Source organism: Excalfactoria chinensis, chromosome Z, assembly GCF_039878825.1.
Source record: "Excalfactoria chinensis isolate bCotChi1 chromosome Z, bCotChi1.hap2, whole genome shotgun sequence".
Lineage (NCBI taxonomy): Eukaryota > Metazoa > Chordata > Aves > Galliformes > Phasianidae > Excalfactoria > Excalfactoria chinensis.
The window spans coordinates 46402127-46474215 of NC_092857.1; the positions used below are offsets into that span (position 1 = coordinate 46402127).

At 38.5% G+C, this 72089-nt stretch overlaps 1 protein-coding gene across 1 annotated transcript; it reads right to left on the bottom strand.

Moving 5' to 3' along the window:
- Positions 1 to 9145: 9145 nt before the first annotated feature.
- Positions 9146 to 57840, bottom strand: ST8SIA4 (ST8 alpha-N-acetyl-neuraminide alpha-2,8-sialyltransferase 4). The gene is made up of 5 exons (XM_072359888.1): positions 57604 to 57840; positions 53092 to 53223; positions 42466 to 42723; positions 33286 to 33579; positions 9146 to 10066 (listed from the first exon to the last, which is right to left on the bottom strand). The coding sequence occupies exons 1-5, from the start codon at positions 57714 to 57716 to the stop codon at positions 9784 to 9786; spliced, it is 1080 nt and encodes a 359-aa protein (XP_072215989.1). The 5' UTR covers positions 57717 to 57840; the 3' UTR covers positions 9146 to 9783.
- Between the last annotated feature and the right edge of the window lie 14249 nt (positions 57841 to 72089).

Sequence of the window (72089 nt, forward strand, 5' to 3'; positions counted from 1 at the left end):
ATCATAGAACCATTAAGGTTGGAAAGACCAATAAGATCATCTAGTCCAATCATTAACCCATGTCTGTGACCACTCTAGACCATGTTCATCAGTGCCACATCTACACTTTCCTTGAAAACCACCAAGCACAGTGACTCCACCTCCTCCTTGGGAAGACTGTTCTAACACCTTATCACTCTTTCAAAAACAAATGTTTTTGCAATATCCAACCTGAAACTCCCCTGGTGTAATTTGATGCTGTTCTATCTCATCCTATTACTGTTATCTGTGAGAACAGGCCAACTCCCATCTCACCAGAACGTCCTTTCAGGACACTGTAGGGAGCAACAAGGTCTTCCCTGAGCCTTCTCTTCTCTAGACTGAACAATCCCAGTTCCTTCAACTGTTCACCATAAGACTTCTGCTCCAGACCCTTAACAACTTCATTGCCCTTCTCTGGACACACTTCAGAGCCTCTGATGCTGCTGTAAGCAGATCTTGACTACACTTCAAGAATTTTTTATGGTCATGGTTACCGATTATCAGTTATACGCTTAAATTTTTGCTGTAGTAGGTAATCAAAAGACAGCACTTATCCAATAAATACACTCATGTAAATTAATTAAATTAATCCAATCAGTAGTACACAGTTATAAACATGATTCAGCAAAATATGGCCTCTTGCATCTGTGCTATGGCAAAGAACTTAGCTCATGAAAATACTGATTTTCATACCATTCTCAGATAAACATGAACTCCAATGGAGTCTGAAGGCTGAATTTGCCATTATAGAATGAAAATATTAATTTCATGAATCATCATAATCATCATCCAGGTTTTGTTTTGTTTTGTTTTTGTTTTTGTTTTTGTTTTTCCCAGTAGAGTTGTATATTTTCTTCTGAAAGATAGTTGGTGAAGGTATGGAAGTTTGTCATTGGTTGATTCAAGAAGCTTTAAAACCTAGTGTAGGGTTTGTGCAACATCTTATATGATTTCTACAAACCATTTTTCATTTTCTTTTACATTTTTAGTTATGTACAGAGGTTAATTTTAGTTCTCATGGGATTGTTTTGCTTTTAACATTTTGTAATAAATTACGTTACTGTTAAGAGATGCTGGGAGCATGGACACCTCCTTCAGCTGCTGTGTCACAGGCCTCTCCTGCCCAGTCACTGGGGCACACGATGGTGCCAGGAGACCTGGAGTCATGGCTACTGCCCTCTCTTGGCAAACCTGAGCAAGTCTCCCCAAAAGACAGAAACAAGCTATTCCCTTGACCTGCTGACAAGCACTTGACCTACTTGACCGGCCCAGAATAGTATTAGCCTTCATTGCAGCAAGGCCTAATTGCTGTCCCACACTCACCTGTCCATGTGCTACAATAACATAAGTAACTACCGGATGGCTTGTAATGTTGCCCATAATCCATGCCACTGCACAGTGGAACACTATCCTAGGGAATAAAGGGCAAGTCTTATGGTAACATTGCACTCCAGAAAGAACTGAGTCAGGCACAGGATTCATTTCCAAAACAACCTCAAAGACACCTGGTCTAAGGAGAATGGCACTGAGTAGATATATCAGATTTCCCTGTCATGAATCAATCAGCCTGTAGAGAAATAAAAAAGTATAAATGACTGTAAAGGAAAGAGAAGAATGGTTGCTGGGGACATTTAATCCTAATGAGGATCTGGCAATTGATTGGACCCTGCTCAGTCAAAACCGTTACATACTGAAAAATAGAATATAGTCCCTGTAGTGAATACAAAAAGCATTCTGGGAAAGACAGTCTGGATTATTCCTGCCTCAGGCAAAGGCAAACACATCTGTGAGACTACTTTTTCAATAACCTAATTACAACTAGCACTACAAATTGGCTTGGGAGAAGAGGCTGAGCCTTGGAGGCAGAGAGTAAGGTGAAGAGGTGGCCAGGTCTGGGGAGATGGAGATGTACAAGGGCTGGCTTTATGGTCCCTTAGACTGGAAGCAATTCCCTGGGAGCAGCCACAGTGGTGCAGGCCAGGAGCTGGGCAGTGAATACTTTTGGGGGAGCAAAGTAGTAGTGCCTGTCACATGGGGAATAAAGTGACAACATGAACAGCTCAGCCCTGCCTACAAAAAGGTAGGATTGCCATGTCCTGCTCCTGTGAGACAGCCCCATGTACCACAGGACCCCACAGGCACATCGGGATGCAGTGGGCACAGCAGCAGAGAAGGCAGCAAGAATAAAGACAGCAAGGGCAAAGTCATTGTGAGCAGTGCTACCTGCTGTCCCTCCTCATTCTCACTCGTGAGGAAGAAGGAAGAGGAGCTAGAACTCTGAGCTTGGTCTTAGAGCTACATCATAAGCATAGACAAAACATGGTAAAAAGCATCCTGTGGCTGGTGTGTCACGATGGACTGCCTCCTTTCTGGGGCCACAGTCAAGAGTGACACCAGCAAGTCAGAGGGGCTCATTGTAGACTACTGAGACACTGGAGAACTTGCCCTGTGAGAAAAGCCTGTGTGACCAGGACTGGTTCAGCACACTGCAGAAAAGGGGGAATTAAAGTGGAGCTGTGAGTTTCAGTCTGGAGACAAAGATCATGGTGAAGCACGTTAAATATCCGCAATTTGTGGAATTTGGAAGTCTGGAGATTTTGAAGAGCTAAGTGGGTGCAACCCAGTAACAACTGTTGTAAATCCATTTACACACAGTCAAGTTCAGGAAGAGAAAGCACTGCCAGTATAGAAAGCAGCAATTAGATTCCCAATTGCACCAACGCCTAGAAACTGCAATTTGAGAAATCCACCTACTTCTTCATTTAGTTCATCAGTTTCCAAGAAGATATTTCAGAATCTGATGGATCAGGTGAGAGACTGACTACTTGTTTGTCCTGTTTTACTTACAAAAGAAATTCCTGCAGTGAAATATTTGGTGGAGTGCTTTGATGCAGTAGAGGATAAGTGGCAACATTTACAAAAGCAATTCAGGTTGAATTTTGGCATAATTAGGTCTATGGCTGGGGTTAGCTTCATCTTTCCCACACAAAATGGAAGGAAAATTGAAAACAAAACATAAAAAAAGAGTACCTAGAGGAAAATGAAATGTGAAACCTCCCTAAAAGGGTGTTCTGTTCAGAGCCCAGCTGCAGCTTTTGTTGCTAAATCTAGCAGCTCCTGTTGTCCCTCACCATATGAGAACACTCATGTGCTGAGAAGAATCCCATTCAAGTGTGAAAGAAAAAATGCCACATTCTGGGTGGGATGCCCATGGGGCCCACTTACTGCCCTCAGGTGGGTAGCAGTATCACACACAGTATCATAGTATCGTGCGAGTTGGAAGGGACCTTAGAGATCATCGAGTACAACTCCCGGGATTCGAGCCCTCTGTGTAGCAGAGCAGCATTTCTGCCACTTACGCCACAGGGGGGATTCGAACCCCAGGCCTCTGGTGTTGCAAGCAGCAACTTATACCACTGCGCCACCGGAGGCACAGTCTCTTTGCCTCCTACCCCAGCTGGAGACTAATTGCTGCAGGTGGAGCAGTCTCTCTGGATGACTCTAAGAGGTCAAGGCTCTTCAGCTCATGGCCTGCCCATCTTGGGGTGTCCAGCCAATTTTAACAGCCCTAGTCAGAGTACCTTTGGCTTGTCAGAACCACTGTGTGCTGCCCACTGACTACCTTTCTTCTACACCTCTATATCTCACACTTGCATACTGCATGTGTGCCCGCAGTTGGCACAATGGCACCTCTTGTTGCTTCTGTTCCTCTAAATTTCCCCGGGTCCAGAGAAAACTGCCAAAGATGACATTGTGTTTTCTAAATGCTTCTGAAAGTGTGTCCTGCAGCAGCCTCCAAAGGAAAAGGGCATGGAGACTTGTGAAAGAAGATTTGGAGTCAACCAACTGAAACCTAAATTTATGCCTTGAATATGTCCGTATGTCTACCAATTACAGAATTTAAGAACTCTGATGGGAGTGTTGAAAAGATTGATCAATCTTTTGGTCCTGTTGCTAAGCATGGTTGGGATCCAGGGCAGGGTTTGAAGCTGTAGCCAGAGCCCTAGTGTATGTGTGGCAGCAGAACAGGCTTCTTATGTATCACAGACTGGTGTTGAGTGCTTGAGAGTTTTAAAGTATGAGAATGTGTGAGAACAACTTGTGCATGCTGATGCAACAGTCCTTCCTACTCACTTTGCACTGTTGTGGCCAATGGGCTCCACAATGTGCCTGTCAGAACACAGGCTCATCTGCATGAAGCAATCCCCTGCTTTTAACAGCTTCTCTTATCCTATAATCAGTAGCCATTGCTAAGCCTCTGTCCACACTTTGAGCTGTTAATCCCCCAAATCTTTGTGTTGTTTCTCCAGCACAGGGTTGCCAACCCCTCATTACGGTGCTGGAAACCACTTTTCCTCTTCCGGATTTTGGAAGTCCCATTCTGAAACTGTCTCACTGGGGTTGAAGGGACTGGTTGCTCCTGCAAGATGGTAAATCCACCTATGCTGCAGCACCCAGAAGCAACAGGCCTGACAGTATTCATTTTTTTCCCACTTTAAGCCTTTAAAAACAAACTGTCCGGGTCCCGAAGCTTTGCAGTCCAGCTGCTTTCTGTGTACTTCATCCCTGCATTAAGTTACAGAATTTGGCTATAAAGCAAATCCATGAATATACCTGGATTGTCTTATCCCAAAGCAGTCTAACTGTGCCAGATTTTTTATCACACACATGGGGAGAGCTGGTGACCAGGCCTGGAACCACTGAATTGGGCTGCTGGCAGCAATGATCAACATCAGACCAGGGATGCTGGCAGATGGATACCAAGTATAAACCATGACCCCACTTTCTCATTTTAAGCTGTGACAAGGTTCAGATAATACAGGGTGCAAGTAATTTACTGCACTTATTGCTACGTGATTCAAGGTGCGTGGCAGCGTCCTCCACCTGCTCTGGCTCAGCTGCTGCAGCATGGCTGCTACACAGCAGGCCCCAGTCCAGATGCTGCCCACAGCAGCCCCACACAGAGGACCCCACACCCTGGAGGGGTGAAGAGCCAGCAGGCCCTGCTGCAGGCCTGCATGCAACATCTGTGGGACAACACTGGCACTCACACACCCACCACTCCCAGCACAGCACAGAACAGCCCCTCTGCCCACACCCTGGGCCTCTCACCTGCCTGTGCACAGCCAGATGTCTGATGCCCCCAGTTTGACACTGGGCCCTGACACCCAGTCCATTCACCCCTTCCCCAGGAGCCAGCACCCAGACCCTGACAATCCAGCATGTGAAACAGAGACTGAGATCACACAGAGAGATGACTGAGAGAGGATTTAATAGAGACAGGACAGGCTGTGGTGACCAGGTGCAGACCTCAGTCAGACAAATGTGCTGACTGGCAACTACTCACCGGCTCCTTTCCTACCTACCTCTTCTGTCTGTTCCCCATTTTTCTGACACCTTTTCCCTTCCCTTACACGTCACCTTATCAGCTGACACAGTCCCACTGACTCCCCCTGACATCCCAGACCCTCACGTCCGCATCCTTATCAGCAGCAAAGTCCCACTTTGTGTGCAGTTTCTTGTCAGTCCATTAATTAACGTGAGTTACCAAGCTGTTTTCTTGCTCTGGTCTCTGTTACACTTGTCTACCAGGTTTGTGCCTCTACGTATTTTATTGCTTCCTCCATTCCCCTAGTATCCCACTTGACAAGGTCCTCAATCAGATAATGGTACTGGAAGAGAGATTCTCACACTCTGCATTAACAAGCAGCGTGACTGACCAGCTACTGACTCTGTTACCATCTGTTGTTTCGGTTTGTGTCTGTGTGTATTCTTTTTATGGCTTCCACCTTGTCTTAGTATCCCCTTTTGTGCTGAGAAAGTCCTCAGTCAGACACCCTTAAAGGAGCAGACACTCACCCACATATCTTCATAACTTGCACGTACGTGAAAAATAACTATCAATACTGTATTACAAAGGAATATGAAGTAGAATATAGCAGAAAAATGAAAAAAAATTCTTTATTTTACAGTTGTACAAATAAGAAAACAATCCCCAATAGCCATACTTGGAATAATATTAAAGTGTCAAACATGACAATTCTGACAGAATACATATCAATACTTCAGACCACAGAAATTGTGTTACATATGCTCAGTAGCAGTAGTACTGTGCAGGAATGATACTCCCTGTAAACACTCTTCCTTTATTTTATCTACATTTAGAACAATTGTGCTTTTCCCAACACAAATAACAGTGCTCTTAAAAATAAATAACGTGCAATTTCAGATTAATATCCTGAAATATGCTAATCTAGATCCCCATCTAAATCCTGGACACATCTCTCCAGGATAGTCACTGTAAAGAGTGCACAGCACTTTTCCAGATCAAACACTAATAAAATGTTCTGAACCCACACCTATTTTTCTTCAAATTGCAATCAATTGGAAAAAAAAAAAAATGAAGTTAAAAGAAAAAAAAAAAAAAAGGTGCTGACCTCAGTCATGTACTGATTTTATTGTTTAACAAAACAGTGATACAGTTTTTACTAGACATCAGATTATGTAAACAAAATAAACTCTGAAAGGTTCAGTGGAGAGTGGCTCAGAGCTGTGGGAGAATTTTCCCAAAGCTGAATACTTAACAATCAAAGGTACTTATCTATTATCTTTATGAAATATGAAAGACTCTCTGCCACAGAAACATTAATATACATGATGTTAAACCATTTATAATAAATTTATATGTATGAAACTGAGTTCTTTAATGTAGAGCTGCAATGAGAACTGGAAAAATATTCATGGCTGTCCAGATGTAGCTCTTGGCTCTTATTTTTAACATGTATTTAGAAAACATGGCTGGTAATTAATTACCATGGCCTAAGGGAGGATAAATTTGAGGAACACTCAGTCAGTGAATATTCTACAGTTGATCCTCAATGGGGCAGATCTCATCACAATATTAGGGATCTTTCTTCTTATCCTATCTACTCCATATTAGTTGTGGATAGTGTTGGATGATAAAAGTAGTAATTTTAATAAAGCCTGTTATCTGACAGGCAACACAGGAGGTACGATCATTTATAAAAAAAACAGAAACGATCCCAGGCAAGTATGGAGGTTTGAGCTGTTCACTGCTGCACTGAGAAGAACCACTAGATGAAATATATTCCACTGCAAAGTCCCTATACAGCTGCTAAGCCTTTGGGGTACCTTTGCTTCTCCAGTAGGTCAACTGTAGGGAAAAAATCATACAGGGGACCTGGAACCATGGGATGCCTGGGGAGACATGTATAGAGATCCCACAGCAATACGGAGGCAGGTCTAAAGGAAAGGTGATAAAGGATATTTGCAATGAATCCATTGCTATGGCTCCCTAGCAGTAACAGGGCTAACAACCAAGGCCATTAAACCAACCAGGAAACTCCAGGGCACATCGCAACTCATATTAAACTAGAGCAACTGGTAACCCACTGTCACAAACTACCTCAAAATGGACAGCTTGCAGCACAGTTTGTATTTTAGTTTACTTGAATTCTCTTTTTGTTGATAGCCTGACACCACTTTGAAGAAAAAACATTCCCAGATAAAGCTCACTAAGGTGCTCTTCTGAGCTTCTGTTAGACTGGCATCTGTGAATTCACCAAGGGAAAATCAATCAATATGTATGAAATGCATTTTAGAAATCTGACACTTGCAGTTAGGAAATAATAGGAATATGCCTTCTACCCTCTTCCAAGGAAATATCCTAAGCTACAAGTTTTCACAGTGTACATAGAACTCTCTGTGGCTGATCAACGACCAATTAAACATTCCACCCCATATTGCTATTTAGTTCCTAGTGATGCCTTCGTTTCAGTGGTGTTCACGTTAGGACTTTATCCTACACCTTTTGTATGCAGCTGAAGTAAATTTTCCTGATGAATAAGAAAAGATCCTATTGTGTAGTGGATAAAGTATAATCTTTTTTGTTTCCCATCAACTTTTGGCAAAACTGTCTGCAAGGCAGAGATTTAACCTACTAAACTTACACAATCAGAGACCTCTAGCCACGTGTGATGAAATACATGTAAACACAAAAGGAAAAGTAGTTAACAAGTGGTGTTTATAATCAGTAATATTTGTTAGTGCCTTGCTATGTATTAACTGCTCAAACTAAGATCTACTAAACATCACCGGAGATGAAAATCTAACCTAGAGCTGAAAACATAACAAGAAAATACTCCTGGTATCTGCATGTCATCTCCTTAGTCTAGCCTTACATGAAAAGAGTGGAACCACAGTGTTTTCACTTCACCTGCTCCTGAAAAGCTAAAACATACTATATGCACACGGGTACTGTATATTATTATATTATGTACTGACCCTCCCTTGCCCTCCTATATCTTCTTCATTTATTTCTGAAAGAAGAGAGGTAAAGAATTCTCAGTTTCATGGATAAACAAAGTTGATGCTCGGAACAATCAGTGTAAAATAATGCAGCTCTGTGGTATTTCAGAGAATTACACATCAGAACATCAAGCTGATAGAAAAGAGGTATATTAGACGGAGTTATCATCCAACACCATTAGAAATGTAAGTTTTAAAAGAACTCTTTGATCTAAGTTCATCTGTTTTCCATTTAATTGGATTTCATCTTGAACCAAATTCCACTACATCACCTGAGTTTTAGACTTTGTGTTTTCCATTCAATTAGGAATAAAAATCACATATATATTTGAATGTATGAAATAATTTCTTTACTCTTGCAGATTTTTCTGAAGAATGAAATAATATAGGCAAAGTACAGAGTTTTCACTTTTGAGATGTTTAGTTCAAAAACTTAAACATGGTTCCCTCAGCAGCAAAGAAACATCATACTAAATCTACTTCTTCAAGGAAAAAGGTGTATACACACTGTAAGAGTAATCTTTGGTACCAAAAATAAGGGCACCTTTTTGTAAATGTCTTCAAATCCAAACACAACAGCAACACTCTTGAAAAAATGGCTCAAAATGACCTATCTCTGAGTGCTTCCATGTATCAACAACTGTAGCTAGAAAAACAATTGGGAGGTTAATAGTTGTGTGACAGTAGGTTACAACACAATAACAACTGACAAAGTATTTTATGTTTCCCTCCACCCTCCTACCCTTTTGGTTTTTTGTGTTTATTTTTTGTAGTTTTTTTTTTTATTTTTTTTTTTCCCCTAAGAGAATTCCATAAAATATTTATTTTTAATTACTCATTACATCCTCAGAATCCTTTAAGGACTCAAATACTCAAAAGCAACAAAACCCAACCAACAGCCATAAGAAAAACAGCAACAAAAGCTCTGGTTATAATACAGAATCAGAAACAGTCCCCTGACTGAATGCATTTACTTGTTTGACCTTATGGATTTCACCTTCTCTACTCAATTCCATCATGATATATATATATATATTTTTCCTGCCAAAGCTTAGTTTCTTTACAGAAGAAAATACATTGTCTCCAGGTGATGTTTTCTCTCTGACCACAGTGGTAAGTCAGCAGTAAGCAGGCTATATTTTTCTTCTTTAATTCATGATGAATGTATCATTGGATACTGTAAACACTACTGAGTATACATTCAAACTTTGTTCTTAGTGAAAGTGGCACTTACTTGAACCCTTGCAGTCAAGATAGCTTAGTTTTATAGCACTTTGCAGGTATAACAGCTGGTTATGTACTTCTGATAAAATTCTTTTTTTCAATGGCTGAAAGGGTATTGAAATATATCCTCACTGGGATCCCACTGCCATTCCACAGCATCTTTATGATGAAGAGCATATTCTGTACTTCTTACTGTACTTTACATGTGCTTTATTGCTGTACACATTTCCCTGTTGTTAACTTAAGTGCTCCTCTGTTATGTAGTACATATAATGTTTTAAACTCTAATGGCATCCTGTGTGGGCTGGCATTAGAAAAGTACCGATACTTCAGATCATCATAATAATGATATTTGACTGGTTTTCCATGTAAATCCTTTGGGAATGGCCAAAATCCATACAGGTGAATTTCATCACAGAATCTGGTGGCAAGTGTGTACATGAGGAGACCAGTGCTGGGTCGTTTGATGTGCACTTTGTTTGTCAGCCAGTAGCTGTAAAGATAAAAAAAAGAAGTACATTAAAATCTTCTCATACAAATACTAGAAAATAAATCATGTAAATCATGAGAAAGTGTTCAGAGACAAAGCCAAACTGGTGGTGCAGTTGAAATACTGGCCGAAAGGGATGCCATCTAGAGCAGGTTTGAGAGGTGTGCCCAGATAAACATCCTGAAGTTCAACATAGCCAAGTGCAAGGTCCTGCACATGAACTGGGGCAATCCAAAGCACAAATATGGACTGACAGCAGTTCTGACGGGAAGGACTTGGGGGAGCAGTATTCTGCACTGCACTGCATCATGCTGTGAAGTACTAAACTTAAACCGACAAGGTGAGCTTGCAGCACAAAAAGCAAACTGTATTCTTGGCTGCAGCAAAAGAGGTGCAATTAATGGGTTGAGTGATCAACACAAGAAAGACATGGACTGTCAAGACTGGGTCCAGAGGAGGGCCACAGAAGCACAGCCCCTGTGAAGAAATGTTGAGAAAACTGGGCTTGTTCAGCCTAGACAAGAGAAGACTTTGGGGAGACATCATTACAGCCTTTCAGCACTTTACATACAGACATCCATTAAGAAATAATATGGAAACATTTTTTTCTAGGGCCTACAGTGATAGGACAGGAGGTAATGCTTTAAACTAAACAAGGGGAGACTGAGGTTAGATGTTAGGAGGAAATTCTTTACTCAGAGGGCAGTGAGGCCCTGGCACAGCTGCCCAGAGAAACTGTGGATGCCCCAATCCTGGAGGCACTCAAGGCCAGGCTGGATGGGACCCTGGGCAGCAGAGCTGGTGGAAGATGTCTCTGTCCATGGCAGGGAGATTAGAACTGGATGATTTTTAAGGATTTTTCCAATTCCAAACATTCTATAGTTCTATGATTCTACACTTATTTTTATCTACTCTAATAATCTAATAATCTAATAATAACTCTATTTTTATCTACTCTACAGTCCATATGTGGTACTGATTGTACTTACTTTCAAGAAGGTAACACAATTGTCTGACATTATAGAATAAATAAAACATGGCTGAAGTGAATGCAGATAGCTTGTGCAAAAGTAGGAGACTAGATGGAATCCAACAATTCCTGTACTCCATGCAGAGTTCAGAACTGGTCACAAACTACCTGTGAGTCAACAAGCTAAACTACTGATACCTTATCTGTAGTTCAAGATACCTTTATAATCTGAGATATTTGCAGGTCAAATCTTGCTATTTCAAGAACTGCAAGAAGGCTTTCAACTACATACAGGGAAGTAGAAGTAGGAAAACTTTATGTAGAAGTTCCTATTCCGTACTTGCTGTACCTCCATCAGAATCAATAAAATTATATTAGAAAATAAGAACTTAAGCATTTGTTACCACTGCAGTCAACAAATTCTCAGAGTTCTTGAGATCTGGAGATTCTAAATCTACTTTTGAGCATATTTCTGTTTCTTTATAACATTTCACAATGCCTTTACATCCTTACAAACATTCATCTTTTCTTAACGTCAGCTGAGCTGAAACAGTTTAACTCAACCTTGCATGAAAGAAATTGAAAGACAGTGAAAGAAAATGAAAAACAGAATGTGAGTAGAATATAATATAAAGCCTTCCTTCTTTGATTAGGCAGTAAACTTTCCATCAAAATGATTATCCCCAGTCACCAGCACAAATCTCCAATTGCTATAATCAATCGCTTGATACTGGGAACAGACCAGGTAACATGCAGTACAAATTAGGTGTACTCTTAGGTGTTCAAGGAAAGATTGGACGCTGTGTTGAGGGACATGGTTCAGTGGGAGCTATTAGTAATAGGTGGACAGTTGCAATGAATGATCTTTTAGGTCTTTTCCAACCTTGGTGATTCTATGATTCATGGGTCTTAAGACTTGTGTCAACTGCATACTATTGTAATTTGTTATTATCTGATAAAATGAATGGAATTTTGAAGGAAATTAGTATGTGCTCCAAAACTCCTTCTATAGCAGAAAGCTGTAAAAACAAACAAACAAAAACCAAATAAAGAAATGTCTGCCCTAATGAGTGCAAGATACATCAATATGTATAATAACCTAATAATCATTGGTAAAAAACATGCTTGTCTTATGTGCTCATTAAATGACAGTATTTTGGCCTTTAAAAATACTGAACTTATTTCTGCCAGTTGAAAATGTCACCTATAATTTAATCTGCAGTCAAAATGCCCAGACTTCCATTTACACCTAGCAAAATACCTTTGCATTTATTAAAATGGAATGCACTATTAAAAGCACGATTTCAGATGAAATGTTAATTGAATAGCATGCTGCTACCTGGTTATGACTCCTTGCAGCTACTGACAAAAATGAAATTCAAATAAGCTATCAAAAATATAGACAACTGTTTAAAAGACAGTGGATAAATGATATTTCACAATAACACATATATTAAACAACTTCTGTCAATCTTCATTACTCTAAATGGAGAATTCCGATGACAATTATTTTTTCTCCTACTGTGGAACTGATAAATTCTGACTGGATTAGAACATATAATGTGCTTTCCCAAGGCTATACTGCGTTAACAAGGAAAATCTGAACTGATGGGCTACATTGAACTACCTCATAATTTAGCATATTTAATGCTTTTACTTGCTGTATCTGTATTTCAAAGTCAATAGTGTTGCCCAGTTTGGTAGATCAGAATCAGACTGTGTGTATTTCAGTGAATTTTTAATTGTTTTTGCTGATCTGAATTGAATAAGAGGAAACACAAAAGTTTATAATTCCAAATAGCTCTTAAAGATTACACATCAAGCTCTGTTCACAGAGAGGTAGGTCATTTTCAGTGTGAATCTAGTTGTGTACGCTTGCCTGGAAGTGAAATTCTTTTCCTTCTACAGCCACTAAATTGAGAGAATAGTTTTAATAGAGCTTTACATTTTATATGGTACTTGAAAACATAAAATGAAGAAGTAATATAGGGGAAAAGATAGTGTGAAAAGATGTAGTACAAGAAGAAGCTAGAGCTTGCACATTGTCTTAATTACATTCTTTCAAAATAATTCTCCAAAAAAACCCACAAACAACAACAACAAAACAGAAGAAAAAAGTAGTTTCTGATGAAGGCAAAGAATTCAGAGTAGCTTGAAAAATGAACTTGAAACTTACGTAGTGTGTAAAGAGGGCAAAGAGAGTTTTAATGACTTAAACAAAAGGACTGCAGTATAAAAGCTATGTACCCAATGGAGATACTAGATGGTATGTCTAGATCAAACAGTTGAAAGTACTTTTCCACAGAATATATTACTGAACTTTGAAATTCACTGTTCTAGGATGTTCTGGATAACAACACCTAGCCTACTAACACGAGTGAAACCCACAAGTTGACAAACAACAGTGTTGCAGATGAATCTCCTTCTCAGGGATCTGCTAAACTGTTGGCCAGAGGAGAATAGCTTGGCACCTCCTCTCTGTTTAACATTTCCATCCAGTTGGCATCCAGTATCTGCATGACAGCAGGTAAGGGAAGGACCTACTTCACGAGACAGTTTAGCAGACAGAAGAAATTCTGGTCTTAGACCCAGAATTTGGTTTGATGGCATGCTGGATGGCATATTATGAATAGCAACTTACACTGAAGAAAGATGTATCCTGTCACAGAAGCATCACACAGATTACCATAAAGCTATGCTTCTACCTGTAGTCATTTTAAATAGTTATTTCCAAATAAGGAAAGTTGAATCACTTGTCTGACTTTAGCTTTTCCATAAGCAAAGCTGAAACTTCCACTGACTTTATTGAAGCAACTCAATTTATTTAGCTTATTTTCTAGAAAACATTAGCTAAAATAACAATCTCTGAAGGAATAAAGCCTCTACTATTTCTCAGCTCCTTCTTTTTGAACTTTCATATCTCCAGTGGGATTAATGGTGTCAGTGATATAAACAGCCCTTCATCTGACCCTCTCAATTGTATTAATTAAATACATTAATGTGTTAATTAAAAATGTATTAGGCAGAATACTCCATAAAGAAAGTGTGAAAAGATTCAAATACAAATAACACCGAGAGTGCAACAGCCACCATGGAAACACTGCTGAAGGCTTGCATGAGACTGCTTTACATTTTTCAATGTACAGTATTTTGAAACAGTATGTACAATTACCTCAGCAAAAGAAATCACTGCTTAATGAAGAGATGAAACATTCCAAAAACTGCCATTCACTTTCAACTAAGCTTAGCTAATTACATCAATATTAAGGACTGTTTTTACTTTTTTTTCCCATTATCCCATCATCTCCCATTGCTAAGTTCCACATTTAAATTTTTGCTTGTGAAGAAGACTCAAAAGACAACTCAAGAAACTCTGCATGAAGACCTTGCTGTGAAAGAGAATGAAAAAAATTAATGACATCAATGGTGAGTATGATCATGGTACGCACATGACATTGCCCCAGCTATCAGTAGGCAAGGCCAGCAGGCTGCCATTAAGTGTTACCATCTTTCTACATATATTTAACCACTGCATACATAGTCTTTTCTGGATGTGGCAAAACAATTTAGAACATATTGAAGCTTACTACTTCCTGTCTTGAAAGAAACCAACGAACCAACCAACCAAAACAAACAAACAAAATAAAACCCAATCCAACCAAATAAAAAAAGGCCCAACTTCCCTGGTATACAGGTAATATATATTCTGCTTTGAACTATTGTAGAATGATGTGCTCCCAAGGCAGCCTTATCAACTTATGGCAAACCACCTCAATAAGAAAAGGATCAGCTAAGGATAAAGAAGTATCAAGTTACTGTATAGCACAGCATTTCTTTTGCCACTGAATTAAGAATCACTTGCCTGTTAAAACCATGTAAGCATATGAACTCTTTGCTCATACATAAAAAGATTTTCATATCACAGCTGGAATCCTCCACAGCCATAAGCCATATAAACCACATATTATTTGGAAGTATAAGGCAGTAATTCTTATAAACAAAGAAGAGGGTCTTCTCAGCCACTTTACAGAATACTTATATGACTGAGAATGTCTCAGTCACTGACTCATTTCAGCAGTATTTCCAAGCCATAAGAACACTCTCATTTGAAACCAAATGATCTCCTTCACTTTTCATATCCAAAAAGTAAATATTGAGCTTGGTTTAGAAGACTGAAAGATGAATAAGCCTCTTAAGATATATGATAAGAAAATTCAGCCAAAGCAAAGTAAGACCCCTCTTCTGGTCACTGATGAATCAGTGACTACAGCTTTTTGTGTTAAACAGTAAGATTATGTTATAAGGAACTTGTATATTTCAGTATATTAAGGTCATATGATACAGAAACGCTGACCCTTCATTCATAAACAAGGGCTTTGAAAAATGCCCACATTTTTTATTATAATGCAGAAGCACTCCAGCAGGACAGAGAGAAAACAACCGTTTCCTCAGAAATGCCCACTATAAAATATATGAAAAACCATGACTGCAGAAAATATGGGCCTCAGTTTGCCACATCTAGGGGAAATAAGTTTGTAAGTCTTCAGGTTCTTTGCAAGCACTCTGTGCCCAATACTGTACTGAAACGTGAGAATGAATAACAGTATCTTCCATCTGCTTCAGTAACTTCTGAAAGAAAATAACAGTGCATGTCTGTGGGGCCTAATTTTTAAAAGGCAAGGGACACCACAAAGCACATATACAGGGCCAGGAACTTATTACGCTAGAAGAGTGTCACATTGTCATACCCCTGCAAAGCTTAGCACTGAGGTACTTGACACCCTGCTCATAGCTGTGGTGGCTAGGTATTCCAGAATGTGAGCAAAAGCTGAACTTTATATCAGAAATTAAAAATAAATAAATAGATAAAGTTGTTCTTCTAAACACTTGTGCCTCAAAACAAAACTGCTTGTACAAAGCATATCTCAACTGAAGACAGATAATTACTTCACTTAGCTACAAAACTTTGGTAAATGCTCTTATTTTCACACTATTATGGGTACAGTGGGTCTATGAAATTGTTGATCCTTAAGATCTAAGGAAGAAACAGTAGGAATGAAAGTGTGCACTATTATACTTTTATGAGAAATAATTTCAATGAAATGTCAAGTTTTCTATTAGGAAAATCCTCCTTTCTGAAGAAGTTGGTTGTTACTTGCATTTTCCATCTGCAAATAGCAAACTCTGGAAGAAAGGAAAAATAGGAGATAGGAAGCTTATGGAATAAAAAAAGAAAAGTGAATGTGCAATTTAAGCAATAAACAATACATATTTATTACAATTCTGCACTTAATCTACAGAAGTAGCTGGAGTACTTATCTATGTATATTTTTAAAAAGCAACTGCAATTATCTTTAAATAGGCTTTATACAAGAAAGAAAGATCTGATTTAGCAGCTGTTCCACATTAGATTTCACTAACGAAATTGTTGGCATTTCTCTAGAAAGTAACCGTGTGCTATCCTGCTCTAGCACATTCATAAAGAACCAAACTGTATTATAAAGTCTCACCCTAAATTTCAATTGCTGAGCTAACTGAAAATGACAGGAGTGCAGAGATGCTAGCCCATGCTTGTATAACTTTTCTTCCAAAATTGTAAGTTATTCATAGCACTAACAAGAGATGTCTCCAAGAGCTTCTGTGAAAAGAGAATTGATGCAGCTTCTAAAACATTAAACATGTCATAGTAGGAAAGTGATGTCTTTTTTCAAGACAGCTATGGTGTGACTGAAACTGAAAACTGAGGTTTCACTTTCATTCTGTGAGCAATGTATTAATGACCAAACAGGCAAAAAAACCTGTAATGGCTATTCTCACAGAAACTATAATTCACGTTATTTAGTACACCAGATGAGCACAAGTACTCTGAGAACATAAAACAAATTTCCAAGTCTATTTTGTATATAGATCAATTGACCATTTGGAAAATGCAGATGCATTTCTCTTAAGAGACATTAACAGTAAAGGCCCATCTTCACAGAAGTAACTTTCACAAGGATTTGTCAGGTGACCGACAAAGACACAGGACTGTGTTTAAAGATAAGGGCTGCAAAGGAGTTTACATATGAGAACAATGGCCTGCATTAAATTAGAGTTTTATTCACATGCTACTGGCCTGTCAGTTGTTTTGAACTGACTTGAAAATCTCATAGCAGCTAACATGCCAGAAGAGATTTCTTGATAAAATAGTTTAAACTCTTACATGAGTTATGCATGTGACATACAGACAACATCACTGAAATCAGATACTAACTTCCTTGCCTGATTAGTCTGGTGGCATTCTGTGATGGAGTGATGGTATGGGTAGAAAAAGGAAGGTCAACCGATGTTGTCTACCTGGACCTTTGCAAGTCCTTTGACACGGTCCCATACCACATCCTTATCACTAAGTTAGAGAAATATAGATTTGAAGGTTGGATATTTGGTGGATAAAGGGCTGGTTGGGTGGTTACAGACAGTGTTTTGGTGAACAGATCTATATCCAGGTGGAGGCTGTTCATGAGTGGTGTTCCCCTTGGGTTCATCTTAGACAAGTGCTATCTATACAGAAAATACAGGCTGCAGGACTGAGTGTACCCTCAGCAAGTTTGCTGATGCTTAGTGGTGCAGCTGATAAGGAACAACAAATTCCTGTTGAGATCCCGAAGCCAGAAGCAATCACTCTAGAAGAGCAGGCTCAACTGGCGTTTTCAGTCATCAACTGATCAACACAACCTTGGACAACCTGTCCACAGCAGGGGGTCGGAACTGCTTGATCTTTAAGAACCTTCCAACCCAAGCCATTCTATGATTCTGTATGATGTTATTTGGATTTCTGCTCCCCTGGAATTGGAAATTCACAAGCACTGGGGACAATCTGAATTTGCTCTGTGGGACAGGAAATCTGGTGCTGCGTATAGGATGTCCACATCATACAAAGATCTTTTCCCACCTGGCAACACACACTGAGAGCCCTTTTGCAGTCAGGGCATTAGTAAAAGTCTCAAAGAAATCTCCTAATGATTTTAACTAGCATGTTTGAAATGTTCTTTGAGGTCTCTCACTAAAACTAGCCTACTATACTCAAAAAAGCAACATAACATCTATTTTTTCCCCTCTATAATCAAAGAGATATCATTCTCTCCTCTGAGACTAAGTATGTCAGGAAATAAGATTATGATAAAAGGTGACAAATCTAAGCTGGGTTTGGTGCTCATCAGTAAAGAATGCAAGTATGTCAGTACAACAGCTATATCTTACTGTCATGCTTTGGTTGTCACTATGGAAAACAAAGTAAGTAACAGGAAAAAAAAAGCAGAAAAAGAAGTAAGTGTGCGCATGTGTGCTTGCATGTAAGAGTGAAATAGCAGTTTTGAATCAAAACATAATCTAGAAACGTTCTTATTTTCTGAACAATTGAGATCCAAACCTAAGCAATGCAAGAAGGGCATTTTAAATGTAAAAAGTTGAAGAATGAAACAGTTTATAATTCAGTGATACTATTAGCAAACTGGGCTTGAGGGACTTCTAGCTAGATACTACTAGAAGGATCATCTTATCAGTATTTTCTTCATATTCACTTATAATAACTGTCTTCTCATAGCCTTACTGTGTTGGCTGGCACACATACACATCCTGTAATGTTTTGTTAAGACTTCCTTAAACAAGTTATTTTGTAAATCTGAAAATCTGTCTTAGGAATCCTCAGGTTCTTAGCCCTGATCTGTTTCACATTCCCTTGTTAGCATCTAGTAGACACAGTTAGTTTTGTTTATTATTTGCAGTAGAAAAGAATTTTTTCCTGCTAGCCATTGATCTTCCACATCATTTATTCACTTTCATCTATCATTACCCACATAACATATTTTCAGCTCTGAGGGAAGATGTGTCTTCCCTTAACTTTCATACTCACTGAGCAACTCTCAGTCAGAACTTTTAAAATATGTCTAAGCAGACATTTTGCTGATGGAACCACATTTTGTTCCATCTGTGGTACACCTTAGTCTTCACATTGTGCTCAATTGCCTGGCATTTTCACAGGAAATCCTGAATGGGACTTCTCAACCTGCACAGTTAGGTTGCGGCTAGAGTTGATGATCCTTAAAGTCTTTTCCAACCTGAGCAGTTCTGTGATTATATCTACATACCTGTCCACCACCAGTCAGAATTCCCTGCTTCCTCAACCATTCAGCTTGCTCTAACATATATCTTCCTCCTGCTCTCACCTTGAAACACTTTGGAAAGTTCAAGGGAGTTCGTTCATGAAGAGGTTGCTTTGTTTGTTTGTTTTAAATACAGAATTCTTAATATTTTAATCAAAGTATTCTACAACTTCAAATTGATTAGTATTTCTTTCCTCTGAAAAATTGCAACAGCATGTTACTGGGGTACAACTTGCACTAATAATTCTGCCTTTCAGAAACCAGGAGAGCAAATATTCATATCAAGTAGAAAAAAGAAGAACTAGATTCCAATAATAATGTCTAACAGAAGGGAAAAAAACAGTGCAGCAAAACAATAATTAAAAATAATAAGCAAACAAATTTCTATCTCTTAGTTAAGGTCATAAAAGAAAACAAACAAACAAAAACATACGTATCTCTCTCTCTCTCTATAAATATATATATATAAAAGAAGAGAAATTAGAATATAAATTAGAGTGCTTCAAGATGCATTTTGCTCATAGCGTAAAATCATTTTGTTCTCAACTCCCCTTGAAGCCTGAAGTCAAAGACTAACATCAGCTCACAGTTGATACAGTAAATCAACGTGTGCGGTGCTACATGATTTGTTAAACTACACTCAATTATATAGAAGAAAATCCAACCTCTTGATTTAATCAATAAAATTTGAAGTCTCTCTCTTAGAAATTACTACATAAAATGCCCATTACAGGCATTTAGATTTTAACAGTACAATGAGATAGAGCAGATTAATCAAATACATATAAAAGCTATTGATTTTACCACAATATATCCCACAGCTGCTATGAATTAATCAAGCAGAAGAACCAGTCATCATACTAATAAAAGTAAACTACTTCAATATAATAAGGAGGTAGAAGTTACTCCCTAAGATAAAGATTCCACAAGACTTCAGACAGGTAAAAAACATTCTTTAAAGCCTGTTTTGAAGAACATGATTGAACAGAAATAATTTCTTACATTGCAACTTAATATACAGATCAGGAGAAGTGAGACATTGCCTTACAAAGTCCATAAAATATGAAAAACACTTTTAAACAATACACTGGATTCCACATTGTGGCTTTTCAATATTTAAAGGGAGCAAAATAACTTATAACATGAGTAGACAGTGATAGGACAAGGGGGAATGGTTTTAAACTAAAGGAGGGAAGATTTAAAGTTTTTACTGGTAGGTATGAGAACATGTTGCCCAGATACACTGTGGATGTGCCATCCCTGGAGGTGTTCAAGGCCAAGTGGGATGGGACCCTGGACAATCTACTACTTAGCTAGTGGCTGGCAGTCCTGACTGTCGCAGGGAGTTTGGAGCTGGATGATCCTTGCGATTCCTTCCAACCCAAGACATTCTATGATTCTGTGCCAAAGAATCAGTGTATTTAAAGAGCAAATGTTCATTTTTCACATTCTGTTAAGCTGTAGCTTCACGGCAAACAATGCCAACCATAATGCCAATTATCAGCAATCAAATGTGATCAGAGCTCTGCCAAGCCCACCAACTGCTTTCACAAGGACATGCAACAGACTGAGAAAAAAACGGTTTGAGTCACTACTACACAGGGTCATAAATTAACATGTGGTAACTATGAGAAAGGCTGCAGATTGCACTGATTAATTTTCCAAGCTATTTGCAACACAAACTCCCATGCTTTTTGAGCAAGGAGATTAGTGTTTGATTTTCTTCCAGAAAGACTTCCTGTATTTACATTGCTGTCCTCCCAGATCTGCCAACATGACAGTTTCCCGCATCAATTTGTCTTTTACACTACATATTTCAAAAACGAGTGTAGAAAACTATGAAAAAAAAAAAAAAGAAAAAGAAAAAAAAGAAAAAAAAGAAAAAAAGACAAGCCCCAAACCCAACATTTTGTCATGATTGGCCAGTATTTGAAAAAATAAAAATAAAAAAAAACATATGTGTCCTCTCTCTTTTTTATAATTTATTTTATTTTCTTTCTGTGGGTTTAATCTGTTTTTAAGTGCATGTATAAGGTATGCAAGCTACATGTCTGTTTTTATTAGTATTGTTAAAAAAGATGAAACACAAACCAGTCAGGCAGGTAACTGTAAAATTACATTAAATAATAATAATAATAATAATAAAGATTTGTGGATGAAATTCACAGTTAACAATTTTTGAAAAGAAAGAAAGTACTTGTCACTTTCTTGGTTAAAGCACTGGTTAAGCAGACAGTAATCTAATTCTAGACATAGTACAGTGCCAGTGGCTCTACTAAGCCATCATCAGCCATATAATTATCAACAATTTGAAGTAAGATCTTCAGTCTTGAGGTCAGGCTTTTCAACTGCCAGTCAACTGCATTATGAAATTAAAGTGTGTTTATTTCTTGGCGCATTTCCCAGATACTTTGTGCCTGTAACTTGCTTTACACATTACAAACAAGTTACATACATTGAAACAGAACCAGAAAGATAGATTTCCTCTTTTTCACCTCTGCTTCAGAGGATGATCACGGTACCAAAATAGCTTGGCAGTCCGATGAGCAGGAGACGGTCAGGCAAATCCTGTGCCTTAAAACAGCCCCTTCTGCATTACCCTTTTGAGTGAGCAGCCTACTGCTCTGTAAAGGGATTCAGTTGGGAAAAAAAAAAAAAAAAAAAAATCAGATGTTTAACACTAACAACATTGCAGAGCTGAGATTTACAAATGCTTTGGCCAAATTTTCCTCTAACTGCATAATCTCAAATTAGTTCTTCTCCATCACCAGAATTCATGCACTTCACCTCTTAACTGACTCAGCCTCTCCACTGACCCTTCAGATCTGTTCCTGTGTGAAGCATCCCTCAGCTCTCTAAAAAACTATACAGAGCATCATGTCCTCTACAAAAATCTCAAGATAAATCCTTTACCAGCAGTGGAAATCTCAGTGGTCATCAGTGGGTCAGTAAGTCAAGCCCTGCACTCTTTATGGCACCAGCTTACGCCCATCCCTTACAGCAGCCCCACAGTCTACAACAATGTTCACAGCTACGCCTGTGAAGATTCACGTGGCCATCCAGCCTCCCATCTGCTGCCAGTAAATATACCTCACTGTTCAAAAGGGAGAATACACTGCAGCATCAAAAGAAGTGCTCCTTCCTGGATCCTGTCTTTAACAGCCTTTGGGGCTCTCACCTTAGTGATTTTTAAATGATTACTAGCTTTGTAGAAGCTACAACAAAAAACTAACAAACAAAAAACCAAAAATCACCCACCCCCAAAAACACCTAGAACACTCAGTTTTATTTTCTAAAAGCTTCTTGACTTGAAGAGCAATATGCCACGGTCTACATTCTCTTTCTTGCATCTTCTTCTTTGTCCCTTACAGACTAACCATGAGAAGGGCCTCATCTGGAAAGTTCTTGCCAGCATGCACTATTCAAAGTTTGCAAACTCTGCAGATGAATTTTAGACTCTAGGAGCTGTCTGGAACATGAAGAGGAGGATACTACCCTTTTAGGCCTTCTGCATGCTACATGCTTCATCTGAAGATAAAGATTCTGACATTATCTAATGACTAAGACATGACACCTGTTGGTTTCAGTATGACTCCAGCATACCCACTACTTCCTCTCCTTCTAGCACGTCTGGTAACTGTGCCCTCTTTTATACTGAAGACAGGAAAACAAACAACAACAACAAAACAACACAAAACCCCATCAGCCTCCTAGATGTTCTGAAACCAGTAGCTGCTCTTATTCTCAGTAGGATCTTCTCTAGGATCCTTTTCCATGTCTTTGTTTGAAAGTTGTAAGAGAAAACAATTGCGCATTCTGGTTGGAAATTCTCCTGTATGTCTCTGCTGGTTAATAGAGCACAACTAAGATTAAAAAGAAATACAAGCTCTAGCAATAGCTTTCTCTAAGTCAATTCTCTTTGACTACTTCACTAAACACACGCTCCAAAGAACACAAACAATTACACTTGTGCCTACTAAAAACAGAATGGGAAATGTAAATAACTGTTTGCAATGCTTCTGAGGTATATCAAGTGTTTTCTCAAAAAAGAAATACTGAAAAGAAATGTAAAAATAAAAGTATTTTTACATTTACAAATACAATTTATATTCTTAACTTTTTTGTGGCCCATAAATTCACCTGCTGAAGATTGAAGGACAAATCTCAAAATCATTACTTCAGAGCAGCAGACACAATCTCTCAGTGAATATGAACTCACATACAACTTAACCTCCCATACATAACAAACATGTCTTCATTGTCTGTACAGGAGCATTAGGACAGCAGGACACCTGAGAACAGGATTCCAGGAATCAGCTGAAGGAGGTGCGCAAGACAGTGTACAGCAAGGCAAAGGCAAGGGGACTGGCAAGAGATTTAAACCTTACCCCCTGTGTGGTGAGCTTCTAACTGAACTGTGGTGTGTCAGAATTCTAACACCAAAAAACCACAATCCAGAACTGTCACCCGATTGGTCAACTGTTTTCTTTCCAAACATGTTCAGTGCTTAAAAACTCTGTTCACATTACAGCACTGACCTAACCACCTTGCCTTTCAATTTCACAAGTATACTGAATAAACAATGCTCACCCACTTCCCCATCTTGTAACTCACCAAATCTCTTAATTCCCTGATGCAAACCAAACAGACTAGAAGGCTTTTGCAGCCACTGAAAAACTCAGTCTTGCTTGATTTCACAAGTACTCACCCACATAGCTGCTCACTGCTCCCCAGTGGGGTGGGGGAGATGACAGGAAGAGCAAAAGTGTGTGATAACTCAGGCACTGAGATAAAGACAGCTTACTAGGCAAAGGAAATGGAAAAAAAATCTGGTTATGCATAGGTCATAATTCAGCACCTTCCACACATAGTCTAAAGGCTCAGACACTCAGTCTTTCAGCAGTGGCTGTTCTGGAAGACAAAAAGACATCCACAAACATATTTCAGTACTGAAGGTTTTTCATGCTTAGCATGGCTTTATGTAGGCACATGTGTTTGGTCAGCTCAGGTCAGATATCCCAGCTGTGCCTCTTCCCAGCCTCTTCTCCACCCAAGCCAGCTCAGTGTGGGGGAAGAGCAAGACAAGGAGAAGGCCCTGATGCCAAAACAGTGGTGTCCTACCAACAGTGATTTAGCCACCAGAACTGGCACAAGGCTACCGTGAAGAACGTTAAATTCACTCCAGCCAGATCCAGCAGTACACTTCACAAAGTGGAGGGAACATGTGCTTTGTCTTTTGTGTACCATCTAAGTACTCTGCTAAAAAAGAGATGGAGTATTTCCTCACAAGCAGACGTTGGTTAACTTTAAAATGCCTAAATTCTACTTAGCTCTGACCTGAAGCATTGAAGTCTTTCTCCATATAAGAACAAGAATCCAGGAACTTCAAACAAACCTGTCCAAGTATTTTTTGAAGAAGCTCACATTAACTAAAACAGCAGGCTATGACTGACATCAGCCCAAACTGCCCATTCATGCACTGGCACTACTTGTCCCAGCATATCACTTTGCTGAAGGACTGGACTGCTTATTCAGTTTAATAAACTATCCAATTATTTGACCTACAGTAAAAGCCTCCTCTTCCAAAACCTTCAGTTCGGAAAAATGTGGCATACACCGTTCCTTTTCTAGCTCTGTTTAAAGGCAATGGGACATCCAGAAGTATATCACAGAGCAAAGGAATCAGCAGAAGTACATGTATCCATTTTTATCTTCTCTATTGCTTTTTTTTTTTTTCTTTTTTTCCCTATGAAAATATGTAACGAAGACCAAAAAAGAAAAAGACTTAAGTCTTCTAAATTTTCTTTTTCTAACTATTTTTATTTCTTATTTAAGATGAAAAATCAGTTTGGAAGAGAGATGAATACATTTAGAACTAGTAGAATTTATCACATCATAATAACTCTCCAACTTGACTGAAAAATTCAGAATCATCCATGCAGGAAAATCAGAAGGCCATTTTTAGTCACAGCTTTTAAAACCATACCTGTTTGCTGATTTTCACTCTACTTAAGAAATTAACTAATCATATGATGAAATAGGTTACTGGCTAGATACTCTACATAACTGCTCCTCATCACAGAAGTTTATTAAGATGAAAGTTAAATACACAGATTTTTGAAAACTCTACCTAACCAATTCAGACAAAACAGAAAATAGCAGAACTGTAAGTTTCACCTTCCTTTAAAGAAATAAAAGTAAACCTGACTTCCTCATTCACACACGTATCATACAGAATCAACAGACAGCTCACTTCATGCATCAAAAGCACTGAGTAACTTCTCTCCATCCTATTAGCACTGTCTGCCAAACACAGCTCTTTATGGACTCTGTGGACCCCCTTTACAGTCTATGAAAACTGTTTCTGATTTGCTTTTCTGCTGTACATCAACAATTATTGTTACAGGAGCAAGATAAAGACAAATGGGAGTTAATTAATTCCACATTTTTTTCCCACTTTTTGAAAATGCAGAAATTAAAAGATGACATGCAAGAGCATATAAAACAATTGAAAAATAACAAATCAGTACCAAAATTGCTATCAAATGTAAACTTGTAAATACAGTGCATGAATAAACTATATGTAGTTTATCCCTTCCTTAGTTGCTAACAGTCATGCTAACAGCCACAAACTAAGTTTCAAAAACTTGAAAATAAGTGATTTCCTTACTATTTTTCATATAACCAAGTCTGCTGCTGTTATCTGCTTGATCACTAAAATTCAACCTTAGGAGAGTAAGTTTTACAATTCCTAAGTGCAGTAATTGCTCATGTTCAGGAACAGTGCAGTTGCCACAGCAAAAGGAAAACACACAAGAAACAACCCAGAGCTTCACTGTCAACAAATAAATAAGAATAAAGGTTATCTCCCTACAATCATGACCTGACTTTTCAAGTTCTACTTTGCTGAATGGACTAGACTATGGAAAATAGATTTATAAAAAGCATACACATAGGTCTCTTCAAAAGTCATGTCTCCTATTTATTTCTATGGAAACTAGAAAGATACAAAAAGCACAATAACATTATTTGTTGGAGAAAGTTCTCAGCTACAAAGCACTCTTCTTTCAACATAGTCACCACCACTGGCCATGCATTTTTGCCAACTACAAACATAAGCTCTCATGCCACACTCACACACAGTCCAGCTTTTTCTGTGCTCATATACACTGTTTGGTTTCCAGAAATGTTCATCAAACATCAATGAATGTTCGGTGGGTGTCATTTTTTCCGCAGGGAGGAACTTAGTGACACACCCTTGCTTCATACGCACTTGCACATCAGATGCCATTCTGTTAGGCTGCTGCTTTGCTGCCATCTGCCACATGGTAACAACATTTAACAGAATATTGGTGGGTAGGTTCAACTTCTACTTTCATATCACCAATATGTGCCTCTGATATTGTAAGTCAACATAATAAAATAGGAAGTGTTACTTTCAGAGCAGCCCTCCTATGTTCTGTTTCCCCTTTGTGCTCTCCCCTACTTCAACTTGATTTTCTCCCACTGAAGAAAGACTTATTTCTCTCAGAAGGCATCACATCTCATCTTTGCTAAACTTCCCCAAAACAGAAGAACAGAGGAGTAACTTTCATGGTAATGAAAGTTCATTGGTAACTTTCATGGCATGCAGGGCTCCAACAGCCCTGGCCATCAGCTGCTGGGTTGAGATTAGTTTGGGTGCTTTGGTGGTGTCTCAGCCTCATGAAGAGGAGTGCCACAAGCTCTTCTCACATTAGGGAAGGATCTTGAGACACGAAGAATGACTTCACATGATGCAAGTACTGAAAATCCAAACTGACTGGTGTCCCATTTGTTTGGGGAAAAAAAAAAAAAAAAAAAAAAAAAAAAAAAAAAAAAAAGACAGACAAAGCTAGCTCTACTACTAGGTTAGACCAAGCCAGAAGGATACTTGTGACACAAAAAACCACTATTCGTACACTCACATTTATGGAACACAGGAGCATAGTTCACTGGAAAGCAGAGAAATTTTATTTATTTATTTATTTTACCCTCACATATTCTGTATTTTTTTTTTCTGGTGTGATGGAAGCCTTTCTCATTTTATATTAAATCTGTTCTTTTATTGTCAGATTTCTTTTTTATTCTTTAATTTCTGCAGTGATTGCAATCCATGCAGTTCCAAATATCTTTTCTTTACGAACATATTTTAGCAGTAAGAAACAAATATGGTAGCAGTAAAGAAAGGAACTAAACTGTTTACAGTATCAACTGCTCACAGCAATTGTTTCTTTATTAGAGAGCTACTGGAGAAATATTTGATTTCTGCATGTTTCAGTTTCTCAGAGTACTTCTCCTGTATTTCCCACAGTTAAGGACGCCAGAGATGCGCTGAAGCTGTGCAAAAGGTCACTCCACTCAAACAACAGCTGTTTGCTTTCACTAACAAAGGGAAAAAGACTCTGCACTGAAATGCCCATAAATAGACGTGGCATACTTTTTACACAGGCACAACACAGAGATTGCAGTGGGAATTCTGCTGTGTTTAGCGTAGGATCAAGTCTAATACCATTCTCGTAAAGGCAGTAGCAAGGAGGAAGTTAGTGGAGCCCAAGCTAATCCCACAGGATGCCCACACAGCTGTTGCGTACCCCTAAGGCCGAAGGAATCTTCTGTGAAGCAGTTGCGATGATTTACCACTCTTGAGTGACTCATAGTTCATGGGATGACTCCAAAAGGAAAAAAGCCAAGAAAACATTCTCACACGTTAAGATAAATGTGAGAATTTTGTTTTGTGGAGACAGGGAGGAAACATGAAAAAAAAGTTCTCAGAAAGCTACAGAAGATAAAAGGACAGTGTTGGCAGGAGTGAGGGTGTTTCCACATCTTCAGCCCAAGTCTTCCAATATGCACCAGCAGATGTGGGCCCTGAGAGTTAACTCTGGCCTCCAGTGCATCAACAACGTGCCTAGCCTCAGCAGCTCTCCCTGCTTTCCCTGGGGAACTGAAAGACAGCACGAATGGCAAAAAAGCATCTGCTCGTCCTCTTTTCAGGTTTAGTTGTCTGCCGCCACCAGAAATAAACAAGAGCATCTGGACTCTGATCCCTGTAAGCTCAGTTCCTGTTTCCCTACCCTGTACTTCAGCATGGCTTCCAGTGGAACTCTGCTACTGCAACTAGATCATACAGACACACTCCATGCTTCAAAGAGTATAACACACCTGGAGTAGATCATTAAAAATAATCCTATATAATGAAAGTGTTCAGTATGAAATCTCAAATCTATTAATAAATCAAAGTTTCTGAAATTTGTTGCTAAATTCAATTAAAGAAAAAAAAAAAAAGTAATGCTGTTTATTCATCTTAATTACTTTATAATTAACCTTCCTAGCACTGGCATTAGAGAGCAAAGAATCCTTTTAATCAATTAAGCTCCTCATTTATAGATTCTACCTCCAACTTGAACTCAGTTTGGTACAAAGTACCTCAATTATTTTGTCAATAATGTGTGCACAATTACATTAAAAATTCCATTAAAAAAGCTTTTAGAAACACTTCAAAAGGAAATCATGCAACTGCCCCCCCAAACAGTTTCTAAATCCCATTTTTTAACTTGATAAACAAACTTTTGAAGTACAAACAAACAAGCAAAAAAATTATCACATGGAACTACCAATTCATCTTGGTATAAAACTGCTCAAGTTAGATAAATGTATACATCAGCCTTTTAATATTCATACTACTGGTTAAGGTACCAGTTGCCATGCTGGACAGTGTTTATATAATCTGTTCTCAAAACTCTGAGTCCCTCTGAGATTTCAGAGGAGAAGACATCATTCACCTGAGTTTAATAAGGCATGGAATCCTCATTCACCTGAGTTTAATAAGGCATGGAATCCACAAATATATATATATATATATGTATAGCTTATATATGTATATATATAATATATATATATATAAATTGCTTATATATATATGCTTTTATATATATATACACACACATATACATATATATGTGTGTGTGTATGTATATGTGTGTGTATATATATAAATATACATATATAAAAGCAATTTCTTTCCTAAACACCACATTACCCGTTTTATGACCCAAAACATGCAAGAATGGACAGAAAAAGTTTTCAGAACGTTCTGGGAATACAGACTTTATGCTAGTATGCGATCAAAACCAACTCCCAAACACTAAGCACTGCTCAGAAAATTGCTCTTATTTAAAAAAAAAAAAAAAAAGGACAGACTCTTAGTGATGCTTAGTGATGTAAGAGACTGCAGCAAAACTGCTTTTATTATTTATAAGAGCACACAGAGTTTAGTGACACTGGATTAGAACAGCAGTCCAAGGAAACTACTGTCCTGTCTTTGGAAACTGACTATTACTTATGCTCTAGTGACTAATGAAGGAAGAATCTAATTTGCTTTAACAATGTGGCAGTGTGATACATACAAGAAGAACAGAGAAAATCCTTTCCAAGCCTTACGGCCATCAGCCTGCATCCTTCAGCATTAAAGATCTCTATTACTACTTAGTATACCAGACTGAATTTATAAGAATTAGTTATTACATTATTCAGCACACAATATACTACATTTGTGTGTTTTTCATAAAATTGTAGGTGGGTTAAATAACTCCATATCAATTTACATTTACACAAGCAATCTGTTCTTCAAGGAAAAAAAAAAATAATTCAGAACTGAAACCTGTTAGAGTAGACATATGCTCTTTATAGTCAGTTTTCAGACATGCAGTACAGAGTTGTATATTTTTGGATTATACAGACCTGTAGCTTCAGTGTAATGTGTTTCAAATACAAGGCTCATTTCACCCAGCTGAATTATAAGGATGTGGTATAGCCCTTGAAACAAAAACGAGCATGGCTAGTTAAGTTTTCAAAAACAGCTAAGGGACTATTTTAGCTTATTAAAGATAAAACTGCACCTTTTATTCATCTCCATAAGCATATACTTTCAAACTAAGTATGCTAGTTCAGTACATCCTCCTGATATTATGTCTTTGGCACAGTTTAATAAAATTCTCACTGTGCTTTAGTTACGACGTTAGGATGGTTTAAAAATGTAGGAAGCACTATTTGAACCATACTGACTTTCCTGAGTGATTCTCTTATCACTGAAGTCTAAATTAAAGTAGTCCTAACTACTTTCATATCAATTATTATTTAATTCAAAATATGGCCACTCAAAGCCAGAATGCTTTGGTATTTCTAAGACAAGAGAAGGAAAATAAGCAAATTTTTATTTGCATGAAAGTGAAAAGGAACTTGAGGATGTTATGAATAGAAAGAGAGGACAATGACTGCTCCAAGTATTTGTAAATTAAGAGATCATTACACTGCACTGGAACAAAGATGCAAATATTTGAGAGCACTTGCACTCTACACAACAGAAGTTGCAAACATACATGCAAGTCATTTCCTTATGTATAGGAAGACAATCGACAGAACACAACTCCAGCAATTCATATTTCCTTATCATTCCTTTACCAATAACTCAAACGTCATGTCCCTCTTATGACTTAAGACACTGAAAGACATAAACATAAGCCTTACAATCTCAATTTGCGTGTGCTCAAACACCCTGTTAATAAGAACAGCCTGCACAGCCCTTGCAGTGCTTTAACGCAGTTCTTGTGGGTAGATTTCCTGTTTTCTCATCCAACTAAAAGCTGTTTTCAGGTTGTGTTTATTTTATCTTTTCTGTTTTGCAGCATCGTGCAAACCTCCACAGGTCATCACTGTTTACTTTGTGTGGTCACAAAGACTTACACTTGCAAACACAAAGCTTCAAAACTATCAAAACCAGACAAAAATGGTTCAGATTCATAAAACAAGGACTGTTTCAGATGAGTATGTTTTAGGAACTGTCTCTTCATAAGCTTACTGTAGATTAGAAATAGATATGAGCATCACAGAATACAGTACTATGAATATTTTACTTAAAAATATGTAAATAAATTGCACATGCTGCTTTAAATGGCAATGGGGTTATCTGCCCTTTAGTTTCAAACTGAACTTAACACTCATAGCTTGCTTAAATTCTCCCAAGTCTTACTGTTCAAAGTGAACTGATTTAACAGTTGGTTCAGTTGCAGAAAATATTAATTTTTAGCTCAAGCACACTTCAATTTAAAAACTTTTTTTTTTTGCTCATTTGTCTCTCATACTGCCATGATATTCCACTTAAAATAGAAATCAAACACATCTTAGAAAGGTTTAATCTGATCTATAAGGAGATGACACTCACTCCTTAAATTTAACCTTGTTGTAATACAACCCTTATTATTATGGACTGGTGTTGTAAGTCTGCCTTCTGTAAAATCTAAAGAGTATACCAAATGTGTTATTGCTAGCTGCATCACTTCCAAATTTGACTCATGAAGACACATTCATGTCATGCATTGCACTTTATGTAAAGTCAAGGGTGAAATCAAGGACAAATTTATCTTCTAATTTCTGTCTTCTTATTCTGTTCTTATTTTAATTACAAGAAAGAATATTAAAGCATACTTTATGATATCGAGTTACCTCCCAGAAGAAGAACAAAGCAGCGAAAACAACCTGATAAAAGAACAAAGCCTGAAAGTGGAGGGCCTAGTGGTTAGAGCACAGATTCAATGGATTTGTGTCATCACATCAGATGACACCAATAGGTAGAACCAGAAATACAGTACAGCCTAAATTTTCAATCAGCAATTGTGATGGCAGAGTTTAAGTTATTTTTACTTCAGAGAGGCAACAAAGGTACAAATTCTTGGAACCCAGGCCCTCTAGAGGGGCCTTAGGATGGGCAACTGACAGACAGTGCTCTGAATTACAATTCATACATGATAATTTTGCTTAGACTTGACACATGGGAATGAGAACAGCTGCTTGTAATTTGCAAGTGAACTTATTTATTTAGATTTATACACACATGCAAAGCCCACTGCACTTATCTATGCGCTATAGGCACTTTGAAAACTTAAAAATTCAACACAATCAAGGCCCAAAAGTAACTAAACTGTAACTGTACAATACAAGAACTATCCACCAAAGAACTAAGCAACACAGTGAAAAATCAGTGAAATCCCAAAAGGGACAGTGATTTCTTTCTGTGCCAGAATTATACCATATTCAGAACAGAGCAGTCAGTCTATCTGGGACATGGCAGAAGAGGAAAAACACACTCAAAAGCTCTAATACCCCATAGAACAACATATTTCTAAGCTTTATTCTCATGTTCTCATACTACATAAGGCTATCAGATGAAACATCCCCTCTGCTCCTATCTTCTGCTGCTGTAACACAGCAAACTTTTTAGGCAGATGATAAGTAATTGCTGTGCAAGCTTTAAGACATCTCCCAAAGCTCCATGAATTGGATAGGTCAAGGAACAGAAGCTAAATATTATCACACTGTTGTAATTCACATAATAAATAGATATTGCACTACAATATTCTGAGTGTTTTTCATACATAGCCCTATATACTCTTACTTGCAAAGGAGCCTTCAACTAAGCATTTTGTTTGATTATGAGGCTGGAAAAAACCAAGCCACTGCACAAAGTGTGAACATGCAACTTTTTAGTCAATACTCTTGAACTGACAAAACACTTGGCTGAATTTAAAAGGAGAAACATTGCTACAAAATCTTAGGCATTTTGGGAAGGAGCTCATTACTTTCACATCTGCCAGACTTCATTATCTACATGGTTGTTTCCCTACTGCCAACATGTTACCTAAATTTATATATTTGCTCCATAATCTTGCCCCAAAGAAGACAAGTGGCACTTTTGTTGTCCTCTGATTTGTTAAGAATAGAAATATTCTTTGAATCCTGTCTGTTTTTCATCAATTTCCAAATATAATGAGCATAAAAATACTTTGCATATAAAAGCAGAACAGAAATGATATTTTGCTATCACATTTCAATTGTTTGCATTACAGTAGGCTAAATGAGTGGATGACATTTATTGCCAAACAAGCTTATTTCATCATAAATGCAATCCATGACAACAATAGGGGAAATATGCTAATCGTTTTAACAATTTACGAGGTCTTTTTTTCTGGCTGCTAGAAATTCTAGTTATGAGTTTCATTGTGCCAAGGACAGACCAGTCTTTTCCAGACACTTACCCTCTGACAGCATGAATAAGTCTCAGTGATGGATAGGCGGTTCGCACTTTCAATTTATTCTTAAGGATTAATGCATTAACCCACTCCACATGCTTCTCTCCGCCTTTGACCATGAAAGCAGGGATCCAAAGGACACTGTCATTCAGCATGGATAGTCTATGCACAAATTTTTCTCTGTCACTCTCATTCCGAAAGCCTCCGAACGCTCTTTGTACAACTGATGGGTTCATGGTAATAAAATCAGATTTATTTCCCACATCTGCAGCAAACTCCACCACGGGAGCTAGATTGCACCTGAAGAGGAAGAAATTAATGGAAAAAATGAAAATAAATATGAAACATTAACTCAGAAAAATGTATGCATGAAGGAAAGGCTAAAAATGAACATGCAAGCCCATTTCAATTGACATGAGGAAAAAATACCAGTGATAGTGTGATTGTACATAGCATTTTGCCTACATTTTCAGACTTAAAAAAAAGAAACCCACAACATTGAATGCAACTAGGTCAGTGAGAAAAGACTTTTTTGTGCATCTGAAAACAGTATCATCATGCTTTAAAAAGCATAGCTTGGAGTATGCCTTGTAACACCTATTACCTTTCATTAGTGCTCATTTCTCATCTTCTTGCTACCAGTAACTCACACACTTACAGGAAATCATGTCAGCCAATTTAGGTGCAATTTATATTCTCACTGCCTTTTTGTTCAGTTCAGTATTTAAGTACAATTGACAAATTAAATGTAGCTCATGTTAAAAAGATTTCTGTTGTTTTAGAATATCACTGCAGTTGATTAGATGTTTTGAAATTTAGTATTTTTATTTCATTTTGAAATTAAACTTCTTTGGAAAAAAAAATTTAAAAAATCACATTTCCATTCTGCCAAGATGTCTTATGCTCAAACCTTGTCCAACCTGCAGTAATTTTGTCGCTCTCATCAGGCCTTTACTCATCAAATATTTTCAACTCTATCATATAAATATGTGCACCATAAGTAGGAAGCCCTTCCCAATGGGCAGAACAAGAGGCTTGTGTATGTACTTCAGAAGCTACCTATGATTTCAGAGTTAGACCTGTCTAAGACAAATCACCTCCGGAACATCTTCTGTGAATTCATCTCTAGTTGGTGTGTACCACCGCAGCACCTTGACACAGTATTTTCATGATCTGGAAAACTTTTTAGCTGAGTGAAAGGATGCTAAGTGATGTCAGACCTAAGTCCTTTAAAACATTTCCATGTTATTATATTCCAAGCATAATGTCGTTCCACTAGTTCTGCAATTATCTTCTGACACAATGAACTTATTACTTAAGCTTAATCTTTTAGCATCTTCTAATGGTCAGATACTCATGTGATATAAAAATAACTCAGCATGGTGATAAAGATTAACACCCATGATCTAGGCCTTAATAACAATACTAATTCCCCCAGAACAACACTTTATTCTGTAATTATCAAGTGAAGTGTTGCAATCATCTTCAGAAATAAATGTTCATAAGGCTATAAGCCCTACATATTCTGAAGGGATTCAGTTGTCCAAGTTTCTCATGACATGGAAGCAGATGTAAACTTTCCTGGAAAATGGATTTACATTTTTCTATAACTTTACACATCTGCTTGACAAACTTCCTTCATGTATTACAGACAAAGAGAAATACCTTTTAGAAAATTTTATTCAGGGTATACATTTTCTCCCACTTACTTCAATAGCTTTGAGAATTTCTAATGTCTCTAAAAACATCAGTGTATAAACCTATAACCTGCAGTTTTTCGGCATAGTCTCAGCTACATATAAAGGACAGAATCTATTACTGACAAACATGAGACAAAGTTTGGCATTGCAAATCCTGTTCTCTCTGTTCAACTTAAGGAACTTACCTTGTTTAAAAACCAGTGTGTTATATGAAAGGTGTGCAAAAATAACGTAGGCCAAATGGTTCTAACACAATTCTTTGTATCTTTTGACAGTTCTTATTCTTACTTGTCAACAGAATCAGAGCCTACAACATTTTTCCAGTTTAGAAGTGCTTGCGGCCTGGGAGCACCATCTCAGCACAACGTCACCCAAAACCTAACAACAGAAAGTCAACACATGCCTACCAAATAGAAGGTCTACCTATACTTCATTTTAAAACTCCTTTATCGCTCATATACGTCATGTCTGTATTTTAGAAAGGTATGAAGCATAACATATCTAGCAGCATAAATTCTTAACTTTTACATTCAGATGTTTCAAGTACAACTTCAGAAAGCAACAAGCAACCCAAATGTACTTAGTAACAATTCTGTTGTCCAAAAGCAGTTTTTGGTTTTTTTTTTTTTTTCAAATCTTAGTCATATGCTCTAAGCTTTAAGGTTTCAAATTAGGCACTTATTATAAGACTAGAGGCAGGGAAGACATTTTGTTTTTCAAATGCTGAGCAACTTTCAGCATTTGGTCTTTTAAAAAATTCAAGTATATAAATATGTATAAGTAGTAGTGCTGACATTTAAAATAATGCAGTAACAAAATGCATCTGAACTTTGTAAGACTCTTTGCAAAGAAGTAACTAGATGCTGTTACCCCTTCTCTGCTGTTATTTTAGTAGAACATAAATAAATACAAGACAAGCTCTACAATATTTCTAGCTCAGTTAAAGAAACAAAAACCACCGTATTAGTTGTAGCCCAACAGTTTATATGATTACTCATGCTAAGCTAAGTATTATTTATCAGAGGTTACATCCTGCAAATAATGATTCTAGTGCTCATTAAATCACATGTCAATATTCAATACCTTTTTTTATATTTAGATACAAAGCTGGAAAAAATACAGTAATTCTTCAGAAAAGAAATACTTAATGGAATCATTATTTCAGATGTGTCTCCACATGTGTACAAAACTTCAGGTAATTGTAACATTTACCCTGAACTGCTTCAAGGTAATACATATTTCCAGATTACTTCCAGAAAACTTTATAGATAAGTACATTTCAAAGCTAATAAAACTGGCTACCGTGTACTTGTCTTCAGACTTGAGTATGTGTAAATAACTTCCGTTACGTGCTTTTGAGTTTTATCTTGAATTCTAATGCATCTTTATGAGTTACCATAGCTTCAAGCAACTGTTGAAAATTTAGAGTTAATTTTGCTAGCTGACATCAATAATCTGCCATTGACAGTTCTCACGATTCTTCCATGAAAACATCCTATACATAGACTCCTATACTTGTCTTCTGTCAAGTCACGTAAGAAGTCTATTATTTGAACAACTTTGAAACAGGCAATGCAATATCCTTCCCTGCTTATTTAGACACAGAACTCCACGTACATCCACAGAAGTAAAAAGGAGGTGAGAGGTGAGTGGGGCACCTCAGCTTTGACATTAAGTACCTAGGATTCTGTATGCAATAAATAAACTTTTTGTTTGTTTGTTTTTCACTATGTTGCCACCGCTATACCAAATCCATTAGAATAAATAGAAGAGTATCTTTACTGAGCTTCCTCTTTCTCACATGCTGCATTACTGATACCTTGCAGCTGTTATTTAAAATTTGAGCCCCCCAAAACATTTTTCTGCAACATATCTTCCACCACATATATACATTTTCATTCTAAAAGTACTTCTTTGTTGCCTTCACCTTAGACAGTCCAAATAAGTGGACTGCAGATCAGATTTGGGTAAACAAACTTTACAACAAAGTTACCAATATTGGGATGTTAAGAACAGGTTGGAAATAATAGTTACATGCAGCACAGAAAATCAAGCTGGTCAATTACAATAGTAGCTGTAAACACCAATGCTGCTTATTTCTTCCCTTGCACTCAGATAATGACTACTCACTTGTTCTTGTAATTCTTCTAAGCACTTTTTCTACAGTAGAAGTGTTCAGAAGCTGGTCTAATGAGACAAAATAAAGCTGGGAGAGGGAGTTAGGACTAAACCAAAGAGAGGCAAGGCTCATTATGATAGAATGTGAGACAGCAGCACAAAGCACCAAGGGAGGTTCAGACTGGATATGAGAAAAAATTATTTATTGTAAGAGTGGTCAAATCTAGAATGGATATCTTAAAGTGGTGGTTAATCTCCATGCTTATCAGTGTTCAAGATGCACCTGGATAAATTGGAACTCTGTGAATATGAGTTTACAGAGGTCATTTCTTATTGCAGATCAATTAGTTTTCTAAATTTAGGTCCTTAAATCAACTCTTATATTAGAAATTAACTTCCTTCCTTTCATTTTATTATTTATTATTATTTTCTAAAAATGCTCCAAGGAAATGCTCCAATGTTAAAATGTTAAACTTTATTACTTATGTAAGGTATTCAGTACTGTGGCCCACCAGCAATTGTGGCACAGGTGCTACTTAGTGACAGAACAAGTTCAGCTTCATAAGAAAATATATGTTTCTGTTCTGTTCCCAGAACAGGCTGACTGACACTGTGGTCAAGCACAGCCCCTTCCAGCACCTGAAGTTAGGTGAAGCCAAAAAGAAAATGCGGCCACAAGAAATCAGACCTACTTCAAGGATCTCCTGAGATAGAGGCTACTCACGTCTACGGGAGGCCATCCAAATTACTGAGGAAGTGTATTTGTAGACTGCAGTTGTTAAGCATTTTGACGCTAAAGAAGGAAGAGAGAGAAGGAAAAAAAGAGTGCCACATTTAAAAGCTGGAAATAGTCTAATGAGCTAGTGATGACACATTCAAAGGAAGTGTTTTGTTTTGAAGTAAGGTCTGTTTAACTGGCAACTTCTCTTTCAACAGATCTAATTTCTTGTGCATCCAGCTCTACTGGCACAATGGTTGTGCTCCAAGCAAGGCACAAAAAATGAGTACTGACACACAAAAGCTAATGCTTAAAAACAAACAAATAAAATAGTTATAAGATATAAGTAAATTACTACTCTCAAACTTATGCTTCTGACAAACTTATAACTGTTTTTTTCCTATCAATTTCAGGAACAAAACAGAAGAAAAAAAGATACTACCACTGTCTTCTCAGATTAAGATTAGAGGAGACACAGAGAAATTTCAGCTATGTTCCTGAAATGAGAAATCACATAACCACCGTATGGTTGGAAGGTCTGTCATTTTCCTTCTTTCTGAACAGAGCTGCTAATTGTCTGCTGCTCACATCACAATTGCCCACAAAACTAGGACATCAGGGAGGAAGTGGGACAGATTATCTTTCTCCTAACACAGGATCAAACAGCAAATCTATTAAATGACTAGAAGCTTTTTCCATCTCAAATTCACTAAGCATGAGACTGGACAAGGCAAGAAAAGAAAGTTAAGTGGCACTGGAAAAACAAGAGCTTGGTTCATCCACTAAAATACCATTAGTGACAGTGGCAAAAATTTTCAGTTTACCCAGACAATTCTGGGTAAAAGGATTTGTAATACATAAACTGTGCACCTCAATCCAAAAGAAGCAATTAAATAACTGATATCCTGTGACGGTTGCTCCTTGCTAGAGCAGGTCTATGGCAGTCAAACAACTTCATGTAACATGTCTTAACTATTTCAGGTCTGTTCTCCATATACACAAACTAAAATGAAAGGGATTTGTCTAGAAGTAGTATCAACTGGAGTAAACCCACAAGATTTTGCTACTTATTTCCATAGTTTATTTAACAAAAAAACTACAAAACTCTAGTTGGCACCTACGTTTGAAAAGGTTCCACAATAAAGTCCATTAAAGATTGGGAGGAGAGGTGAGAAGATAGGAAAGGGAGAATGAAGAGAGGATACAACATATGCAGTTTACTCTTAAAGTAATGCATTTATTTCCATGGAAGCTACATCAGGAACAAAGGTTACAATAACATCACTTGAGATAGATAATATACCTAACAGAGTTCTGGTCTCTGACCTCCAGTAGGAAAAAGTGTAGACAAAAGGAAAGTAAAATGTATCACATTTAACTCTCAGATGTGAACAGCATCCAACCCAACAGCTATAGAAACAGCTGAAAAGAGCACCACCTGAAGAATAGGTCCTGAAACAGAACTGCACCATTTGAACATTAAAAATGCAATTGGATGAATTGCGTAATATTTCCATTCTTATTTATTTTATGGAATCAGTGATTTGGGAAGGATTCAGAGCCTTTTCTGGGCATGGCAGCAATATGTGCTTTGCTTTAGCTTTCCATTACAAAAGATTTGGAGGTGCAAGAATCATTAGGGTGTAAACAAACAAAGAACAGAAGGGATATGAGAAACAGGAAATTAGTGTAGTAGTAGTATAGACATCATAGGTTTTTTATCATTACTACTATTAGAGAAGAGCCCCTCTGCTTACCATTTTAACTAGACGTGTCACATTTTCTGCTGTCAAAGCAAGCATCACTTTGCTAAACTTGTGGTACTAATCCATTTTATCCTGGCAGAAGACATGTCCCTAGACTCTTCATTTCTGACATTACAAAAACAAAGGAAGTCCCCATGTGATCAAGTAACTAAAAAAACAGACCACTTAGAAATGTCCAGTAAAGACAGTAAATCTGCTTATGCTGATATTACATTGCTTACAAGAATGGCTCCTATTTATGCCCTTGCCTAAAGAAAAACTGCATCGTTTTACTTGTAAAATTTGTAGGATTGCAAGAATGCTTATTATTTACCTCTAGTAAAGATGTCTATTTTTAAACATCCTTCTAAATTTAAGCATTCTAATTACCTCGTGTCTTTGTTGGATAAATGTTCTTTGAGAGGCACTGTTAAACAGAAGGCTGGATTGTGTCAAAGAAAGATGGCCAGTTATTAGCAACTTTGGATGACTTTCAAAGATACTAACTAATATACACCTGACAGCATCTGGCAAAGCGCTAGGTATTGACTACATCTTTACTCTTGATAAGGCATATCTTCTCTTATTCTTTGTCCTCACTAGTTATTACCAAGATCTTCAAATCACCTTAATAGAAAGATTAAAATTTAGGGTATTGTATCCTTTTCGATTCCACAGATTTTCACCACCAGCTTAATCATAAAATTGGTGTTGGATCTACCATTAAAATGCCAGTTCTAAGAAACAACTCTCTCTCAAACATAAATACCTTTGTTTTAGATTTCATAAAAGAAAAAGAGCGTACATTACTATCAAAACCACCTGGATCATAAATTTAACTCCAACAGTACAAATTACTTTTTGTAGTCCTTAGATAACAATGCACTCATCATCATGAGATACTGCAACAGTTTTGTTCATCTGTCAGCATACCTAGCTGCACTCATGATTTTCTATATACATACACTAACTGCTTTTTCAAAACAATGCTAGGCAGTGAGTAGAATTAGTACATAGTACTTCTAGAAAAATGAGCTGAAGGAAAACACAGCAACAGGCTGCCATGCTACAAACACCAGAATCCCAACAGCCGGAGGTGAGTGGTTACCAAGTGCATTAGTGTTATTAGATCATGCAATCATATACATTGTGTATAACTCTTTTTTTTTTTTTTTTTTTTTTTTTTTAATTTAAGAACAGGAATGTAGGAAATTATAACCCTGAAGCATGCTTTGACTTTAGTTTGAAATAAAAGGAATTTTCCATTCTCTACTTTAAACAGACACATGGCATACATCACATACACTACAACACATTACAATACATTAAGTTAACCATGGAGAATCTGTGAACTTTTGAAAACTTTAAAGTCTGATTTCTACACCAAAAACTTCTCCGTATTAAGACAGTCTATAGACTGCAGGGCCAAAGATGAGCTTTTATCCAGAAGACTATTTGTTATTCAGATTGCTTTACCTACTTATACACCATAGGAAATGTCTTTCCAGCCTAAAAAAACTGATCAGCAGTTGTAACTTTTTGATGTAAAAATTTTATCTTTATGCCACATAGCTTCTTCAACTTGTTAAAAGGCTATGGATGTAACTTCAATTAAATTAAACATGTGAACAAAGAACACACTTCGTTGACTTGAAACTTTCTGAATGACACTCCTGAGTTTGCTTTCATGAAAAACAGAATTTTCCCTAGAAAAATTAGCATCTTAGTTGTACTGTAGTTCTGTTGGATAAATCACGTTTAACCAATGAGACAGTATAAAACTATGGCATAGCTAAAAGCTATTCAAAAAGCTGGTATTTATTTGTGGATTCCTTCTGCATTAAGGATACTAACTTCAAAGACTAACCTTGATACTAGTAAAACAAATAGAAAAAAAGGAAAGAGTGGTGTGTAATTGTTTAAATGGCCCCCTGCTAATATACCTATCAAATAAAACACCACTTTCATGCTTACATCCAATTTTGAATTAAGGATTGAAAAAGTATCTTTCTTTTCAATCCTTTGGATTTTTGCCAAATTTTTTTTCAAGGTAATGAAAAGTAACCTGCAACCCTGCAACAACAAAGATTTCTATATTGTATTTTAACACCGCCTTTTCACACTTCTAAGAGAAAACCAATTAAAAATTTTTGTTAAAAATCAAAGTGACCTACCTATCTTCTGCCTAACCTTCTCTAGATCCATATAATGCCAGGCTCTCAGATGAAGCTAGCTATGATTCCTACATAGTTTCTATTGATTTATGAAGGCCAATGGTGTTCTATTGTAGGCACTTGACAGATGAATGAATAAAAAGTGAAGCCTGTTGGCATTTTTTCCCAAACTGCATGGATACACTTCGAAAGCAATATGGAAAGATTTACATGTGTGACTTCCAATTACCCTAATGGCAGCCATCTGGTTCAGCATCAACACATCACACTGAAATTTTAACACATGATGCACAGAAGTAATGTAGTAATTTACAACAGGCCATCACCACTGGCTCAAGAAAGATAAGGCCATCACTACTGAAAGAAAGAATAGTTTTGAAAAAGAAAATATTTTGCATTTTTTCTACTCTGGTCTCCACAACAGTAATTATTTTGTTTGGAACAGAAGCAACAGCAAAAATAAGTGGCTCAAATCTCTCACCTCTCACCAAGTGTGCTTCTTGCTTTACTTTCACTTTAGAAAAAAAAAAAAAATAAATAAAAATCTCTTGTAAATAATACAGGACCATATTCAAATTTGGAATAACCCATACTGAGGAACACAGTTTCACATTAACTGTTCTACAATTTCAGATAACCCCTGAAATCTGTAGGTGATATGAAAGCACTTCTCCCAGCTTCTGTCCAAGAAGCACAGCAGGTCGCGCGTTCAAAAGCAGAAGAACACTCACCTTATAACAAAGTCATGGGTATCTATCTCTTTTCCACACCCACTGTCCAGAAGGATGCCAGAATTTCCAACTACAGCACAGGTTTTAAATCGGCGATTCTTCATTGGGGAAACCTCAGGGAGAAGGCTGTGTAAATCCTGAGAAATATTTAGGGTGCGACGTCTGTCTAGTACATAATGGATTACATCTCCTGGCTTGAAGCTGCTTTTGACCACTGAAACGTCTCTTTCCGCATCCAAGAATCGAAGAATACTCTTTCTGTGTGGGAAAAAAAAAGATGCACAGATAAGAACCAGTATTCACCGATGCATGGAATTATCTAAGAGTAACGGAGACCATGCAGAGCACGCAGCATACTATCGAAGGTAGTTAGCATCAGACAGACAGAAGTCACTTCCCATGTTCTAGGATGGAGTTAGACGAAAGCTGTTACAACAGAATTCAAATCTTAATTACGATATCACAAGTAAAGTACTACAGCAGTAGATCTTAATCCCAAGGGTAAATGATTTACAGTGTATAAATACATGTATATACATAAATTACACAGTGTATGCTATTGTAATGTTTTACAAAGCTTCAGAATGTTCACATGCTTCAAAGAGGACAGGAGAGGACAGGAGCTGTTTGTTTTCATAGAAACATGACAGTTTAAAACATGAAGTATTTATGGTTTAAGAAATAAGTGTTTCACTTCATTGTCATGTCTCACAACACAGCTTTTCTCGAGCCAAGCTGGGTTGTGAGACATGACAATGAAGTGAAACACTTATTTGTGTTCGAACCCAGCTTGGTTCGAGAAAAGCTGTGTTTTCATACAGATCCTTATTTCACTATAACATATTCAGTTTAGCATAAACTTAGTAGTAATTACCAGAAACTCAGCTTAAGTTATTCTAATTAACTCGCAATAAGAACACCCACTGTCTGATCTAAGCAAAATCAGCTTAAAAACATGCTGCAAATTAAAGTACTGCTGCTCAAGGTCTAGTTAAACTGTTCCCAGAACTCAGAGAAGCACTTCCTAGAACACAATCGTTACTTTCAATCAGTTTAATTCAGTCCTGTAGCTCATTTCTCTGCCACTAAATGTTCAAACTGTTAACAGAGTACGGATTCACATGATCAAGATCGGGGCTTAACAAGCTACCACAGATCAAGGCACTAAGATAATTACGCATCCGTATACCCACAGTGCCCAGAAAATAACAGGCACAGTGCATCTGCTTAAAAGTCAGCTGCAAAAGTTAAATCATGATAACCTATACCTGCTTGTGAGGTGGCAAATGCTAAAGCACTGTAAGTATGTAGGCAAGCATTTTAAAACTCTTTTAAAGACTAGAGTTAAGTACGGACTGAACCCTGCACTGGCAGTCTCAAGACATCTGTAGTACACATCTGTCCCTGAGATTGTAAGCTATAGAAGGTCAGAGCTGTAGAAGCCGCTGCTAGCTCAGGATGGCCACTGTGCCATGCACTCATGCCCATGCCTGCACTGTAAAGTGTGAATGTTTGTGAGCAGGTGTGAATACCATGCCTGAATTTAAGCTCAGGCTAAAGTCCAATATAGAACAGACAGAATTTGCTGAACAGAGTTAGGTCATCCCCATAGCTGTTAATATAAACACACTTGTTTTTTCTAGTTCTGCAATACTAACAAGACGAGAAGAAAAGCAATAACTTTACATTTTCCACTGCTGTCAGCAGATAAAATAGGATTTAAAATAGACTATTTCTTGAGTAAGAGAGCACTATTTTTACGTAACCAACTTTTAGAGCAGAACTTCCTTAAAGCAGATCAAAACAGGAAAAGATAACCAGAGATGCTGCTCCAGCAGCTGTAACACCCACTGAGAAACATAAAGAAGAAATAATCTCAAGTAAAAAGGAATGAACTAGAGGAAAACCATGACCAGACAGCTCTTCTGTCACCACCTTACGAGGAAAGAGCAAGTCTAAATCTTGCCATTACACAAAGCGCTCAGCCTGGAATTGACTTTAAAAGCCATAGGGGAAGGGAAACAGGATAAAAATATTTTTTTGAGTGCTTTCTCTCACTTGATACACCAGGACAAAGGGGAAAAAAGAATGTTCTGAGGTGTCTTCTACAGTTGTCAGGTATAAATGAAGGAACACCGGGGCAAAGACAGCTTGCACTGAGGGTCTCAGAATAAGGGAGAACAGTGGAGAATATTAAAATCCTGAGTACGGAAAACTTTCAGCAACTGATGTATAGGGCCAGGTAAAGTATTTCTGTAACACAGGGCAAAGACTTCACTTCAGCCTGTAAGTCTAATGAACTTTAATCCTAACAGGCTGATAGATTCATTTTGTGAATACTCCGCAACAAATACAGAAACTGCTAAGAAATTAGAAGGAAAACAAACAAACAAATAAATAAATAAAAAGAAAGAATGACTTGTCTGAACTAACAGCACTATAAGTGACTAGAATTAATATCTAAGAAGATCCACCAGACCACTATCTGTAAGGGATGATGAATGCACTGAAAGTTACCAACAGCATCAGCCAAAGTATCCAGAGACCTATTTCATAATGCAATGGGGTGACCACAACTAAACCAGAAACCTATACATGAATTACATGAAATCTAGGGCTCTGACTAAAAAAAAGAGTCACACATGATCACTACCAGCTTTGCTTTAATTATTTCAGGCACCCATACCTGATATCTGGAATGAATGGAGATATGTTTGCGTAACAAGTAGCAACATCTGTGCATCAAATGAGTATGCTGTGCATTATTCCAAAATGTAAGAGGAAGGCAGTGAAGTTAAACAAACACTACCAAAAAATAAAGCAAAGTGCCTTAGCTCCCATTACTTATTTGATAACTCACAGTCAAATTTTTACCTGTCAATGGTCCTACATATACTCAGGGAATTTCTCCACAAGACCTCAAGAATACCTGAATCAGATCAATACAGCCAGCCACATATTAAACAGCTGAAATTTTTTAGTCTGAATATTTCGTTAGAAAATTCTATTGTGCACACAGATACTAAATATGTATAAGAATCCCTGTGCTGATAAGAAATGTGCAATAATGCCAGCATTAAAATATACATTTTAATATTAAAGGAAATATGATTAGGAATGCAGATGTTCATATTATTGTTTTAAGTTCCTCTTTGCTGTTGACTCATCTGTACCATAGAGACAGCAGGACTTCCCACTTTCACGTAAGTGCTGAGATAAAAAGATATGCTAAAGGATATGATAACTATGAACCATGAAACACATATGGGTGTCTCAGTCTTGATGCTGTTTAATAATAAGAGCATTTTTAAATTTCTGTTCTGTCCCAAGGCAAAAAACAAAACAAAACATAAAAAACCAAAACAAACAAACAAACAAAACAAAAACAAAACACAAAAAGGCTGTAAAAAGGGTGAATAAATGGACTTGAGGTAAATGGACTTTAAATAAATGCTAATTCACATCCTGATGCACATAAAATTCAAAAGCAAATTCAGTTCGAGGAAGGAAAAAAACAGCATAATTTTTAGTGAACCTTTTAGTAAATGTGTTAAACAGATGGAGCTTCTGCAACCTTAAGACAGAACATGGAGCAGAACTGTTTCATTTGAGGTGGTCTCCCAGTTTTGTTTGGATGAATAAAACTGCAATTGAGCCCTTCGTGGGCAGGTGAGGCAGACAGAGCTCAGGCTTATCTGGAGCCAAGCAACTGTCCACAACCTGTTTACATGACTTACATAAACATGGTGTCACAACGTGTAGTTGTCCAGGGGCTTTTCTTCAATGACCAAAAACAGATGTTCACAATATTTAAAGACTGAGTACAACTCCTGGTTATCTGACAAGGGATATGTAACAGATAGCACTGTCTTCAATCAGCTTTCCAAGCAATATGAAGTGTATTATTTCAGAACAATGTGGTGACATTTTTCTACTTACAAGCATTTTCTGGTTTTACTTTGATCTATACAACTACACTTACAATTACACAGTGGTTACCTCTTCCTCATTTACCTCCAGGCTGTGTAGATTATGAAATAAATAAATAAATAAATCATTTAAATACTTGGCTTTTAAGATTGCAAATAAATTTCTAAACAGTGATCAAGAACACTAATACATGTTCTTCCAGTGAAAGCCAAAGTAGGCAACAACCCCATCTGAAATACCTTTCCAGGGAAAATTCTTCCTTCTGTGCATGGCACTGCTGGAAAGCCTTGTCACCAGAGTGCCCAGGCTTTTCTGGCTGGGAACTCCCATGACTTGGAGAAGTGCCTGACTGGTATCCTCAGTACTGAGGTAGCTAGCTGAGGTTCAAGTCACCAGCTACTACCTTATGGAAACAGAAGGATTGTGTGATTACCTAGTCCACACCCTGTCCCTCTGATGATACATCTTCTTCAAGATTACCCTGCACATTTATCCAACTTAGTCCTCGCAGCCTCCCCAATGGTGTAGACTCAACAAACTCTTTCACAACCTTGATTAATTTTAAGTGCTTTCCTATCCTTACTGGTGCACAGTATTTCTACTGCTGGTGTGGACCTTTCCCACAGCAACCGAAGCCTGTTTTTTCACTTACCTTGCATGTGGAGAACAGATTACTGCTTACTCTTGGCAAGAACCTTCATTGGAAGACATCCAATTGAATTTATTTATTTATTTATATATTTTAAAGTACAGGTCATGTGTTTGAGGTCACTGACACTGCTTGTTGCTCTCCTGCAGACTTTTTCAAACTGATTTATTCAAGCCTTTAAACAATTTGATTTTCCAGTGACTCCTGCAAGTACTGACATCGCTTCAACCTTCCCAGGTGGAAGGCAGAAGGTGGCTCTCAGCTGTTGACACCCCCAAGGACAATGGACTAGGCAACGCATACTTTTTTTGCCAATTAACTGCTTCATTCCTTGAAGAGCTTTTTTTTTTAAAAAAAATCTTTTTCACTCAGACAACGAGAAACACAGAAATCCCATTGACCAAAACCAACTTAGATGCAAACATCCCTGCCTCCTCTGAAGGCAAACAGGAGTTGCAGCTGTCAAGAAGGGCAGGCTGCGACCTCATGTTACTGCAGCTCTCTCTTGTTCTGTTGTTATTATTTAAGAACACTAAAAATACTCCTGCTCTAAAGGAGCAGTGCTCTCCAACTCGTTGCTTGCCTTCAGCACTGAAGGAGATACTTACAGCGTATGTTCGATTAATTATCTTTCCTTTCCAGGACATCCTTTCAATGCTCTCTCTGTGTGTACCGATCACATGGAGATTCCTCCAAAATTAAGATCAGTTTGTTAGTTTTCTGCATGTGCACTTCATCCAACTACTTGGACTGTTTTTCACATGCTAAGAAAACTACAGTTTTTTGTAGTTGTTTTTCTAAAGAGCTACTTATTACTGAAAGGCTAGTGACTACTTATCTACTAACATATAGAGGTTGCTGTTTTTTTTGTTTTGTTTGTTTGTTTCTTTTTCTCCATAAAGAAATGAACCAGAAATAATTATTTAAATTTCTAAATATTGTTTTGATGACAATGATAACTTAAGAGTTAACTAACCTGCTGTCTTAGATCTCTCTTAAACTGAAGTTAGGCTTTTCAAGTTTTAGATATTTTGGGACTCATTTGATGCTTTCTTTTTTTTCCACAAAACCATGTAAACAATTCTTTTGATACATAACTAGCATATGCCCAGCAACACCTCACTCTCAGGAAGTTCCTACTCCAATTAAGTCACTGTAGACTCTCACTTGCGGAGACATGGTTCATTAAAACTATGCAAACTGCATCTAACAAGGGAGAGGTTCAGGGCAATCACCAGCCCACAGACGATCAACACAAGTGCTGGCTGACAGGCAGCTGCTGACTTTCCATGCTAGCACCCCCCACCACTTTCAGGGCACCACACTTCTCCTTGACCACAAAAGGTCACTTCAGCAGTTGAAGCATACACTAATCCAGCTGCAATAACTGAGCTATCATAATTGAGCTACAAATCTTCAGAGCTTACAAGCAAAAGGAAGAGTGGACTTTTAAACACAGCATGACCTAACTGCTGCTTAACATACGAAGGCCAGAAATACCTCAGCTTTCCATGCACTCGAGAAAGCTAGAATCAAAGAAAAAGAGTCAAAGGAGTTAACCGCCTCAAATTATAGAGAACATTGAATTTCCAGTTTATGTTTAAGGATGGAGGAGGAAAAAACCTCTAAAGCTTATTGTGACTAAACCGTACTGGAAAGCCCCAGTTCGCAGGCCTCAGAATCTGGAGGAAACAGAATGGCTGGCTCTAAAACCTCCGAAAGCTCCTACAAAAGCTTCAGAGCAATTTCACTGTTCCAGTGCCAGTTTAGTGTCTATCACTTGCTGTTCAGTGGCCTACCATAGCTGCTCCACATTAACTTGAAAGATAAACAATGATAATAATCAAAACTCTTCAGAGGGAAGTCACAATGTTGTTTTTCTTTCTTTTTTTTTTTTTTTTAAAGGATGCTGTTAACATTTTAGAAGTTCTCACACTTTTCTGAGGAAATTTCCACTCTCTCACATTGTAAAGAGATGAACACAGCCATACAGCCCAGACACGCATCATATTTTTTATTTTGTTTTCCCAAAATTCAAAACTTCTATCTGCTTCCTTCAACACAAACACATGCCCACATTTAATCAAAAATAAGTGGAAGAATAAAGTCCCATCCTGAAACCTCACAACACAATTATATGATTTCACACAGGTTACAAAAGTGCTAGCATCAGTTCCCCATCAGTGAGGTTTGTATCATCTTAGCCACACCTCTCCTGTTTGAAGGTACAGCCCCTTATGCCACTGAAATTTCCCAGTTCCTGTACCAGGAAAACCTTGACATTTCTACTAAGAATAGGAAGGACTTAAAATGCACAATTTTGCAGAAGGTGTGTTGTCCTTACACATGGCTGAAAACATTCTGACAGAGAAGGAGTCAAACAAGCAGTCTTCTTCCCTCAGGCATAGGAATTACTAATTATTTTTCAAAGAAGTTGTCAGCAATCAGTAGGTAACCACCAACAGGTAGTTGGAAAAATTACTCTCCCGCTAGAGCAACTGTGATCGGCAAAAGAGCAAATTTGCTAGAGTATCTTGTAATTAATAACATCATCATTCCTTCCTCAATCACAAAAAGCCTAGTACTTTCTTCTAATGCTTGCTTAGCATCTTCTAAAAGGACTTTGGCCTCCCAAAACAGCTGCTACATTCCTCCATCTCTTCTTGCTGCAAGGTCCCAGAGAGAGAGCATTCTATGACACAAGACACCCTGTGAAACCTTTATGAGTCCAGATAATTAATCTTTTCACTCACCAACCCACTAAGGCGTGACCTGGCCAAGAACCCATATGGCCTTTGTGGTTGACAAAAAACTGGTCACTATCCTGAGCTAATAAAACCAACACACGACCGTACATAGAAAGCAGTACGGTATAATAACAAAGGGTAACATTCCAGCTGCCAGACAGCAATGTCCAGACATACCACTAAAGAACAGTCCTTGCACACAGCAAAACTCACTGACAAATATTTTCCATGTTTTAAAATAGTCACTGTGGGTGTCAAGCTGATGTAACACATAAAGGTAGCTGCAGTTTATGAGTGATGAAAAGTTTTATGAAATGTCTCTAGGCTGTACGCTAATAGTTAAACAAATTATTTCTCCACTCCTTAGAAGTGCTAAGTTTTTTTTGCACATCATTGAAAAGGTGCTAGCTTTTTTTAAATGTTTCTCTCCTACCGTTACTTGCTAGGATGACGCTCAACCACAAGAGTATCACTGCTCACATTAACAGTTGCAGTAATAGCATGAATCATCCTCATGGTCTCCACAGTGAGTGTAATGCTCTTTGGAGGGTTGAAGAGTTAGTTTACCCATGAAAGCACTACAGGAGATTGCTAGCTACATCTGAAGTTAACCCTGTTAGTGTAAAAATGTTTAAGGTTAAGATGCTTCTTGCTGCTGAAATGGGGAAGAAAGGTTATGGCAACCCTCATGCAAAAATGAAAGAATAATGTGTATTGTTCAGTCAGCATCAGGAACAGAACACATTTCACAAGGGGATCCTCAGGAGAAAGTACTGCAAAGTTCCCTTCCTTGTTGCTGAATAGCATAACTGAATATACTACACATATTAGCAAAGAAGTTTCTGGAAAGAGTAAGACTAGCAGGTGGCATGGACTCCTTTCATAAACCGTGCTCAGGATACACATTTTTCCTCACTGCACTACTGAGACAAAAAGCATTCTTCATGCTACCGTTTTTAAGAAACACCACATGCTCACATCATATGCTTCTTCAGAGCACATTAATTATTTTTAAAATGGCAGAACTTCCCCACCTCCAACAATAAGGAAAAGGTATTGATTTTGAAACTCTTTTTTTTGGGGGGGTAGATTGAGATGATACTCTTGTAGTTACAGACTTTAAAACAAAACAACAACAAAAAAACAAACAAACAAAAAAAAAAACAACAAAAAAACAAAAAACTCAAAGGCATTCAACCATTGTTTTACCCCCTGTCTGAATGATGTATGCTGCTTCTGAAGCAGGTGAGAAATGTGCATAACTCAAGTTTCACTTTCTTTTTTAACTTTAATCAAAAATCTATTTTAACATTTTTACTAGCTTGTTGTTTGGCTTGAGCAGTAAAGGTGTATTGGTTGTAAAGGGTTCCAAAATAAGATAATTGATTTTTCCAAAAAACTGGGTGACTAAGAAGGATAATTACCTTTTTCTACTTGCAGTCTCTCAGTGACTTCCAAGTTAGTTTACTTCACAAGTAAGACAGTGTGCTGTTTTCTTCTCGTTGTCAAAACTATAATATATGATTTGAAAATTCTGCAGTATTCTTCTGAAGTTGCTTCCTATTTGTCCAACTTGAACTGTCCGTTACATGCATATGAGTTTTAGATATTGATATAGGACATTAAGTATCTTTCCTAGCCTACCTTTGGAGTGACTGGCCAACACATTGACCAGACAGGTGACAAAAAAACAGACATTCTTGGGAAAAACTTCAGTGCTGAGGCGTGGCAGTGCATCTGTGGTAGCTGACTTCCAGGTGGTCACTGGTATTAGCCCGGGAAGCAGCTGGGAGCCCAGCCAGGGGACAGGATACCACAGCACACCACAGAGCTGAGGCACAGCTATAGGATCCAAAGTATCAAAAGCAGCATAGTTCACTGCCTGCCTCAATTCTTGCAACGCTTTTCAACCCTGACCTCATTCTCTGCTGTTGCAGTGAGAACACGCTTCACCTGTCACAACAGAGGAGCTCCAGAATGGGGATATACATATATACAGCGCTCACTGCTTTTACTGCCACTGTGCACATATTAATCTTTTTTGAGGTAACCATGTGCTCAAGAGGCATTCAAGGCCAGGCTGGATGGGTTCCTGGGAAGCTTGACCTGGTGGGTAGCAGCCCTGCCCAAGGCAATGGGGATGGAACAAGATGATCTTTGAGGTCTCTTCCAACACACATCGTTTAGTGGTCCTACAGTTCTTTGGTTCTCTACATGTTTGAGAATTAAAAACATAGAACTGTAGTCATAAAAAAATTCCAGAGTTCCTCATTGAGAAAAGCCGCGCTTTCATAAGTTGAAAGATTGCTGGTTTAGGGGTTTTGTTAAGCTGGCCTTACATGTTCTTTTTGTTTGTTTGTTGTTTTTAAAAAGGAAAAGAAGGAAGAAAAATGGAAGATAGAATAGTCACACTGAAAATACAGTTTAATTAGATCAAATTCCAATTCAGCATCCTAATATTCCAAAAGTTAAGGCTCCTCCAATAAACAACTGCACCTAAAATTGGTTGTTCACTTTCATGTTTCTCTCCTAACCCCCCACACTGCTAAGCCCTGCACCACAATTCCCTCCTGCTGTCTGCCCACTAACTGTCTCACTAACTGAGACAAGGAAAATATGATGGCAATATAGTACTCAGAGGCTTTCACTTGCTCTTCCCTCAGGCCTCAGCACGGGCAGGTCCACTCTGTTAAGACACATCAGAGCTACCATTTGCTTTAATTCTTCCACTGTTCTCCCACATTCAATATGAGCCTAAGGCTCTTTCTGGCCTCTCTGCCTCTGAATAAAAAGAAAACTGTATGAGACTGTCAGCATCACTGGTGTCTGACCTTCTGACTCAGACCAGCCTCAGGGAGGTCAGCACCTCACGTCCCAGCTCTTGACTCCTACATCTAAGTCACCTGCCTGAGCCCCCTTTGTAGTTAGGAACTAAAACAGGTACTTTCAGGCTACATCTGTCCTATCCTATTCTAGGCCTCGAGGATGAGAGGAAACCATATCCTGTATGTGCCAGTTTCTCATCACTGACTCCAAGTGGGCTCTTGACAACATGCATAATGCAGATACTGTACTCAAGGTCTGACTGACATAGCCAGGTGAAAACATTTTATTCATTCTTACAAGGTTGACTTTACGCTGCAGCCTAATGGCATTTAGTTGCATTTAACACTGCACCTTTACAGAATACAGTTATAAAACATACACCTGCAACAGTAAATCAAATGACTTTGTTCCGAAACAGAAGAACTGTAGGCAATAGTAATATGAAATGAACTGTGCGTTACTTAAGACACTCACCTTATCTCCAGTACCAAAGTAGAATTGATTTTCCAACCTTCTACAGAATGCTGGAAGATAGCGGAGCCACCCTTTCGGATTATTTTATCGGAGCTATTGATCATTGATCGACTCAAACTCAGCTCACCATCTCTGCAATGTAACATAGAAAAGACAGTCACAGAATGGCTAGCTCTGTTTTTAAGCACCTTACTTCACAGGCACTATTTCTTTTTCTTCACAAAAAGAAGCTGTTATCTTCCCTTCTCTGGGCAATGAGTATCCTTTGAGACATCTATATCCAATGTTCTGTTTAAGAGCTCTAGTATGTTTTTGTTTTTAATGAAACATATTTAAAAAAATAAAGACAATAAACTCTAAAATGTGAATCTACACCAAATTCCAGGTGTACAAGCAGATTCTGCACTTCCATGTAACAAATTTCCAGCATTAAACTAAGAACTTAATGGTAACTTTCAGTCTTTCCCCCAGCAATTGGTCGCACTGCACACAATAACCTCCTCGCAGACTCTCCCTCTTACTAGTACTTTCATGAGTGGAATTTTGGAGTTTAATGGCTTTAACCACACAAAATTTCCATTCATGAAACTTTTGCATGCATGCATCCAAACAATTTCAGTTGTTTTAAACCTCTTCATCTACCTCATACTGAAATTTTGGTAAATATGTGAGTCACGAAAGAACTGTAGTAAGCTGTGGCTGACAACCACAGAGTACCTGATGAAGAATCATAAATCTTCTCAACTATAATTACATTCATCAACAGGGTCACACAGATAAAACAAATGATAAAACACTGCAAGCACAGTGTAAAGCCTTAGGTCTGAATTGTGTTTCATCACTGTATGCTTTCATTATCTTCCACACTGTTTCCCTGTAAGCGACATTAAGCTCAGTTCAATCAAAGCTGTTAATCATAAATATATCATATATACATACATACACATATACATGTGTATATGTACAAATAAATGTGCATATATACAAATATATCAAAATCAGATTTAACATTTTACCATGCAGAATGTAATGAAGAAAGAGCATGTATCACAGTAATGTACTGTTTTTATGAGTTTAATTTATGAGTTAAATAAGCATGGTCTGAAATACAACCAACAATAAAGGCACCACTTGGCTTGCCAACAGAACTCACGACCACCAACCATTCCACCAACAGGATGTAAGATTAAAGATGTGTGGCTGAAGGTCATCCAGGGGATTTCTGGCTTTTATTCTACTGTGGCTGTAAGTATACAAAGCACCTGGATCCTGGCCCTTAATGAGAACTATGATGGTACACAGCCACACTAAGCATTAACGTTTGGACCAAGGCTGGATCAAGCCCTGGGCAACCTGATCTGTTCATTGCAAGGGAGCTGGACTAGTTGACCTCCAAAGGTCCCTTCCAACTCTAAGGATTCTGTGATTCAGTGACTTTGTAAATTACACACCAGACTAAACTTGAACTATCCTTCAATGGGACATTAATTAAGCTGTCTTAACTTGTAGCAGGTGGTCATTTGCAAAAGCTGCTATGACTGCAGAGTCCCTGTAGCCAACAAACCAACAAAGCCAAAAGCAGCCCAGCATCACGGACAGCACTCTCCCTCCCTCCCCTATGCCAGCATACTGCAGCACCAGCATTGCACTGACTCATAGGTAAGAGTGCCACCTACCGAAAAACCTACCACTGTAAGCAACTACGTATGTACACGACATGCATGCAAACCATCCTTCCCACTCTAATTTGGGAGGATGACGCTGAATACTCTGAATTCAATAGTCAGAATGTAATTAATATTTTTGCTATCCTTTTTTATTATTATTGTTTTACTCCTTAAAAAAATCTATAATGGCTGTGGATAACCACATATATTTTATTGTAGTGAGATCAACTGTATACATCTAACAAAAACAAAAATACCAAAATGCATCTGGGGAAAGTACCCAGCCTGAAAGCACCTCACAGATATCCCCACTGAGTCCTGAGTCCTGAGGCACCTTAACAGTGGCACAGGTGACACAACTCCAGGAGAAATTATGCTGACAACACCTATGGTGCCCTTGCATCCCAAATGTGGTTGTCTTCTGCACTCGTGATTTAGACATGCAGTGAACTGCACAGATTTTTATACAGTGGAGCAGAACAATGTTGAATTATGTTCTCATGAGCTAGAATAAGGTCCTATGCACTAAGGCTGTAGCAAGAATACAAAGAATACACTTCATGCTCCCCTTCATTTACTGTTGCTGGTTCATTTAATTTTTACTTAAAATGAAATGAAATAGTTTAATACATAAAATTCTCAGTTTACTCCAGAAAACTCTTCACTGTTTAAAAAGGTGTGAAATGAATTTGGGCCTCTCTGTACCACCCAGAACCATAGTGAACACTATCTGGTGCAAGAGCAATGTGTGGCTGATGGTATCAGCCCTGGTCCCAACACAGATTCCTCTGGTGACCAATCTGACCAAGACAGCACAGGACAGCGGTCTCTTCTCCTATACATGTTTCACCGACACTGAATATGAATAACTGCCTTACAGCTTTAAGAAGTATATTTCAACCAAGACAATGATATGTAGGAAACAGCCCTTCCATGTAATGAATATTTCATTACTAGCATAACCCTTAAGAGGACACCAGGCACACTTTTGCAAATACTGTCTGTGAACTTACCTATGAAAACACAGCAGATGATACCACCACATGCCTGGGAATCACCCAATCAGCCAATTTTCGAACACCTAGGATCTAACTGTGGTGCTACCAAAAACCCCAAACAGACCACCTCCCACCTTCACAGTTCTGTTCCTGGTGCTTTTGGAAGTAACACATCCCACAGAAAAACAAGTTGGATCTCCTGTGTGGCAGCCAGGAACAATCCATGAATACCAGAGAGCCCTTCCTTCAAGAGGAAGGGAAACTCATGCCAGCAGTGGTGGGAGATGGTCACAGTGCACCCAGATGTGGCTGTGGTCCTCCAGCAAAGTACAGGACAGTGGGTGTGAAGGGCTGTCATTCCATCACCTTCCACCCTGCACAGGAGGTCCCGCTGCCACCAAAGCCAGCATCTCAGTGACTTGGGACTGGTGCCTTATGGCTCTGCTTTGAAGGACTGCTAAAGACATACATATCTATGACTAAACACACTTTTGTTAATGCATTGGTTCTCTTTAGTCCTTCTTAAATAATGCCAAATAGAATGCATCATAACATGTAGGGGACTTTTCTGGCAAATATGGGCTTTACCTAGTGACTAATTCCTGAATCATTTACCTTGCCCCTACTTTGACAAGAAGAACTGTCTACTAAGAAACACACTAACTCTGCTCAAGGCTGACTGTCCCTCACAGCTCTGTTTTCACAGCAACCACTGTGCACCCCACAACCTAAACACTTTACACTTCCATACATCTCCAAATCCATGGGTGCTACAGCACTGCAGCAGAAGCAGCACACCCAAACTGAGCAACAGGGAAAGTTACAGCAAGTAATGAAAATATTTAATGCCACAAGTACCAAACACAACACCAGAGGTTCAGAGAGGCACGACCAGCCCTATTCATACAGTCTGAATTTTGGGTGGTGCTGTGTGGAGCCAGGAGTTGTACTCAATGATCTTGGCTGGTCCCTTCCAACTCCGGATATTCCGCGGTTCTGGCATTCTACGACCCGCTGATCCTGCGAGGCACCACACAACTGCCCCTCTGCACCGCAGAGGTGCTCCAGATGCGTCCCGCACCACCGTGCCGCGCTGTGCCCAAGCAGCAGCTGGGGGAAGACGAGCTTTCTGCCCCGATTCCCGAAGTGACATAGGGGTGTGCAGGAACGTACGGAGGCTGCAGTTGCCCTCGCTCCCTCCGGACTCCTATGGGCACTTTCAGCAACTTTATACCTTCCCCTCATATTAAGGGCTTACACCCAAAGAGAACCGATGGTGAGCGTATATCACCGCAGCAGACGTGCACGGTGGAACGCGAGCCACGAGCCCTCTCCCCGCCCTCGTCGGGCTGACCGTGCCCGCGGGATTCACGCATCCTTCCACCGAACGGTGCCGGTTACCCCTTCCGGGGAAGAGGCAGCCTGGGAGGAACACCCAACTCCTGCACAGGATGGGTGCAAGCTATGAGGGAGAGGAGGAACGTCGGCATGCAAGTACATGGCGAAGGTGACCAACAAAGAAAGAGAAAGCTGAGGCGCAGCACAAAGCGGAAAGGGACTTTTCGCCTCTTATTTCCACAAGCTGGCGCCGGGCAGCGGCGGCTCTCCAGCACAACAGTGCCCGGAGCAAAGGGAATGCCCCTAGTTAGGCACAGCGCCCGGACAAACTTCGGGGCGGGGGCCGGGGCCACGCTCGGCTCTGGGCGGACCCTCCCGGCCCTCGGGAGAGCCGTGGCCGCACACACACCGCGGGGTTCAGGGATGCCGCAGCCGGGGAGGAACCGGGGAGCCCCCAGGACAGCGTCGCCGTCCCCGCGGGGACCTTCCCGGCGCGGCGCCGCATTTACCCGGCGAGCGGAGCCTCCTGGCGCTCCTCAGTGCGCGCGATCTCCTTGGTCTTGTAGAAGATGAGGAGGAGACTTATGGTGCACACAGTCCACCTCTTCCTGACGGAACGCATGTCTTCTGCGAAGCGCGGTCCCCCTCCCCCTTTTCCTTTGTTTGTCAGCGGTGCGCGGAAATCAACTCCGCACGCGGAGCAGTGTGCCAAAAACACAGTGATGTTTCTCTTTCGGAATAATTTTAAGGAGAAAAAAAAAAAAAAAAAAAAAAAAAGTAAGAAAGAAAGAAAGAAAAAAAAAAAAAAAAAGGAAAAGAAAGAAAGCGAGCGGGCGGCCGCGGATGCCGGAGGCTGTTGGGCGTTTAGTTTGGCTCTCCTGCCTCCTGCCCTCCCCTGCCCGGTTGGTGGGCCCGCAGCCGCCGCCTCGCTCCCCTCGGCACGGGGCACAACTCCGCGCCGTGCTCCTCCCGCCGCCGCCCCGCTCCGCGCCGCTCCCGCTCCGCGCCGACCTCACTCCGTTAGCGGCGGCGGCGGCGACGGCCCGAGGGCGACGCTAGCACCTCCCTCCCCGCGGCGGGGCGGTGGCGGGCGGAGCGCGGCCAATGGGCTCTGTGCGGGGGCGGGCATCCAGCACGTCCGGCGGGCCGCGGGAGGGGCAGCCGCGGCTACCGCGGATGCAGCGTGGCTGGGGGTTGCGGGGTGGCCAGGACGAGGTACCGGGAGGGGCGTGGCCGCTGTCTCGGGGTGGCGACCCGTCTCCAGGGGCGCCAAGGCGGAAGCGCCTCGGAAGGTGTTGTAGGAGCGGGGTTCCTGCGCTGTCCGGCGCTCGTTTCATCGACACTGACTCAGTGTTGTCAACTTCTGCGGGGACGATTCGCCTGAAGTGCCCCAAACGGCCCTTCCTTACAAACCAATCCCAACAAACCAACCTGAAACTTAAATACATGATGCAACACGAGAAGGAAATCACGAGCTGTGCCCTCTTCCCTCTGCGTTGTTTTGCCCTTTGCTGTGTGGCCGGACTGTCCCGCGCTGTCCTCATTCAGTGCGACAAGGATCTGCTCACACAAGTTCACATTTACGGGGCAAAGATCCAGCATCAGCGTCGCTCTTCTCCCACGGAAACCCGTGAAGATTTTGTGACTCCACCACGTTTTGGGAGATAGCCGTGTACAGGACGACAGAACCTTGCTGGTGTCTTGTTAGTTTAATGGGCTGTCTCCAGAATTGTTCAGTATCAGATATTTCACATGCAAGGAAACTGGGAGGTGAGTAGGGTTTTTTTTGTTGTTGTTCTTTTGTTTTGTTTTTTTTTTTGTTTGTTTGTTTTTTTCCTACCAAAGAGAATATTCACTCACAGGCACTGTAAGTAAAGCAAGGTTTAGAAAAATCCTTGAGGATGCCAGAGTGTCTAATAGTTGTGTTGCTCTAAAAATCAATTTTCTTTAGCGAGAAAGGTTTAATTCAGCCTCAGTGGGAAAGAATGGAAGCTTAGCAGTTTCCATCAGAAGCTAGGTCAGGGAACATGGCAGAACTGCAAAGATGCTGTTCTTCACTGCAGAGAGAAAAGTAATGCAGACAAAAATCAGTTAGAGTTGAAACTGCCCGTTACTGTGGGGGAAAAATGATTTTTTTTTAAATTTTTTATTTTTTTTTTCAAGTTTGTTAACAACATCAGGAGAACCAGAGACAACATTGTTCCATTATTTGATGAGGGTAGTCATTTCACAAACAGGGATGCAAAGGAAAGATGTTTAATGAAAGCTAAACTTCTGTCCATAACATGGTGGGCTCTAGAAACTCTGGGGCCCATAGCTGGAGGACTATGATTTCAAAAACTAACTCTCAGTGGAGTGAATTTGTGTGGGATTTGCTGTTTCAGCTGAATGCATGTACGATTGTGAGGCCTGATGGGATTCATCCCAAGGTATCAAAAGAGTTGGCTGATAATATTGTGAGACCTCTCTCAACTGTTTTTCAATAGTTTTGTGATTTGGAAGAGGTGAAATGGAAACTGGCAAATGCAGTCCTCATTTTCAAGACAAGTAAGAAAGAATGTCCTGGTAATTATAGGCCTGTCAGCCTCACTTTACTGTCTGATAAAATTATGAAGATTATCCTGAAAATTGCTGAAAAATGCTTCAAAGGCAACACAATTGTTGGTTAATGAGGAGAAAGTCTAGTTTAATGAACTTAATTTCCTTTTATAAGAAGGTTGCCCACCTAGGTGACCAAGGGAAAACATTGATGTAATTTTTTGTGGATTTCAGAAAAGCTTTCTGTATCATTTTTCTCCTTCTGAATAAAATGTCCGGCATACAGCTTGGCAGAAACATAATATGATGGGTGAACAATGGGCTGATAGGTCAGGCCCAAAAATTATAGTAAATGCAGTTGCATCAGACTGGCAGCCAGTTGCTGGTGGGGTTCCAAAGGGCTGCATTTTAGGACTAGTTCTCTTCAGTGTTTTTATAAATGGTCTGGATGCAGGACTCATATGCATGCTAAGTGAGTTTGTAGATGACACTAAACTGAGGGTAGAGAGATTACTCCCTTGAGGGCTAGCGAACCTTGCAGAAAGATCTGAACAAATTAAAGGGCTGGGAAATCACAAGCCACATTAATTTTTAGAAGAGCAAATGCCAGATTTTACACCTGGGATGTGGCAACCCTAGATATGTTTTTATACTGGGGACTAAGAGAACGAAAACCTACTGTGGAAAGGAATCTGGGGGTTCTGTCTGACAGCGAGTTGAACATGAGGGAGCAGTGTGCCCTGGAGGCCAAAGGACCATCAGTACCCTGTGGTGCAGGAGGCCCAGGCTGCCACCAGGCAAGGGGAGGGGCTTCCCCCTCTGCTCTGCACTGTGCAGCCTCACCTCCAGCACTGCGTGCAGGGTGGGTGGCACAGTACAAGAAGGACTTAAAGTTATTACAGATTGTCTAAGACATAAGAGGAACACCACGAGTGGAGAGACCTCACAGGGCAGCACTGAGCTCTTCTCTCTGGTGGCAGCAATAGGGCCTAGAGACACAGCATGGAGCTGTGTCAGGAGGGTTGGGAGTGGTTAGGGAAAGGTTCTAGATCAGAGAGCACTGGGCATGGAATAGGCCCCCAAGAGCAGTGTGCACACCCTGAGCTGAGAGAGGTAATGGAGCATCTGGACAATGGTCTCAAACATAGGGTTGAGTTTTGGGTGGTCCTGTGTGGAGCCAGGAGTGGAACTAAATGATCCTCGTGGGTTCTTTCCAATCCAGGATATTCTGTGATTCTGTTATTCTCTCCTAAATGCACCTCTATCCTGCAGCTCTCTGAGGTACTTAAGTTACAGGTAGAGGCACCTGGGGCATATAGTATACATATATATAATATATCTAACATAAATGAGCCAGGTGGTGCATTTCATTTGCAATGACAAAGTTTATTACAACACAAAATGAGTTTATCATATAAAGAATTTAAACATTCACGTATAGCACTTCAGCAATTCTTTTAATTACCTTTCTTTAATGTATCATCAACAGCACTTCATAACTTTAACAAGCTACCTAAATTATGCCTTGAAATACTTTCCTCTTATACAATCTAATGGTATTTAAATAATGAATAGAGTTTACATCAAACAGTGTGGTTTATTTTATATGAATTAAAGAAATGATTTTAGCTTTGTGGACCTAGAAACATGTTTGGTAAATCCTATTTCGTGGCAGCTGGTGATGACAGTAAAATTTCTTTCATGAAGACTACTAGAGAAGTGAAAATGTGAATAATACAAATAATCATGCATTTAAGCATTTCAAATTTCAGAGTGCTAATTAGTTCCTACGGCAAAGAGTTCTTGAAAAGACTTCATTTCATGCTGAAGAAAGCAGCTCAAGACTTGAAACATTTACATTCATTGAAACATATTACCATATAAAGCCCTTTTTGCATTAAGGGTTTTTCATGTTGAGTGTCGGTGCCCAGAAAATATCTTCTGCGTTAATTCTGTCCTCATTAACAGTGAGAACAGAGATATACTAGAAAAGATTGCCTGGAGAAGCTATAGCATTTCTATCAGTGGGTGTCTTTAGGATGAGGCTAAATGAATCTCTGGATTCTTAGCCAAGTTGAAAGGATAGGTGAGGCATCTTTTTCCTGTTCCTTATATATATATATATATATACATATACATATACATATACACACACACACACATATATATATTTCTATGATTATAATGCAAATGTGCTCAATTTACAATATAGTTTTCTGATTCATAGAGAATAACTTATACCAGAATGCTGAATACTCTGCTGGCAAGGTCATCTGTTTGTTCATCTTCTGATTCAGGAATAGGCTTGTCAAGTGCTTTTGTTGTTGTTGTTGTTTTTGCTAAGTTTCAAACCCCACCTTATGCAACATGTTTAATAGTATTAACTATTCAAGCTTTGTTGTAGTAAAGTAACCCCAGGTAAAAAAGTGAGTGACTCTATGAAACATATTTATGTAGATCTGTTACTTAGATCTGTTTCTTCCAGACATCATTATCTTTTAATATTTTCATTGATGGCTCAAGCAAAGATACCAGACATCTCCATTGTTTGTTTAATGTTCACAAATCACTAATACTTTGCAAAAGAAATATTGTTACAGTCAAAATCTGAATATCTTCTGTGATTCTATTTGTCATTATCCGTACATACTTTTGTTAAGATGTCTTTCTCTTTGAAATGTAATCTACACACTATTGTACTGGAAACAGTTCTGTATTACATCTTTAGCATTACTGACATTGGAAATAGCATCATTTCAAATGCATCAGCCATATAAAACAATTGCTTTTCTATATGCAGCAGGATTAAAGATGATCCAATAAATTACATTTTTACACTGTTAAGTGAAATTATTCAATTGTATAAGATTCAAGGTTTGGGTTAGTGATGCTTAAATTTTTGTTAATGTTCAGAGACATAAAAAGCAGGTCAGAATCTGTATTCAAATTCACCTCCCTTTTTGTTTTTGTGACTAACATGCAATGGTGACTTATTGTTTGCAGTTGTTCTAGAGAACAATCTCAGGATCAATAATACAGAGACAGCTGCAATAAACTTACATGAATCTCTGTGTAGTTTCTTTGTGTGTGTGATTGGGAGAGAACTTAATTTTTAGGAGAAATACCACAGCAGCTCCTTATATGTGTGAGAACTAAATCCCAATGAGGTCGTGTTCTCTGTTTTACATTTTTTTTGTGCAGTCAGGTATTTCTCCAGTGCAGAAGGCCCCAGCTGAAGTTGCAGTGTACCAGCAAAGAAGGTTCTTTAATTTAGGGGCACGCACTATTGTGTGCATACTTCCCTGATCCAGGCACAGTTTTTTTTATGGTTGTAGAGTATAAATCAGATTAACATTTCAAGTAGAGTGATCATTCAGAGAGTGGCCAGCCTGCCAACCTAAAACAGGATATTTTCAGTTGTCATTACCTCATTACCTTTGTGACATGTGATATTGCAAATGCCCAATAGACCTTGGTATATATATGCAAATTTTTGATAATTCAAAATGCCTATCAGCTACTGCAACTTTCAGAAAAGCTAAAACCACACTGCTTTAAATCAAAATGGCTATCATATTCCTAGAGGCTGTATGCATGTAATTCAATAACGATGAACACCTCCTCCCATATTTTGTTTTCAGTGAGACTCAAGACAGACTGCCTTCAGGTAAAGTGATCATCCTATATTTTTTATGATTGTGGTGAAAAGAAAAAAATCAATAAGCAGAAATAAGGATTAGAGAACACTAGGAATGTAATAGGAAAAAAAGAGAGAGAGAGAGAAAAAGAAATAGATAGAGAAGGAGGTTGAGGATGAAGAGATTAGTGTTTTGGGAACTGGCAAAGGAGACAGCTATGTATATGTTCCGTAAAAGAGAAGGGAGGAGAAAGTCTAGAGAAAGATCAAGAAATCTCTTGAATGCAAGAGCACAACCAATTCATGCGTATTGAAGAAACTGAGGTAAGAAATGCACAGGCTTGTGTCTATTTCCTTGTTTTGTCCTTCCTGTTATAGCCAAAGGAAAAGCTGTTTTTTAAAGGGGAGAACAAAACAGTTATCTCCTTTGCTTGAATGCACTTAAGCCTGTGCTCTAGCCCCAGGCTCTCTTAACTGCTTAGATACAGTTCTGCTTAGGTTCAGCTAGGATACTGCTGTTTACTTTAAAAAAAAAAAAATCCTTTTTGGTCAAATGAATGAAGGACAAGAAAATGATTGTATGTCTCTCCTTGTAGTTTAGCAATATGTCTATTGCAAATACAATTAAAACAATTTCAAGTACAGCAGAAGTCCTCTTTCTAATTACAACAAATGACCAGCTCTTTTTACGGTAAAGGGAACAAGACATCTTTTCTATCAATTCTAAACCCAGACCTATGGTTTAAGTATCCCTCAAGGAAGACTATAGCGTTAATCAAGAAAACCTTCCTTACGGTACAGCACTTCCAAGAATTTCCTTATGAGTCACAGGAATTTCCTGACAGAATGAAGAGACAGTGAACACCTTCTTAAGCTGCTAATTGACCTGCTCGTATTGCAGAAGGGGAGGTGACCAATATCAGTATTGATGTAGTCCTGATCCTTTGTTCTTACTCATGCATGCAAATAAAGCTTAAGTCCAAACTAGCTCCAAAACATCTGTAACTCAGCAGCAGTAACCTCAGTTCATGGATCCCAGTTCAGACCCATGTGGGACAGGAAGAGCTCAGTTGTCCTATCTGTTAATAAGGCATGTTGTCAGCACACCAGCTATTAGAATACTTTTTGGTTGTGACAGCAGAAATGGTGTTTAAGGAAGCATCTGAAAGACGTGATAGTGCATCCAGTAATATAGAGCTTTTATTTTTTTATTTTTATTTTTTTCTGAAGTGAGTAATCACAATTATAAAAGCATACATGACTTTTTCATAAATTTGAAATGCTATGCTTCAGTTTCATTAATTTATAACATTTCTTAACTCATTACAACATGCAGAGCTGTATATCTCCTACACAACATGGAGAAAACATAATATGAGAGATTACTGCATGAATTTTCCATGTCTGATGACTGGAATTTTTTTTTTTTTTTTTTTTTTTTTTTTTTTTTTCTGTTTATGAGAGGCTATGAAGTATGTGGATTTGTAAGTTTCTACTATATTTTAACAACTGTGAATGACCTCCCAGTGAGAACCATCATTTTCCTAATAGTTTCCAGCAGGATTTCTAGCTAGGCATTATAGATTTGGAGGAAAAAAAGGAAGCTTTGTCTGAATTCAAACCACAGTAGGAGCCATTCACTTTTGGGGAAATTAATTCCCATTTTTATTATTGCTATTTTTAATTTTGCTTAATTTAATGGTAGCTAAACTGTATATAAAATGATACTACAAACACCCTGACTTTTCTTGCTCTGTGATAGGAAAAAAAAAACAAAACATTAAAACAACACAAAATGTTTCCTATCTGCCTTAAGCTGTATTTTCTTACTTATCTCTGTTTGACAGCAATACTTTGAGGAATGTGCTGAGATCAAGACTACAGCTTGTTGTGAACTATTTTTACAATTTTTTTCCTAATTGGAAAATGTTTATGACGTCTTTGTACTGCAGCAAAAGGAAATGCTTGCTATATCCAAACTTGAATTTCTGGTTGATGGGAGAGGTTACTCCAACAAGTAATTTAGTCTGTTTTACACTCACCCGACATACAAAGGGTCTGGACAAATATCTCCTGTTTGAGAAGATTCTCCAGCTGTTTCACCAGCAGCTTATAGGCCTTGTATGTACAGATGAACAGGTCACCCCTATTTCTTGAATGCTGAGCTACCCTGAAATGCTCTTCTGTTTGCTGCTGATAAGAGTACCTGTTCATTTAGCATTGTATGTATGTCAGAGGTGGATGTTGGTGATACGGCAGTAGAAGTTGAATCTTCCCACTAATATACCATTTTATTGCCATGTTACAGGTGGCATCAGAGGACAATCAGACAGAATGGTGTCTGACATGTAAGTGCAGATGAAGCAAAGGTGTGTCATTGAATTCCTCCATGTGGAAAAAAAAATGGCAACCAGTGATAAATATTCATCAGCACTTGCTGAATGTTTCTGAAGACCAAACAGTGAATCTGAGCACAGTGAGTCTGTGGGTAATGCTTTTCAACAGGGGAAAAAGCAGCAGTGACATCTCTGCTGGTGCAGGTTGATACAAGTACAGTGTGCAGGCTCTTGTCCATCACTAGTGAAAATTCATAGCAAATGGTGGTGACTGCCTTGAAAAATAGTGTTTTGTAGCTGAGAATTTGTTCTATCAAGCCATGTTATTGTCCTTTTTGTGTCTGTTGTAGTTTCAGTGGAAATAAATGGGAGACATTACTTTCAGAGCATCTAAAGTACATTTCATTAAATATTATCTCTTAGGATATTCGTTTTTTTATTAATGCCAAAATGTACAAATATATATAATAGGAATTGCATTAGTAACCTGGTAGTATTACTCATGGTCAACACAAAGACAGTATAGAGGAAAATAATTTTTTCCATATTTTGATGACTCAGGAAGAGCATACAAAATCTTAACTGGTCACAGTTATAGGAGTCTTTTAAAAGCTTCTCAATTCTAAGACATTTTCATCTGAAGAAATGTAAGCACTGTATCAACTTCAGAGACTTCTGCTTTTGACTTTTAAAAATATGATTTGCATAAAAAAAATGCAGATAACTTTTTATTTTTGCTTAGCATACTTTGAATTTTAGTGCTCTTTAAAGCAAATTATATCACAAAATCAAACGTAGCTATTTTTGATGAAAAGGAATAGCACTATAAATATTTTTATAATTTAGATAATATGTCACTTGAATGTAAATTTGATTTACCCAGCTTATAAGCAACTGTGAACATTAATGTTAAAGTGAGAGAGATATTCAATTTTAAATCAGTTTTAACTCTTTCTGAAACATAACATGGTGTGAAAGATGATAGATAAGTGTATATAAATTCACATAAGCACATACACAAGATGCTATAAATTAGAAGGTATGAAAACACTCTATTTACAGAAGAAGTGACAAATGTGAGTTTGAAGTGCTTAAACAGGGAATCAGCATCTATCTGAGCAGAAGTTAGGCAAAATATATCTATTTCAGCTGAAGAATGCAAAAATCTTTCTTGGTCCCATGCTAGACAAAAGTGCATGATTAATACAGATCTGTGACCATAAACTGGTCATTTTAAATAGTTTTGCTGAGTTGCTGTAAAGTGCTGCGCTCAACTGATGTGCTCCCGGCTGAGAACGCCCACAGTGCAAAGCACAGATGAACCATATCAAGATCTGTGCATCTTCTCTCTTCTCCACCTCCTTTCCTCCAAAACCAAAACAAAAAGCATGCCAAGAAGAGAGAAGATGAGGCAGAAGGTCTCTGGTGATGTGTACAATGTCAGTCCCCCTGGCAGGGGCTAAAATTGCTCGCTGGCTGGGTCACACAAGGCTCTGGAAAGACCACACTGTGTGCTTCCAGTACTTGAGGGGAGCATACAAGCAGGATGACGACAAACTTTTTACATCGGCAGATGGTAATAGTTCAAGGGGAAAAGGCTTTAAACTGAAGGAGAAGGGATTTAGATTGAATGTTAGGGCAAAGTTCTTTACTCAGAGGGCAATAAGGCACTGGGCACAGACTGCCAAGCTGTGGGTGTCCCTGGAGACAGTCAAAGCCAGGCTGTATGGGACCCTGGGCAGCCTGATTTAGTGAGTAGACATGCTGCCATGGTAGGGGGTTGGAACTGGGTGATCTTTAAGGTTCCTTTCAACCCAAGCCATTCTACAATTCTGTAAATCAATTTCCAGTACAGAATGCAGGCATATTCTGTTCTCAGGATGGAGGAGGAGCATGGGAAGTACTTTTGGCAATAATACTATACCACTTGTGATGAGTTCCAGGTGGCAGCATCTTTCAAAAAATAAATGGCTTGTGGATTTTGTAGTACAATATGTGAGTCTTTCTTCATTTGACAGTATTGACCTTCAGCTTGTGTAAGCAGCTGTGATGCATTAGCAGATTTTGATCACGCCATTGCAAATGAGTTTAGTAGCACCTTTCTTGGAGTTTGGATAACTTAGTGTTGGACCTAGTTCAAATTTTAGGACTCCTCCAAGCATTTTTGTCAGTAACTCAGATCATCAAGTTTTGAGGTGTGCAACTGGCAATGTAGCATTCCTAGAGTGATGATTTTAGGATTGAGTGGATGATTGTCAAGAAAAATGTGTGCTTATTGGCAGGGAGCTTTGTACTTTGACAGTCTGTGGAAGCAAGCAAGTTGGTGACGAATGAGCTGAGGCTTACTGCAAATATTCCTTCTTCCTTGTAAGATTAACTTTTATCCCAGCTGTGCTATTCTGTTTTATTTACCTGTGAAAGTCTTTTCATAGGGTGACTCAAAAAGCAATCTGAGGAAATGGAACCTCTCATTGCTACATGTTCACAGACCTTCTCAACTGACAAACCCTTTGCCACACAATGATCCTTATTTATTTATTTACTTATATATTCTCTCAGTAGATACATCTTTTCCTGCAGGTCAACAATTCTTTGATTTTGTGTAGAGAACATTTTCTGTTTGATTTTGTGTTGTTTCCGTGCCACTTCCCCACTGTTCTTCCCTCCCCTCACACTTCTCCTGCCACCACAGTCCAGTCAATTACCCAAAGCACTGCCTGTTTGTTTTGCTTTGTCTGCTTTATGGCACTGGAAGTTTTTCTAACAAATTATGTGTCAATTACTTTTGGCTTCAGACTTTTTCTTACTGAGTGCTTCCCAAGTGCTGAGAAATGACTTAAAACTCCTGTAAAATGAATTTGACCCCTTGCTGTTAAGTATATTCCTTTATTTTAGCACATCTAGCTCTTACATTGTAAAAGGGAGATGAAAATAGAAGTAAAAATCTTGCACTTGATCTTACTCTTCAGCTATCCTTCTCTTTACCCACATTATACATCCTTTGTGGGTGCTCATCAGCTCATGCAAGCCCTGCTGCATTTCTTGCATTTTTTCACCAAATGCCAGGTAATGCCTTGGCTTCTTCTGGTTTTCACAGCATGTAGCTTCGTATTCTTGATTCTGACATTTACATTTCTGGATCAAGGTTTTATTAGCTAAGGCAATTTGAACTTGCAATCACTGTATCAAACTACTCTTCATTCTTATCTCCAGGTTTGTTCTTGGTCCAGTAAGTCTTCAGGGTTTTAATCAATTGTAATGTGTTGCTCTATAATCCAACTACTATTATCTCACTGTGGAAGGACTCATTTTAATCAAGACTGTAAGACTTACTATTTTATAGTTGTACTTCTTGACTTGCAGCTGATTTCTATTATTTTGTATGTTCTGTTTTCATATTAACTCATGCTGATCAGTGATTTTTGTCTCAGGTTTTAAGTGAACATCAGCTGAAGCCACTACTTCAGTAAGTACCCCTAAAGTCACTCCATTTTATCTCAACTGGAATGAATATCTGACTCCTCCTTCCTAACACTTTATTTCTATGTACCCTTATGAAATGGTCTTCTGTAGGCAGTCAGTCCTCACTTGTGGTCCAGGCTTGTCTGACCTTTTTCAGGCAATGACCACAGTGTACCTGTCTCTCTGTAACACACCATGTATGTTGATGACATCTTTCCTCAGAAGTTCTGTATCTGATATGTGCAACAACTTAAAATCAGAGTTCCCTGATGAAGCTGTACCTGTCTGCTAGCTATTAATCTTCCTAGCTGTTAAAATGATATTTAAATGGAAGCAGAGGTTTCACAACAGAAGCCAAAGTAAATGTTTCCAGCTTTATTCTAAAAAGAAATGGAAGCTGGATATGAAAATACAGTACCTTAATCTTTAAAGTGTACTTCAACTGCCCAGTGATGCACTTGAGTATATCCAAATAAGGCAAAAAGTATGGTGCCCTTCTCACTAAGACTTTAGATTTTTCAGCTCTGGAGGTCTGTAGGAGTAGGTGATAAAGCCAGTAGTTTTAATTAACATCTTAAGTCACAAGATATCTGAGAAATAAAACATTTTTTTTTCTCTTACTATCATTTATGTACATCACATTTCTATCATGTAGTCTGAGAAATTTAGAAATAAATTAATAATGTACCAAATGTGAAGTAAATCCTCTTCCATCTCTCCTATCTGTACTGTATCTCTGTAAAGCTTTTGTTTTCTTTAAACAAACCTGAGGACAAAGAAATCAGGTCTGTAAAATTCTCCATATTTGAAAATTTCAGGAAGCTATGATGTGTTCACCAGGATCAGGAAAAACTGCTGGACTATTTAAGCAATGAATTCATACCTGAAGGGCTGATTTTAAGGAGATTACAGGATATCCTGTGAAACTGCAGGACTGTGTTATTACAGACCTCTAATAAAGCTAGCTCATGTGTATGTGAATATTCCAGTCAAGAGCTAATCAGTGTTCACAGTCCACCTGAGATAAAAAGCCACATTCACAGTTAGTATGAGAAAGGAGGCTTACCCTGCAAAGTCCAAAGAAAATCTTCAGGGCCAGTGGAAACTGTGTTTCACAAATGTTTTTGTTAGCAATCAGAAGAAGAAACAAACTCAATTCAATTAAACACAGATAACACAGAAAGAAACATAAAAGGGGAAATCACTGACTGAAGTAAGCTGTCAGTGCAGTAAATGTTTTCTTAAAGCAAAATGCCAAGGTGTGAAGGACAAGAGGTACTAGATAGCACAGACAGTAACAGCAACATTGATAATGTGCTCTTAAAAAAAAACAAAAAAAACTGCAGATGAAATAAAGAGTCTGAAGTTGGTCGTGATGCAGGCTGTTGTTTGTCAGATTCGTTATGTGTATACGTGGATGTTTGACAACTAACTTCTGTATTATTGCAGACAAAATAATAAGTGAAAATAAATAAACAACCTTATTTGAAAACTCCTTTTGACACTTTATCCAATCAAAAAGAGAAAATGGAGATCTTGTTTTTGCAAAATATTTAAAAGAAAGAAAAAAAGAAAAGAAGGGAAAAAAAGAGAGAGAGAGGTCTATACTACTTAATTTAAAATGTGTGCATACTCTGCATGTATTCAAGTCCATTTTAAGAAGTTCTGAAGTCATTCTGAGTTCTCAGGACTTTGAACAGCACCAAGACTTAAAGTTCTCTTTTACCTGAATGTGTTTCTCTTTTTGGTAGTAGATTGAGCTATTTTATTATACTGTTTTTCACAATCATTTAACATTTTGGGCAAAACAAACTTTGCTTTCTAGGACGGAACCCAGTCAAATAACTTTTTACAGTAGCAAATCAGTTTGCCACACAAAGAATTGAAGACAGTAAACAATTAGAAGAGTTCTGTTTATGGAAATGCCCTGTGCTAAATTGATGTAACTATTATATCTGGCCCATCTGACAAATTTAATCTACTCTCCCACTACAAAATATTTTTATATATAGTAAAACACAGACTAACTTTTACTCAACATTTATTCAAATTGATTTTTAATCTGAGCTGTAACTGAATCTAACTGACTGGAATATTACCCTGATTAACTCAGTTTTCTCACCTTTTTGTTGGGATTCTCAGAGAAGAATCAGAAGGGTTTTTAGACTACTGGCAATTGGATTTATTAAACTGGACAGCAAAAAATCATACTACTGCACTCCTGCACACATGCAACACCTATTAATTTATTATTTTTTAAAAGATATTTCCTGGTGATTGGCTTTATGAAAGCACTTGCCTATCCCTAGGAATTAGATTAACAGCATATTTATGGGCATGAAAACATTTATAAAACACTATACTTAGATTTCATTTATTTATTTATTTATTTATTTATATTGACCAGTACGTGCAAGCTTGCTGTATGGATTGATTTGATGTCAATATAAATTATTTTCTCATGTTTATTGTTGGACTATGATCAGTATGGTAGCAGATGTCTTCTCTTGCAATTCAAAGTGATGCATGAAGTACTTCCCTGGAGAGGGCTCCACTACTTTGTAGAGGCAACAGAGAAAACCAGAATAAAATGATCAGTAGAGAATATCTTGCTCAAGAATTTCTGAGGACTTTAGGCTAGATTTGTAAAAATAGCAAAGGCATTCAGGGAGACTACACCAAGCACTGCAGTGCAGTATGTGCTGCAAGACTGCATTTGCCTTTTATATTACTTCGGAAATAACATTCATAGTAACTTGTCTATGTTTTGGATAGAGGGATTTTCTTAATCACGGATGTTTTGGAAGGATTTCTGTCTACCCATGTCTAGGCTACTGTCTGGTTCTTACAGTTATTATTTTTATGTTTCTATGTTTTCTTCAGATTCATTCTATTTCTGGGATACATTCAAGAACAGATGGAGATGTTTCTAACATTGTACATTTCTATTCACAATCTAATGTTACTAATAGAGTTCATATGTTAACTAATATTTATAGAAATTAGTACAGATTAAGAAAAA

Coding starts and splice junctions, on each gene's coding strand:
- ST8SIA4 (XM_072359888.1), bottom strand. CDS start 57,716: ATGCGTTCCGTCAGGAAGAGGTGGACTGTGTGCACCATAAGTCTCCTC. Junction 33,580..42,465: donor ACCCATGACTTTGTTATAAG/GTGAGTGTTCTT, acceptor CTTCCTCTTCAG/GTGCAATCTAGCTCCCGTGG. Junction 10,067..33,285: donor CTTATTCATGCTGTCAGAGG/GTAAGTGTCTGG, acceptor TTATCTTTACAG/CTACTGGCTGACAAACAAAG.